The sequence below is a fragment of the Oryza glaberrima genome, chromosome 4 (assembly GCF_000147395.1).
Source record: "Oryza glaberrima chromosome 4, OglaRS2, whole genome shotgun sequence".
NCBI lineage: Eukaryota > Viridiplantae > Streptophyta > Magnoliopsida > Poales > Poaceae > Oryza > Oryza glaberrima.
Genome location: NC_068329.1, coordinates 10692047 through 10764135, shown reverse-complemented (window position 1 = coordinate 10764135; position 72089 = coordinate 10692047). Strand labels below are relative to the sequence as shown.

Here is a 72089-nt window from a genome sequence, read left to right as displayed (position 1 = left end):
TTCTAGTAGTGATATAAGTGGAGGAGCCACTCACCTCATTCGCTAGTTTTAAGGGTGAGATCGGAAAGGCCCTTCACAATCCTACAACGTTCACTTGATAATGAAAATAATATCAATATTTATTTATCATTACTTTTGGGTGGGTCCATTAAGGATACTAATAACATAAAACCATTTTTCCATAGTAGCATGAAGCATCAGGTAATATGTGGATTCTCTATGTCGTACCCACTTTGCATTTGCCTAGTTTTTAGGGTTATAGTACATCAGCACAAGCTATAGGTGGCCACGGTTGTAATAACAGAGAGCGTAATAACAGGCTTTTAGATGCCTCTCGCCCTAAATTTTACATAGCGTTGTTGGCCACATGAATTGTAGGAGCAAATTCCAGTATTTCATTGGCATTAGCAGAGTCTATTGCGTGCCTTTTCTGTATTTTGCTAGCTGCTTTCGTTATTCTCGTGCTGGTCGCGGTCACATAGATAGAGGCAATACACGCACATGTGCTGTTGTACATACTTAAAAAAGAAGAATAGAACAAACTGTTAGAAGAAAGTGAGCCATTAAAAATGACCATTTGTTTATGGAGATATAATTCTATCAAAAGTAAAAATTATGAAAATAAAGAGATCATGTATTCATGTTTACTACCAGTCAATGTAAAAGTTGTTTGTCCTTTCCAAATTCATATGTGCCTGCTTTAATTCCCATTTTTCTTCTCTCATTATTCTGATTTTCTTTTGTTTCTCAGTTGTCTGTGCTGGACGAAGAAGCAATAATCAAGAGGATAAATGCAGAGAAGGAAAGACATATGGATTGATTGATTATGAAAACTTTTACCACGTAGCTGGTGGTGCGCTACACACTAGTGACTGTGTTCGGATATGGGAAGTTGGGAACTAAACTCTCCGCACGGAAAACGGAGCGATCTATTAGCACGTGATTAATTATGTACTTGCTAATTTTTTTTTTCAAAAATGGATTAATATGATTTTTTTAAGAAACTTTCGTATAGAAACTTTTTGCAAACAATACACCGTTTAGTAGTTTGAAAAACGTGTAAAAAACGCACCGTTTAGTAACATAGGATTGCAAACACAGCCTTAGCCACCTTAACAGTGAAGTCAAGCTACCACCTGATGGCACCTAACAGAGAGCAGTATGGCAGTGTGCACGCTGAACCATCTCCTCTGTCTCTGGATGCCCCATGCGGTAAGCCAGCAAGACCAAGCAAGAAGTCATATTCTTTTAAAGATATAGGCACCTTCATTTCCGACACCTCCCATGTACACACAACGGGAGTGTAGGATAGTTGTATCAATTCTTGTGCCCTAAAACACCCCTTGCAATATTGTCACACATCCCTGCATGCACAGAGAGTGGTGTGGCCAACCTGATCCAGATGTTAACGCTAGGTCATCATGTTTTATTGGCACCACATTTCTACCATTCTACTGGAGAACTATCGATATCTCACCTACTCACATTTGGATTTGTGCTACACCCACCAACAACACACACAGAGAATTTATAGTTTAACTTAGCAGCTCCATAACTAACAGAGAGTGTTTGGGAAAGAGGGATTAAACTTTAGTCCCTCTCACAAAAATTTTACTCTCTATGGGAGGGGCTTATGCTTTTGTGAGACGGCCTTCCCAAACACCACATAAGCCATCAAATAAATCAAAATATAACAAAAGACTTATCTGAGCAAAATAGACATTGTGCTAAGACAGGTCTGAAACATAAAAGCACACCTAGCCTGTTATTAGTATGTCACTCATAATGCGAGAAGTGTCCCTTGGTGATCGACTCAAAGATTCCAGCTCCAATTGCAAATGCATGTTGGTCCTCCTATTATTGCATCATAGACCAGGTGTATTCACCAATAGTACAAACGTGCATAACCTACAATATTGTTGTGACAAGGCTAAATAGACCAACAAAAGTAGTAATACCTATGAAAATATAAGGCCTCAAGTTTCAGCAACTTTTGTTTTTAAATTGTAGATTAAACGTGTCTTGTTTAAATATCAAACATTATGACTAGGTAGAGTATTCAACTTTACTAATGGAGTAAAATATACTAGCAGTCCTTAAACTAGTAATTAAGTGGATTTTATTTAGCAAGATTGCTCTAAAGATGCATACTTTTTTTAAAGTTTGTGGACCTGGATAAAACACACCTTCAAGTTTAAGTACCGCCCGTGTATTCTTATATTATTTAAACTAGCCAATTAGACTGTATTCGGCTGCATAACTAATTAAGCTAGACCACAAAGCAACTTAGTGAGAACAAAAACTCACATCAACTGCACTTCAATTGGGGAAGTACATCAAAATTGGAAGAGAAAACAATGCCTGACCTACACGGCCCCTCCTAGGGACCTCGTCGATAGTGTCAACGATGTGTGTCCTCAAACGACCCGATGGTAGGAAGGCACTCTGGCACACATTGCTGTTGTTGGTGGCTCACATGTGCGCAGCATATGGAAGAATGGATGCCGAAGTCCACCGATCAGGAACAGTAACCACTCTACACATTGCGGTGTTTGGATGCCCGGTGTGCCATGCAGAGAGATGCCTAGCTGAAATCATCAAAGCTGAAATGCCTCAATTTCCGATACCTTATATGCAGAATTGCCCAAGAGTCTAGGAGTCTATTTTGATCCCTGGCCTCCATTGCTTTTCTTGGCTCAAAAAAGCTAGCCCATCAGGGCATAGCAGAGAGTGCTTAAAATTTTTGTACAATTATCAGGCTTAAAATATCAATTTCTATAAAAGCGATATATATTGTCTTGGCAATGCCAAAGACATGCAAGATCAATATACTGATCTCGTTGGATGTGCCATTGGGAACTTCCCATTCTGCTACTTAGGAATTCCTATACATTATAGGAAGCTAAGTTACTCGGACTAGAAAGAAGTGCTAGAACGTTTCGAGAAACGGCTTGCTAGTTGGAAAGGTAAGCTTTTATCACTTGGGGGAGACTCACACTTATTTACTAGGTGACCCCCCCCCCCCCCAAATTGCTGTGAGAGTTTATTATAATAACAAAAAGTAAAAATAATGCCTAAGATAGATTAAACAACATAAACATAAGCTTGCATAAGTTGATGTGGTTTAATTTAAATAGTATATAAAATGACAATTCAAATGTAAAATTAATATGGTGTGGCTTTATGAGTGAACAAAACAAGAAATATAATTTAGACCATATATCTAAGGGCTAAAAAAAAGAGATGATAGGGCTTAATGAGAGAAGAAAAGTAGAGATTATTCGAACCCTAGATTAATCATCAAAGGATTAAAAATAATTGATGTGATATGGCTTAATGAGAGAAAATAGAGATAACATAAGCTATGTGAGGATGAACTATATATGGGATATTAAAAGAAATCATGGAGAGATATATTGAAATATTATGTAAAATTATATAGGATGATTTAACATGCTTGTATTTTAAATCACTAAAATCTAATAAATTACAAAATTATTGATAGTATAGCATGCTTGCATGATGCTTAGATATAATAATTGTTAGTGGATGATGATGTGATATCTTTGCAGCTTAAGCTTTAGTATTTAGTGGGTTATAACTTTATATTAAGCGTTGATTCCATGCTCAGGAGTCTTCCGATGTATATGATGACTTTCTTTGTAATACGTAAACAGGTGATAAAAAAATTGATTACTTTATGTCGAGATTTTATTGGCAAGGAGATGGTCATAAACGCAAGTACCGACTTGCTACTTGCAGGATAGGATATATTACACCGTCCTAAAGATCAAGGGGATTTGGTATGATTTGGCATGAAGTACATATTTCTTCTCAGCAAACGGCTATTTAAGTTGTTTACAAGTTACAACTGATGCAGTTTGGCAAAAATTGTTGCATAACAAGTACTTGTGTTCACAACCTTTCTCTCAAGTTCAGTGGAAGTTGTTGGATTCACACTTTTGGGCTAGTCCTATGAAGGCCAAACTAGAGTTTATTATGTTTGGCTTCTTCACTGTCAAGGATGGCACTCAAGTCCATTTTTGGGAAGATAAATGGTTGGGTAATGCAACTTTGCGTGAGAAATATCATTACCTTTACAATGTTGTACAACATAAACAAGCCAACATTTCAGATATCCTCCAAATGACCCTTTTAAATTTCACCTAGCGTGAGGATATTATTTGCTCTAAGTTAGTAGCGTGAAATCACATAGTGTTGTCTCCTGAGCAAGATGAGTTTAAAATGGAATCTAACTGATAATGGTAGGTTATTGGTTAAATCATATTATCTTACTTTAGTTCATATTGTTGTTCCTAATATTTTAAAAAAAATGAAAACTAAAAGCTCCTCTTAAGGGAAAGATTATGTTCTGTAGTATTTACGTCGTGGTGTTGTGTTAACAAAAACAAACTTGACCAAAAGGAATTGGAAATGGAACAAAACTTGTTTCTTTAATCATAAGGAAGAAACTAAAGATATTTGGACATCAATAATTATACTTCTGATTTTTGATTTTTGGTTAGTCCGATCGATTTGGTAACATAATAGAAAGAACAAGAAGGCCATTATGGTAATGTAATTCAGGAAGCCAAAAAAGGCTTTTGGACCATTTTTTTATCATGAAAAGTAATATCCTATATAAGTATAAAAGTTCATCCCATTAGGCATATATAGTAGTTAATATTATTTTTTTCTCTCATTAAACCGTATCACCTCAGATCAGTTTAGCCAATCTATGGATCAAATTATCTATCTCTTTCTCTTGTCTTTGTGAAGTCATATAACCTTAGTTTTGCCTTTGAATGGTTAATCATATTATCTCCCTTCTTTTCCATCTCTCATTTTGCCAAGTTTTGTTTTGAATTATCAATCTATATAATTTAAATTGTTATAAATCACATCATCTTAACTCTTTGAAGCATTTTTCAAATAGTAGGTCAAACATGAAAATTATATAAAGTGCATTTGAAAAATTATATTGTCTAGCTATTTTACATAATATTTATATTATTATAGTACAAAACTTCTACCTAACACACGAAAATTATATTGTCTAGCTATTTTACATAATATTTCTATTATTATAGTACAAAACTTCTACGCTAACACACGAAGTTTCATTTGCTTATTACATATTAATTAGCACTCAGCCCATTGAAATGTCTAGACTACTAACTTCACTCATACAAGAATGTTTGAGACAACGCTTATATCCCAGTCTTTTGAGCTAATCTTTCACAACCGGACCATAGGCCCAACCGGAGCCACAACTTTAGGTCCTGGTCCTAACACAACCCAAAAGACTACTCTGATGGGTAATGACTACCCCACCTTTTAAGTCGTGCTCCACCATCATCAATTACCGATGTGGGACTAAACCGAACAATCTCCCCCGTCACACATCGGGCCTGACAATCACCCCCGCCACATCAACCCATGTGACCCCGAAGACTTATTACATGGCCTCCCCACCATGTGACCCATGGAAATCATATCATTCCAGATTCCAAACCTAGACTCTAATACCACTTGTTAAAGTACGCAGCCTGGCCTACCAACCGTGGGCCACATTGAGCCTGCTCTATCACAGGCCCAACCAGAGCCACAACTTTAGATCCCAGGCTTACACAATCCAAAATACTAGTCTAATGGGTGACACCGTGTCCCATTCTCGTCCATCATGTAGTGTCCGCTGTGCTGGGGGACGCTCTTCTTTCATTGTAAAAGGTCAATCCATTGATGTAAACCAGTGTGCACGTACGTGACCTCGAACTTACTACATCATGATTTGATTCGTTGTTATGACTCCAACTCTGATTCTCATTCAAGATTTGCTTAAGAAACACTAAATAGGTGTACGTTTGTGAGATGTAACTTGCTGGTGCATTCAGTTTGATGTTGCAAATCGAAGACGTACTGCATGTAACTAGTATGAGCTCCTGCGTAATGCAGATGTAACTGTTTTATTGCTATAATGTTATTCATTAACGTTAATTCTGTACGGGCGCGAAGCTGAGTGCGATAGGTGGCAACGGAGAGTTGGAAGAGCCAAAGGGGAGGCAGAACTGCTCGCAGGAGTAAGTGGTGGCTTCGCGCCTCGTAGCAATTCGATGAATAGAGACTTTTTAGGGATGTTCGTTTATAAAGGATATAGAATAAGGCTGTGTTCTTCTTCCATTTCCCCAACCCACCTCTATCTTTTTCACGCGCATGCTTTTCAAACTGTTAAACGGTGTCATTTATAAAAAACTTTCTATATGAAAGTTGTTTTAAAAAATATATTAATCTATTTTTCAAAAAAAATTAGTTAATACTTAATTAATCATGTAATAAAATAAACTTCGTTTTGCGTGCCCGAGAGGAGGGGTTCCTATATTAGTTCAGTACGCGGTAGTAATTTGATTGATCTAATAGGAAAAAGAGTCCAATTTATATTTGCAATAGCTGCCGAATGTAATGGATATGGATACAGGCTTTTAATCCAGACCGTTAATGCGCCATTGTTTTCATGCAGTTTAATTATCGTTAATCTTCAGTTAAATAAATGAGATTTGTTTTAGTCCAGCAAAAAATAACTTAAGATACGATACCACGCGGTACTAAATAAATAGCCCAAACGACAAGGCTCTCTGCATCATGGGTATACAAGATACACATCATATATATAGCTCTATCATTTCACGAGAAATAGATAACCAGTAGAAATATAATGTTAAACTTTTGGGAACAAATGTAACAGGGCTGAGAGGTATCAGGAAACAAGAAAATTCGAGGCTCTTAGGTACAGGGTGGGTGACTCAAAGCTACGCTGGTATAGTAGTCTGGGTGGGAATCTCCTGCAAACCTCGAAGGATACCCTGCATGTGTGCGTGCAGGTGTTCTGCAGAGCAGTGCGTGCGAGCTGGACCAGGCGCTGGTGTTGCGCGGGCCATTGCTGCTCAATGACAATAATAACGGGTTCGACAAATAATTCTTGTCATTGGCTCGATCACACTTGGGCAAGGATGAGCAAAATAGTATCAGCTCATGCGTGTGTGTGTGTCCAGGGATTGTCTTGTGTTGTAACAAGGATTAAGGACCGACGAGCATGTGGACGGGAGATGGAAATTCAGGGACTTACACAGGCCAAGATTAAACAAACCATCACTTGGCAACAAGCCTCGTCGGGAAGTGCAGTTGATGGGTTCACCCAGTTTCATTGCTTACGCAAATATACATTTACCTTAAAAAAAAGAGAGTAAATTGCACTTTTATCTGCTTTTTATTATTAAAGTTTCACTTCGGGTCAGCATCTAGCTAATATTTTCACTTTAGATGAGGTAACCTTACAAAGTTGCACTTTGGACCACCCCAAGTTAATTGTCTAGCTGCATATACTCTCTCATCTTGAAAAGAATAGCCTACGTGTTCGTCGGAAAAATTATCGGTTTACGAGTGCTGATGTGCTTAAAGTCATTGGTGTACTCGAGAGAAGTTTTTAGAGTGATACAAAGTGAAGCAATGGCAAAGTAACAAATTCCATAGTAAAAAGATGGGTTAAAGGGTTGTTTGATAATAAAAGGTGGCCCTTAAAGCAATATTATAACAGTACATGTTTTTTTTCCATAAATCAGTACTGGTAAATGCCTCTAGAGAAGTTATTCATCATTATTGTTATTTTTTAGTACCAATTTTTCTAGCAAATTCAACCACCTCTTCAGGCTACTGAAAATTAGATGGCATTTTAATTCTAATGGCCCAAACAGAGTTGACAGGAACAACCATACCACACTATATATAAATGCAAGCCACCATTGGGAGAGCAAGTACTAGCCTCAGAACAAGCAACTTACAGGGGTGAATGATTGGACATGTGAAGAATTTAAAATTATGGTTGTTCATGCGTGAAAATCCAAGTAATCGTCAATTTAATTTCTTTTCTGAAACAAAAGTAGCTAGGCCTGAGAAGCATCGGGAGGTCACTCGACGCAAAGTTTCTTATTTGACGACCGAAGATTATCGAGATATTGAAAGGCATACGGGTTTTTAGGTGAAAGGCCGAGATAAACAGGGCAAGTTCCTTCAGATGCAGAGCGAGATTGATCTGACCAGCTGCTTCTTTGTACAATTGTACCAACCATCTTCGGCTCATATGCACTGATCTTATCCTTCAGTTCTGGACTTTGTATTTTCATTTCTTACTATGTTTTCATGTCAGGACAAATTGTCGATGTCTCATGCTCTATGCCAAAATTGTATTAAGTTCAAGCAGTTAAACCAGCACCAATCACTGGTACAATGCTATGGACAAGCAAATCAATGTCCATTTGCAGAGGGAAAAGAAATCATATCAGAGAGCACCTTCCTCTATCTTGTAATGCACCCAACTTCAGAAAGCACTAGAGTGCCAAGGGTCTATCCTTCTTGTTCTGCCAAGAATCTGACATTCCTATTGGTTCATCGATCGAGCACAAGTAGCAGGAATTCATTATTGCTTTCTTTCCTGAATACGCAACTTCAAAACTGAAGAAAAACAGAAATGAAAGGATAAAAAAGGAAATTAAGGCAGACACATATGATTTGAAGGAAAACTTTTACAGCGACAGGTAGTAAACATGAATACACAATTAATCTCTTTATTTCCACAATTTTAATTTTAAATAGAATTGCTCGACAAGAACATGGTCATGTCTTCTAGCTCATTTTCTTCTGACATGTTTGTGTGCTATATCTACATGAAAGAGATCCACCAGCACGACGACAACGAGGGCAACTCTCACCATAGCAAAGGCCTTGCAGATATGGGCAATTTAAATTACCAACAATGGCAAACTTTTCCTAAGGCTAGGTGGTATGGCACAATCAAGATACTTTCAGACCTCTAGGTTAGGTACTCAAGGTTTTCTCTCTACAGCAAGTTATTCCCAAGCAGTATATAATTTTTCACTTCTTATGGTTTTAAGTATTTTTCTCTCTATCACACGTTTACCGAAGTCATCACGTTATACTCTTTAAGCTTTTCCATTCATATATTTTCCTTGATGGAGCACAAAGATGCCATGAGATATATGTAGAGCTAGCTCGCTCAGAGTACCCTTTCAGTTCCCCACCACACAATTTTTATATTTCTGTAACATTGAATCATAATAATAAGTCTAGTTTGGGTGAGGTACATAGTGGTAGTTATTCACCTTAGACGATAAGACGACGTACTATCTATAGATAAAAATGATACTCCAATATGAATGGCATGACCGAGCTGCTGTGTACTCCAATTGGAAAGGCTTTTCAACGACACACGCTTTCTGTCGGGAAAGGTCTTTTCCGACAGAATATGTATTACAGGTTGCCTTCACCGATAGATGGATTGTTGTATTTAGGACATGGTGTAGTGTCAGCTATCTGCAGTCCTTTTCGGATGCAAAACTTATTGTTAGTATCCCACTAGTTGGCTGCTAGGAACGGGAGGCTTTGGAAGCTATTCTACTTGCAATTTGGAACATGTCTCGTAATGCTGCAACAACAAAGCTTTCAACAATGACAAAGCCAGCTTTCAAGAGTGACAAAGCCGACGGGAATGTCCTCGTGCGCAGCTCCTTTGGTAGCATAGATGTTTGAACCTCACTCACAAGCTCGTGTTCCTAGGCTAATGGTCTTCTTGTAATAAATTATTCACCAGTCCCACACGGGATTGAAAATTTTGAAACGAAACTTCCAAAATTTCGGTCATATTGGAAACCTACCACTCGTCCCCCCGCTCCCGCGGATATGATATTGCCGAACTTTTTAGATTTTTTTCAATTTTTTTGAATTTTGGCAATATTTTATTTAAATTGACTAAAATTTGTTCAGAATTTCGGACCGAAATTTCAGAAATTGCGATATATCGGCACCCTCCGGTAGAAACATCCTAACCGAAATATTCAACCCGGTCCCATATGCTCTCTTCCTGAACCCATGTAGTTCTCCGTCTTGTTATTAAAAACCCTCGTTTAATCAATAAAGTTCAGACTCGTAATTGCACCCACAGTAGTTTCCCTTAAAAAATATCAATAGTTGGGAAATGCATCATATGTCAGATCAAGTGCTGATATATATAGTCAATCTCATCAGAATGTAATGTGAACTGAGATATTTGGAGTTGGCTCAAAAGTCAAAACTAATATAGAACTCATATGAATTTTACGTGAAGTGACTAAGCTTGGTACTAGACTCTAGCTAGTTCTAAACTTGTACAATTGACTTATGGGCCCTAAGAATGGGAAAAAATATATTAGTGGCATATGAGGAATTTGTTATTTCTTATTAGTCCCACAGAACCATTTCATCTGTTAAGAATATAATGCCTAAACATCCACCATGTCCTGCCTGGTTTCCATCGAGCACATGCCATGCCATCAAGAAAAGCTCAACAACACATATTCACATGTTATAGAAGTAGCATATATAGGTATGTGCAGTTCTTAACCAGCTAGAATAAATATGAGTTGGGATGTGCTTCTATGCTCCGAAAAAAAAACTTGCACGAAAGTTAAAGCTAATCAGCGGCTGTGATTAGAAGCGAGATTAGCACTTAATTATCATTAGCGAGGGGTAATTAGATGCGAAATCTAACAAATAATAGAACTGTTCTAATTAAAAAAACAAAGAATAGAACTACAACCAACCACTCTGTAAGTAACGACGGCTGCAGTTAATGGGATCACATGTTTAGGTATACTATAGACATACCTCGTTCCATTGCTTATATACTCCTCGTCTGGATTTGAGAATACAACTATGTACGTTTATATTTATCAATATTCTCTATCCGGTAAAAAAAGAATTTTGTCCATCTTATTTCTTCAAAAATATAGGAGACTTTGTAATCCTCGGATAGTACTTCATTCCCAACTTATCAACTTTGTACTAGTTTATTCTGTCAAGTTCCCTTTTGTGCCATGACTTTACATTTGCTGCGTCTTTAATTTTTGTAAAAAAGTACCCCTTATATTATGACGCAACAGGAGTATGATTGTTTGTTTCCTTGTATTATACTAGTACTAAAAGTCTAATATGTGCTTGTTGGGACCCCACATACATGCACCCGTTATGTAATCCAGCTATCCTAATACTAATCCAAAAATTAAAAGAGACCTTTTGTTTCATCACAAGAAAATGCTAAACAAACGCATGGCTCAATTTTACATGTTTCATTCTACTACCTGCATCCAAAAATATAACGAATCATGAGTTTTTTTTTAGATATTGAGGTTAAGAGAAAGAGAAAATCCATAAAAAGGCCATTGACAAGCTCCCTAATCTCAGAAATGTCATCAACAAGCGCAACTTCTCGAAAATGCCATCGTACAAGCCAATTTATCCCAGAAATGCCATCACAACCGAACTGTTGTTAACTCCTCTCCGTTACGTTATATGAAAAGACAATCTTACCCCTAGGCAAACATTTGCTCATACATCATTCTGTATTGTTTGCTCATGCAACATTATTTTGCATTGATGCATATTTAAATTCATACATAATTATTTTGCTATCAATCAAATTATTCCAAAATTACATTCACAAATTTTGGCATCAAAATTATTTCAGAAATTTTGCTGTCTTCTCGCCGCTCGTTGCCTGAGAGGCTGCTGCCGACACGCCGCCGCCTAGAGCCGACGCGTCGTTGCCTGGGAGCCATGCGCCGCCACGCCGCGGCCTGGAGCGCCGCAACGCCACGGCCTAGGAGCGCCGCCTCGCCGCCTGGGAGCGCCGCGCCGCCGCCGGGGGCCCCCGCCGCCTAGGAGCACCACCGCACCGCGGCCTGGGAGCGCCGCATCGCCGCCTGGGAGCCCTGCGGTGCCACCTAAGAGCCACGCGCCGCCACCGGGGGCCCTCGCGCCGCCACGCCGCGGCCTGGAGCGCCACATCACCGCGGCCTAGGAGTGTCGCGCCGCCGCTAGGGGCCACCGTGCCGCCGCCTAGGAGCCGCACGCCGCCGCCGGGTCCCTCGCAGCCTGGGTGCGCCACCACGCCGCGGCCTGGGAGCGCCACGCCGCCACCTAGGTCCACCGCATCGCCCCGTTGCCCATAGGGTTAGGTTTAGAATTGTCTCTGATTTTCCCAATTTCTTTTCTTTTACTGGATTGAGATAGTATAATTTGGAGGACAATTTGGTCATTTTTGTAAAATTTTTTGATCTAACGGTGTGGACTAAACGGTACATTGACTGTGATGGCATTTCTGGGACAAATAGGCTTGTACGATGGTATTTTCAGGAAGTTGCGCTTGTCGATTGCATTTCTAGGGTTAGGGAGCTTGTCAATGGCATTTCATGGATTTTCTCTAAGAGAAAATACTACGATGTATCTTATTAAATGAGGAACATGTGGTGAGGGGGAGGGTGACTGGAGGTAAGATTGGCCAAAACACAAAGGAGGTGGTCAGGTGTCTAGAATGGGGAAAGATCGAGCGGAACCTATCAAATAAGTGGAAACACATGAAAACCAGACTTAAAAGTTTTGTAAGAAAAATTACTTGGAATATAGGCATGAACAACATTGTCATCAATTCTTAAGTCCAAACTCTAACCCCATTTAGGAGGAAAGTCTGCACTTGAGATTTGGTAAGAATGTAGTTTATGTCTATACCGATCATGTGCTTCCTCTATCCTCAAATATAAGGGATTTTGGTTAGATGTGACACATCCTAGTATAATAAATCTGGATGTGAAGCCTGTCCAATTCGTTATTTTAGAATACGTCACATCTAACCAAAATCCCTTATATTTAGGAACGGAGAGAGTAATTTTTTTAATGATTTTATAATACATTGAGATCCGTCTTTTATGGGTTTTCACCAAATATTCCCCTCTTTAGGACCCCTATGTTGCGACAAATTTCGAGTGCCAAGATCTCTTATATCTTTCACAAAATCTATACCTATACTAATCAGGTACTTTCTACGAGCTCTCACGTTAACCAAAAAATCGAACCGTTGATTAAGTGATTGATATTACCGTAACCGTAGGTTATAAATCCAATCCATGTGTAACTTTGTGGGTCATCTTTAAATCAATCTATTTTACACCACTTCACAAAGAGGAGACGAGGGAGATATTATGCGAGTGAAAAGATGGTTTCCGCCGTAACACGATTAGATATGTTTCAAGACGCGGGAATACATCCACAAAAATCGGCCACGCTTGACACAACGGAATCAATCGGGTCGAAGCTATAGGCACACGCAGCGGCCGGTGTTGGAAGACCCATGATCGATTTATCAGTAACCGGAAGTTCACGTCCATGCAGCCGCCAGGTAGCAGTTCTAGAGGCTTGATCATCCTTCATGCCATCAATCAGATCCAAACAAGTGCGCAAGAAGATTGGCCATCCAACGACCTCTTGGTGAGTCATGTATGTTAATTTATTAACTATTAGGATCAGAAAAATGATGTCTCAGTTAACGCCATTGATTTTTGATTAATCCACATGAATGTTCAATTCGTATCCTTGAGTCCTGCTGATTGCCTTGCTTTTAACGCCATTGATTTTTGATTAATCCACATGAATAGAATATTCGTATCCTTGAGTCCTGCTGATTGCCTTGCTTTTGATATGTGCTACGAAGGATTAGTTTGACGAAGGCTTGATCCAACCCAATATTAAACAAGGAGGTTAGTCTGTGTTTACAAAATAATACATGTATAATACACTCACATCATAAAGATAGATTAATCTATGGAAATCCAAATTAAATCGGAACGTGGAGATCAGGTTATACTAAATCTTTTCTTAAATTTTGATTTTGTTAGGGTACTTTTTATACGTACCTATCTATTTCTCAATCAGTTCAGGACATGAACAAATTTCATGACCTAATTCTTTTGATGCTTTCCAAGGCTCTGCTTGCATTCGCATACAAAGGATGAGGCACAAGTATATATGTAAATGATATTGTTTTTCTGATATTTTATCAATTAGACTTATTAATTTCTTTCACTATTATCACAATTTCATATACTAGGTTAACTATATATGCACCTACTCTTTTTACTGAACATCCTCGCATCATGGCCATCTTTAGCTGCAAATATTTATTTCAATTCTAGAGGGTAGGGGTTTGCATTAATTAATTATTACTTCATATAGACGATACTATAAAAAACATCAAATAGGTGTTGGCACTATAGGTACCGAAAGTGTTAAAACCGGCACTTGAAGGATTTTTCCCACCTCCGCGATCCGAAAACAAAAAAACCGACACCTTTAAGTGAGTTAACCAAGACTAAACCGGCATCTCCCGCGGGCAAATTTTTTCTGGTCTCTTTTTGCCTACAGGTGAGTTAACAAGACTAACTATCTATTTCTACTATTGACTAGGCTCCCTAAAATTTTAGAGCTAAAATAAATTTAATCCCATGTAGAATATAAAAACAGTTGAAATCCAGGGGAAAAATAATCACCTGCAATTGAATAGGTTAAAAGAAGAGTACGTGTTAGGTACAACCCATCTATTACAATTTATAAATACATAATTTAATTACTATAAGTTTACAGATTCATAATTAATGAATTTAAAAACAATAAATTGGACTCAGCTACAAGTACAACTTTATACTTATCAGTTCTCATTCCGAATGCGATAATTTAAAACATAGGAATAACAAAATTAGAACTACTAATCTAACGAACTGTTTAGTTCTTAAATACTTACAAAGTACTATACAAACTCTTTAGTTTTTTTCAGAATTTAATACATTACGATTTCAATATTAAGAATTACTCCCTCGGTTCCATTATATTATGGAATGGAGGGAGTATGACTTATTTTTTTATAAAATTTTTAAATGAAATAGATGGTCAAATGTTAGGTACGGAAAGCCACAACTATATTTAAAATTGGAAAAAGTACGAATTACCCCTTCTCCTGAACTATCGCGGTCGTCCGAATTACCCCCCTAAACCTAAAAACCGGATATTCTTGACCCCCAAGTATGTAAATTGGACGAATTACCCCCCTCAACCCAATCCGCGGTGGTTTTAGTTTACGTGGCGTACACGTGACAGTTCAGTCAGCATTCTATTTATTAAAAAATTATGGGACCCACTTATTATACTCATCCACTCTTCCTCTCCCTCTCTCTCTTTCTCTCTCTCTTCTGTCTCTCACTCTTCCTCTCTCTCACACAAACGGTAGGCCGCAGGTGGGGGACAGAGCATCGGCGGCGGCGGCGGCAAGCGGGGGACAGAGCGGCAGCGGCGGCGGCGGAGGCGGCGTGTCGCCGACGCGGTACGTGATGACCAGCTTCGGCAACTTCCAGCTCCTGGGCTGGGACAAGAGCTCGTTGGAGTGGATCACCTTCAGCTCGTTCCCGACGCACCAGTGCACCACGTACGGCTACTGCGACATCACGACGGGCGCCGCCGCCGCCGCCGCCACGTGCAAGTGCCTCGACGGCTTCGAGCCGGCGAGCGGCGGGGAGTGGAGCGCCGGCAGGTTCTCGTGGGGTTGCCGGCGGAAGGAGGCGCGCCCCGGCGCCGGCGGGGATGGTTTCTTGGCGCTGCCGCGGATGAAGGTGCCGGACAAGTTCTGGACGCTCGCCGGGAACATGACGTTCGACGAGTGCGCGGCGAGGTGCGCCATGAACTGCTCGTGCGAGGCGTACGCCCACCGCCCACGCCGACCTGAGCAGCAGCAGTGCCCGGGGGGATTTCACAAGCATATGCAGGTTGTTTCATTTGCTGTTGGTTCAAAAATGACCTGAAAACTGTCAAAGAGACAAAAAAAAAAATCAAACCAGTTTCGTATTGCATTTGTTCATAATACATCGCCATGTTTTGGTACAGGTAGCAGGGCAAGGGGAAATGTTGTGAAAATTGTTGTGCCAGTACTGGCCAGCGCTTTAGTGCTCACCTGCATTTTCTTTGTATATTTTCTGCAAGTCCAGAGGCGGGGGACAGAGCAACAGCGGCGGCGGCGGCAAGCGGGGGACAGAGCGGCGGCGGCGGCGGCGGTGGCGGGTCACGCGGAGGCGGCGGCAGCGGGGGATGAGGGTGACGTGGACAACGCCGGCATAGGTGGATGCAACGGAGGAGGCGGCGGCGAGGAGGTGAGCGCAGCGGCGAAGGAGGCGAGCGCGGCCTCGCAGGGCGGGCGGGGGAGGACGGCGCGCGGGGGCGGTTGGTGGGCGGCGGTGCGAGACGAGGAGGCCGATGATGCGGTCGAGCTCGTCGGTGGCCGTGGTGACGACGCTGTTCCCCTCCACTCCGCCCCCCCCCCCCCCTCTCTCTCTCTGCCCTGAGCTCACCGGTGGCCATGCGGACGACGCCGTTCCCCTCCACTCCGCCCTCTCTCTCTCTGCCCTGAGCTCGCCGGTGCCGCATCCATCTGCTTCCACCTCCGCGTCCGCTGCTGCTGCGTCGCCACCCCCGCCGACCTGCACGAGGGGGCTGGGAGGCCCGCGAGCTCGCGCCGCCCCGGGAGCCGCCGTCGCCGGCGCACCATCCTTCGGCCGCCCTTGCGCCGCCCAGGGAGACAGTGACTCTGTGAGAGATAGAGGGAGTGAAGAGAGAGAGAGAGGGGAAGAGGGGAAGAGGTGAAGGGGAGGTGTGACATGTGGGTCCCACTATTCTTTTAAAAAAATTGCTGACTGGATTGCCACGTGTACGCCACGTAGAATAAAATCGCTCTGAATTGGGTCGAGGGGGTTAATTCGGACGACCACAATAGTTAAGGAGAGCAATTCGTACTATTCCCTTTAAAATGGAACAGATGGAGTAGTATATATCGCTTTCTAAAGTTTTAATATTTTTAATAGACCCATTGGTCCTTGCAGTCGAGAGTGCTAGTGTTCCGAATGCCTCCGGTTTCTAACGAGAAGTTACATGGCAACTTTTAGAAGTTCTCAATGCAGATACAACAGTTCATTACGTTGCGAGGGAGCTCTCTGTTTCACGTACCTGCAGAAAATACGTTCTCTGTGTTAGAAAACCTATGGGCTTGCGCCCATGAAGGTCCAGCCCATATATATTAATTGGGTCCACACTGAAACCTTACATATATAAAGGAAGGCTATATAAGAAGGAGAGGGGTGCTAATATTGTACCCTTTTGGTTGAGAAGAAGAGAATGAATGAGAAAGAGAGTCCTACCCTATATCCTGTGTCTCTATTCTTGTAGACATTACAAGATCTTTTGGATCGCTTCGTGTAGCAGGAGGGTTTCATCACGACGTTCTACCGGAGACCGAGGAAAAAGAAGGGTAAGAACTCGCACATCCATTTTGCATCTCGCCGATCCAATCACGAAAATGGATTCCTCTGTTCGTTCTTGATCCGTTTTTCCGGCAAACACCACCACGGCAGACTTGAAGTCGCCGGCAATAAGCCGATTGGGGTATGACGTGCTATGTGGTCGATCCGGAATCACCACCATCGTCCTTCAGCCGGATCTCGAACCAAGGCCTCACGCACGACTTGCACGTCGGCGATGGCCGCACCACCGTGCGCCATGGCATCACCACTCCGGCAAGAGTGAGAAAGGAAAAGAGGAAATCGAGAAAACAAGAAAATGAAAGCAGTAGAGGCAGTGCAGGCCGCCGTCATCACGCATATGCTCGGCCGCCGCACCGGCGCTGAGGCTACCGCACTCGCGCCGAGCAGCCACTCCGCCGCCGCCCGACCTCGCCGCCACACGGCCACGCCGACTCCGTCCGGCTGCATCCCGCCGCACCGATCGCGTCCTGCCGATGCAAGGCAGCGCTCCGCCGCCGTACGGCCAAGCTCCACGACGCCGCACGGTCGCCCCGCCGTCCACGAGAGAAAAGCAAAAGAAAAGAAAAAAAAGGGGGAGCAGACGAAAGGACTGCCGTCCGCACCTCACCGGCCTCCGCAGGGCCGCCTCGCTGCCCGTGCGCCGGCCTCAGCGCCGTGTCAAGCCGAGCCGCCCGGACGCCGCTTGGCCACATCCCGCGCCGAGCCGCCATGGACGCCGCTCGGCCACATCCCGCCAGGAGCGACCCCAGCCGCCGCTTCGCCGCATCTCGTGCCCACCCGGCCGCCGGCGTCGCCGCCACCCCGCACCTGACCGAGCGCCGCCGCCGCACGGCTGGTCCCCGCCGTCACCGCGCCAGCGAAAGGCCGCCGCTGGCCGCGCCCGGGCCGCCGCGCGCCACCGCCGGACGCGCTCTGCACGGCGCCGCCCGCACGGCCGCTGCTACCGCGACCTCGCCGCCTCGCGCCGCTGCTGGACGCGCCCTGCACGGCGCCCCCCGCAGGGCCGCTACCGCCGCGTCACCGCCAAGCAGCGCCGCCACGGCCCCGCATGGCCTCGCCGCCCCGCCACCGCAGCCCGGCGGCCGCACCACCCAAGCCGGCCGCCACGCCGCTGCCGCCCTACCGCAGCCCGGCCGCGGCGCCGCCCAGACCGGCCGCCGCCACACTGCCGCTCGCGCCGCCTGCGCCACCCTGCCGCACGCCGCCGTGGCAGCTGCGCCGCTGGCCGCTGTGCGCCGGCGCCGCCCGGCCGCCGCGCCTCCCGCACAAGGCAACTGCGAAATTAAAGGAAGAAGAAAGGAAAGGGGAAGAGAAAAGGGAAAGAAAAAAAAAGGAAAAGAAAAAGAAAAGGAAAGATTCCCCTGTGATTTTTATTTTTGGAAATTAAGCGCATGTTCCTCTGCATTGGAAACTTTGCGTTCTAAACCCTAAGCTTTCCAGAAAGCACACAAATAATCCTCTACATTTGGGATATTTGTTTGAATGGCATTCGGAATTTGCAAATATCACCAAAATCATATTCTCGCATAAAAGCGTCACACGACATTGAATTTCGACCCCGACTTTGCATTTCAGGTACCTTTATTGCTGATGTTTATGATTATGAAACTTAATTATCGCATTTACGATTATTGATTATTTGTGATGCTTTTATTACTTTTAATTAATATTGTTGCGATAAAATGTATAGAATTGCATAATATATATTGGAATTATTTGCGGGAATTGTGCGTACCATTATATTGCAACACTTGTGCATTTTACCTGCATTTAATTTGCACATATTTTTGAATATCCGAAGATGACTAGCATCGTGAACTAGAAGTTCGCCGGATCTCTGACATATGCACTCAATTTCGAAATTATAATGGACCTTGCAGCTCCATGACATCATTAAAACCTAGCGCTTTATTCACTGATTCGACGGGATTGATCAAGCACTTCAATCTCTCGTCGGTGCCTCCAAGCTACTCTAAGGAATGAGTATTCTAGATGGATAAGTGCGTTGGTGGTCTTTTGACTGCACGGAAGAAGCAGCTTAGAAGATTATGGTGCAAACCCTATCTCTCGTAGAGTAAGTACTATGAGCAAGAATGGGTATTTTTCGACTATGATTCACTGAGCAAATGACCCAAAGAATACAGTAATCCGGTGCACCGAATTTGCACAGAATACTGTGAAACTCTTGATGTTCTACCCGAACGCGACGAAGGTCGCACGCAAGCATCACTGGTGCACGTACAAGAAGTATGCCTAACTAGTTGATAATAGAATTGCGTGTCATTCGGGATAGTATTAATTAGAAGAACATTGTCTTCCCAAACCACCTAGCACAGTTGATAATAAATTCAACACGAGCAGCTAGCTCGGTGCACTTACCTCAATGAGAAAAAGGACAAGGGGGAGTAGAACATATATCAAGGTGAACAATCTATGAACATGGAAAGAAAAGGACAATCCTAATAGCACACTCATGATGATTTGAGGGGGAGAGCTCCTAGCCTATTTTCATGACTATGGACATAGAATCTCCTATGCTAGACAGGATCAGCCCTGAAATGTATGACAGAATGCCATAGCTGTTGAGCAAGAAGCTCGCTATGAAGTTAATTGAATCCAATGTAACGGAATACTTCGTTGAATCAATATACTTCGTCATCAATTGTTGCAATTTTTTGAATAGAGCATTGCATCGAAGAAATGGTTCTTGCCCAAGTAGAGCACACATTTTCCCTGCAATAGAGAATTATTTCTAGTATAAAATATCATATTTAAGACATTTACTATTTTGTTCCTCCTTTCTAGCACATAGTTATAATGCTTTAATTTTGTGTAGCGTCCAAACAGAAAAGAAAAAAATGAATTGTGGTCCGCATAACCACAAATAACACTTTAAGAGAAAGAGGTATTTCTAGACCCATAGAACTGGAAATATTATAACCGTTGCCAGTAGCAACAACTGAATTTGACGGCCTAGAAAGTGCCACGGTCATATTATCTATGGAACAAATTATGCACTTCATAGAAGCATCCATTGTCCGTCAACCCCGTTAAACTCTCTAAAAGTGTGATAATTCGGGCTACACCTTTTAGTAACGGATTTTCAGCCATTTTGGTCTTAGAATTATAAGAATAAATATTACAACTCGTATGATCATAGCATATATATGCATAATTTTCCTAAATCATGAAGATTTGTGTGCCAGTATGCACCGACAGGAGATTAATGCATAAACCGCATATAGTTCTAGCATCCCTGAAATGGATTGCGAAGAATATATGTGGCTCCCATTTGGTACTGAATGGATATATGCGCTTCCGAAGCAGCAAACATTTAGTGTCTCATAGACATCGTGTCTTTGCCAAGACTATTCCAGCAAGATCACGTGAACCCCAATAGAACTCACTAAATCATCTTTAGAAGTCCGCGAGAACAATGCTAGCATTGCATTTGATGATTGGTGAACTGGTAGCACGAAGTACCAAATATCCGCATAATCGGACTAACTATAAGCTATGAATTGCAATATTTGCTATATCATTGTTGTAATACCCGCAGTAGAAAAGGACATGTAGTCCTGAAAGCAGCGGACTCTGAAAGCAAATTCAGACCATCGGCATGAACATCCATCCTGCAACTAGTGTTGTTGCTTCTGTTTGGTTTATGTGCATATTCCACTATCATAATGCGTTGCAATAGGCTCTCTCCGAAAGTCGGAAACCTTTTACGGAGATAGTTATGAAGCCTAAATTCATTGACAAATAAGAATTATTTCCAGTCATTTAGGGGGAGAGAATGAACCCCTAGATAGGAAATGTCAGGAAATATGATAGTCTGGGACTAACGCATGTTACACCGCACTAGTGAATGCAGTTTGCATAAAGAATTAAAACTGCCAAAACCACTTTGTAAATACTTTAGTGATTTCGAAGAGTCTGACTAAGTTGCATGAATGAAATGCACCAGAGGAGGGTGATACCGAAGAAAGTAAAGGTACCCCTCATCTTGTCTATAGAGGCCTCGAACAAAAAGAATTGGACAAGAAACTTTGGATCCTCACACCCCTAAAGTAACTGGAGACGTCTGGTGAAAACAGGGCAAGAGGGACTATCATACTCAAAGTCACGAAAGGTACCCCACCGAATAGAAGGGGAGCCAGTTGAGATCTGGCAAACAGTGTGGAACCTTAGAATAGGCGTACCGCACCTTCCCATCAAGGAAGAAAATCAGCTGTTGGAGTGCACACTAACGCTGGTACATGCCCACATTAAGAAGTATTAAGCAAGAAGAAGAAGAAGAAGAAGCATATGAAAAATGCATCTCCTCGTATATCCATGGATACTCGCATAGAGTCTCATGCAACCAATAGAAGTTAGCAATGAGATCGATTATGGGCAATGTCTCCTTTAGACAACAAAACTCAATGGCAGTTAACCAGGAGTTGAATAAATGAACTAGAAGTTGAAAAGAAGAACTCAACCTGAATATTGACAAGCATTGAAGATAGAATCAATGAATGCATTTCAGGAGTTTGGATCGGACACTTGCATAATAGTACATGAAGAAGTACTAGGTCCTGAACCAACATAAAAGAATAGAATAAACCAGAAAAGAATTGAAGAAAACAAACTTGTTCGTTTTGAATTTGAGTTTGATTTGAAATATTTGGCCAAATCCAAATCATGCTGACGCTTGCAGCTAAAGGCATGCGATAGATGGAAGTCCAGTACATCAATCCAACTGCATTTAGAAATGTTCATGGTGCATGGCTTTGGAATAGACAATTATCGTCAAAATGGGACGGAATTCCTAAACACGAGTGTCATAGCAGCACATGAATACTGGGCTAATTGAATTAAACTGAACTAAACATCATTGAACTATTCAGAGCCTCGGCATGGCTTTGAGAGATGGTTACCCGCGACAGCAATCGCGATTTGAAAACTATCTTAACACCCACCATTTATGAAATTAAAGTAGCATATGTCACACATATGAGTTATGTGAGAAGCAAACTCACTAAGCATATGGACCCCCAAGTTCTTCTATGTACATGAATTGCATAGAAGCAACAAACTAAGTCATGTGGAAGTCTTGCAGATTCATCCACTAAGAAATTATTTACATCTTCCCTTGAATAGGTGTGCCCGAGAAATCGGAATAATGAAACTTAGAGAAATGCAAAATTCAGGGGGAGAATTTCGCTAACTCATTTCAGAATCTGGAAATAAAAAATCAAGTACCCAAAATCAATCTAGAAAGATTGAAAGAAGGATTGGGTGAATTGTACTCTTTTTCCCTTGGATAAGTTTTCCCAGCAGTTTCTTATCAAGGTTTTTAACGAGGCAATTCATGCAACATTGTAAGCGTATGCTATGTACTCTTTCCCAAATTTTTCCCACTGAGTTTTTGTGGAGTTTTGACGAGGCATAGGCATCACGCGGTGAGTGCCCAAGGGGGAGTGTTAGGAAACCTATGGGCTTGGGCCCATGAAGGCCCAGCCCATATACACTAATTGGGCCCACACCGAAACCTTCCATATATGGAGGAAGGCTATATAAGGAGGAAAGGGGTGCTCATATTGTACACTTGTGGTTGAGAAGAAGAGAGAATGAATGAGAAAGAGAGTCCTACCCCTATATCCTTTGTCTCTATTCTTGTACATATTACGGGACCCTCTTGAACTACTTCGTGTAGCTGGAGGGTTGCGTAATACTCTGTACATTTTGCCATAATGTCCGTGATCGCCCTTCATATGGCTTGTCAAAATTTACATCTCTAATCAATACAATCACGCAACAACTATTTTTGACAGTTGGATCATGGTAAGTTTGCATGGACAAATAAACCTCAGTTAAAATATAATAAAAACATCATTACCAAATTAGTACTCATTTCGTCCCTAAATGTATGAGATCCTGTCGATCAAAATTCATCCTAACAAATAAGGGGTTCTCAAGGGGGAATATAAAGTGAAAACCCATGAAAACCGGATGTAGAAGTTTTCTAAATCATAAATATTATTACAGAAAAAATATTATGAAAATATGAACTACATTCTCACTAAATCTCAAGTTCATACACTACTGGAGAAACCAACTTTGTTGGGTCGACCAAAATCCACAATAGTCCCGGTTGCTCAAAAAACCGACACTAAAAACAGATTACTTTTTGATCTTTAGGAGTAAAGATCATTATTAGTCCCGGTTTAATAAATGGCAACCGGTGTCAGACCCCTATACTATCTTTAATCCCGGTTGGTAACAACAACCGGGACTAAAGATATATTTTTAGTCCCGGTTGTTTATACAAACCGGGACCAAAGTTTTAAAAAAATGGCTGTTCCTCGGCAACCGTGCGTCTCGAGACTTTTCCCTAAGCGAGCGGCCTTATCCTCTTCCTCAACCCCGAGCGAGCACTTTGCTGCGGGATATATGTTAGATAATGGAGAAAAGATAAAATAATTTTAGATTGAAATATTATAAAAATACTTTTCCCCAAGCATGTGTATGTTTAGTTTCTGGATTGTTCATTTCAACAACCATCCTCTATACAATTGGACTCGCAAATACTGGACAAACATGACAGTATGATATGAAACAGCTTCTCTATCTAATCCTGTTCCGTTTTGCTTCTCTGGTTTTCTTTTTTCCTCTGGAAATGGACTTGGATCGATTTGCTTGTCGATGGCATCGTACCAGCGATTAATTGTTGCTAGATTAACTTGCTTGAGCTGAGTAGAATTTTCACATAAAACATGACATATCGACAATGTGCCCAGAACTGAGGGAGGACAAAGTGGCTGGTCAGATACTGCTTGCTCTCCACCTGAAGGAAATTGCTCTACTTCTCTCGGACGTACGCCTGAAAACGTGTATGCCTTCCCATCTCTCCATAGCCTTCGGTCGTCAAACACACGCTGCAGTGAGTGACCTCCCGATGCTTCTCAAGCCCACATAATTTTGTTTCAAACAACAAATTAAATTGAGAATTTTTTTTAATGAGAAACACAGTAGTTTGTAACCTCTCGATGTACATGTCCAGCTCTTTCAATATCCGTGTAGATGATTGTTCTGAGGTAGCCCCCTCATCGTCATAGTGGTCGCTTGCGTTTATATACGGCTTGGCAAGGTTGTTTATTACTCCCTCGATCGGTTTGATATTAATTACAAGTGCTCTGATTTTTTCATAGACAAACTTCTTTTAAGTTTGTACAAAGAAAAACTTTAGCAACATCAAGAGAATCTAATTAGTTTCATGAAAACTAACATTTAATATATTTTCATAATATGTATGTTTGTATAAAAATATTGTTATATTTTTTATAAACTTGGTCAAACATAAAAAAAATGTTGACTAAGGCCTTGTTTAGTTCCCAAAAAATTTTGCCAAAAAACTAATTGCGTAGTTTGCATGGAAATTGCGAGACGAATCATTTGAGCCTAATTAGTCCATGATTTGCCATAAGTACTACAGTAACCCACATGAGCTAACGACGGATTAATTAGGCTTAATAAATTAGTATCTTGGTTTCTAGGCGAGTTATGATTAGGTTTTTCATTTGTGTCCGAAAACCCCTTTGGACATCCAGTCAAACGTCCGATGTGACACCCAAAAATTTGAAATGGAATTATAATATGAAATGGAGGATTACAACCTGGGAAAAAGCTACCACTGCTGACTCAGGTTCATACCAAACATATACCTCTTCAGAGAATAAATACCCGCAATATTTTTCATTCTATGTAATGGAAGAGCAAAAATAAGATATCCTTCATCGAAAAAAACAAGCTGCACTAGTAATTCTGGAAATAAAAAAGTATCATCGATGTTATGTGGCCAGGCCAGTTTCAAAACTCTAGTGGATCTGCACACCCAGGCCATATATATGCTTTAGTGCATCTTCATGTTAAAAGAATAATACGAACGCCTTTGTGTAGTGAAACTGGAAAGTAAGACAACTATCAGTGTCAAATTATATTTTTATTACGAATTTCTTCTCTGAAGAATTTGCTTATTTTTCTCAATTCCAAGTTTTAGATTTGATTTTAGGTATGAAGGGATGACTTTGTTTCGAAAGTTCAAATAGCTTTTAAATTCCACACCTTCAAGGAAGCCATGGAGAAGCTTGGCCTTGCAAGCTAGCTTCGGCAGATCGATGAAGCAGGGATATGCTCAAACTTCTGATATTGCTTCTTGTGAAAATTATACTCTACAGACGACAACACACATTTTCCAATGTGCGTGATTATACCACGCAGTTAGAAAAACTCCCGATGCCTCCCATGTTTACCAATAGACATACTATAAACTACCAGAAATGCATGCAGACTGGTTGTGACTTGCGATTACTCATGCTAACTTGTTAATTGGCAGTAGGACTACGGGCTTGTACATACCAGTTGATACCCCGCACTTTGCAGCAGGTGAATGCATGTTATATATTATATAAATGATAGATGTATGTAAATAATGTGAAAATGACATGAAAATGGTGATTTAACATTGTTTACATGTTAAGTTCTAAAAATACAACAAAATTATAAATGATGTGTCATATTTACATGAGATCTAAAATACTCCAGATAATAATTGCTAAAGAGTGATTATGTGATACACTTACATGTTAAGATTTAAGAATTTATGGATATCAACTATATAGAAAGTATAGATATACGTTAGGTTCTACGTCTTGAAGTCTTGGGCAACCACCACTCTGGCTGCTTCATGAGTATAGTCTTGTACTCTTGGTAGCAACCAGCCAAACAACTTATAGTATATTTGTACTATATGTACCACTGGTGGAGAAATCTTCTTTAGTCCTGGTTCGTAACCCCCAAACCGGGACTACCAATCTGGGATTAAAGATGAAATAACCGGGACTAAAGATCGAGCTACCCATTTTTTTTTATTTGCACGGTCTTGTTGCTGCATGGTTTATATATATATATATACATATATATATATATATATATATATAATAGGGAAAATTGGAACCATGCCATTATAATTTTGCAAAATTTGAGATATGCTATCCTGACCCACATGTCATTGACTCATGTGGGTCCTACATGTCATTGAGATACCGATGGCATATCTTAAACTTTACAAAATTATAATGGCATGGTTCCAATTTACCCTATATAATATGCGTATATATGTTTCAATACATATATATGCAATATATATATATATATATATTAAAGCACTTAACATTTTATGTGCATATATATATATATGACCAAAATATATATTTACACTAAAGTAAATGCGTACATATATAAAAATAGACATGTATTAATTACAATTCATTATGTCCTAGCTAGCTACGACTTCGACGTAGTAGTATTTCCGTCTAACGACTTATGAGTTGTATTTCCGTCGTAGTAGAATTCACCCTCGGGATGAAGGACTTGTTCGTTGATGAATCCCATGAGTTGTTCTTGAACCGCCGCGATAAATTCCTTGTGTGTGAGGTTATCCCTCATGCGAATAACCTATGAATGTACGAAATTAATTAGTAAACAACAAATCGATACGTACGCAATAAAATTTTGAATTTATTTGTACGTACATGGAGCTCTCTTGTGGTGTAGATTTGGGTTGTAAGGCAGTGGCAATACTCGCATATGTAGTAGCCGCACAAGTTAGTTCCCTGGTCTTGCTTTGCACACTATATATACATGAAAAACGGTGAGAGATTTAAGTAATGTACACTTATATTTGAACTAGAGATTCAATATAAATGTAGAGCATGTACTCACAGGAAATTTGAACCTCCGCCTAAGTTTTTCTTTCCAATTGCCACGGACCAAATGACGGAACCGATACCAAGCTCTACATGGAGTTTAAAGCTTGATTCGTAGTAGCAATTAATAGCAAAATTCGTAATAACATTGGAACTTATGACATTACCTGTCTATAAGTTCAAAAATCTGGTCAAAAGTAGACTCTTTTTTATCCATTGAGTCATAGACATGGACTATGCAGGCCTCCAAGTCGAAGAGTAAAAGGACCCAGTGGAATTTGCAATGTGCGTTGGATGCATGACATATGAAACACTTAGCATGTATGTACGGAAATGAAATTTGTTAGGAAGACAATAAAAACTAACTCTATGTTGTACGGCAATAGTATGAACATCTTGTAATGCTGCTCCTTCAGGAGATGGACGAGATTGTCCTCTGTGGCTTGCGGATACTTGTCGATCATTTCGACGTTTACTTTCCGAGGGTCGATGAATCCAGTATCGAAAACCCCCCGCCGTCGGGCCCTTTGAATCTCCATTCTACAACGATAAAAGGAATTATTATATATGGTGTACTTATATACAAGGACCTAATTAATTAAAGGAAACATAATAAGAAATCTAACTGAACAATACTTACAAAATCCAACAACTTAGAAGAGAGACGTCGAGGGCGTCCTGCTGGTATAGTTCGTAGATACCCTTGAAATTGATCCAGAGAATATCTTCTCCTTGCAAGAAGTCCATGCGCCTCATCCTCGCGCCGATCATCTCTCTACCGGTGGCGCTCTTTTCCATGTACAGTTGATGGAATTTGTACATCTGTGTCGGTAGGGACTGCAGCTGCTCAAGCTTGACAAGTGGTTTACTGAGTTCGTACTGGTATTTCATTTCCGCCTTTGGGATTGGTGCGCCTCGTAGCAATTGAGCCCTAGTTAGCCCGGTGTCTGAAATAAATTCTTTTATTCCAATTTCTTCCTCGGTCACCAACGGCTCGACCTCCTTGTTTGGTTGTTCTCCAAGCTGAGGGACTGGTTTGGACTTTCCATAATATGCTTTCTTAAGTGTTCGCTCATAGTCCGTTAGCTTTATGGCCTCCTCGACATACTCCTGAAGAACTTCTTGGCATTCGGGTCTATAGGAATCTTCTTTTCTGGACTCCGAGGCTTCAATTGCCTCTTCACTTCTGCTGCCATGTAAGCGTCAAGCTCCTCTTGTGTGCAATCGTACAGTGGCTCCTTGTTCTCGGCGGCGTCAACTTTTGCCTTCTTCGTTGCCCTTGTGCGGGCAGGCGGTGGAGCTTGGTGAGTTCTTGACTTGGAAAGTGCCGGAGGACATGGTGCAGGAGCCTGAGGAGGAGTCGGTGCAGGAGCCTGAGGAGGAGATGGTGGAGCAGGAGGAGATGGTGCACGAGACGCCGCTTGTCGCCCAGGGAGGATGATGTACCGCTTGCGCCATAGTATAATGGCGTGGCTTGTGCCTCGTAGTTGCGTCTCACCGTCCCCTCCAGGGTAGTCCAACTCGAGGTCCTCATACGCGGCTTCCACCAGCTCAACTTCGACCCTCGAGTATCCTGCTAGAATCGGCCTGCAGTGGTAAGTCCCTGAAGGGTCCGTTGGGATGGCCATTCCTGACGCCACCTTCACGTGATGCGAGGTTATCTATTAGTAACCAATCTAAGCAGCAACTTGCGGAATGTACAAGTCAAAAATCATAAAACTACGAGCATATCTTGATTGATAAGTTCTTGAAGGGAATATGCAGCTCACATGGTGTCCGCTGCGTGATCTCATCAACGTGGCAGGTGGTTTCGTCCTGAGTTTGCATGGCGTCCATGCTCTGTGATCCTATCTGCCCTGTTGAGGCGCAGCTGCTATGATTGCCTGATGGGCTGACCATTGCAGGAGGAATGTACGGTTGGAGATCCTGGGACCGATGTGCAGCCATGCGTTCATCCACCTTCCTTGCAACCTCCTCTTGCATGCTGAGCTCGTACCTCGATACCCTGTACTCAAGATCTGCAATCTTTGCCTCGGTATCTCTCTTGCTCCTCATCCGACTCCTGTACGTGTGAATGTCCTCCTTGAATCCAATCTTCTAAGGAACCACGTCATTCCCTCGTGTTTGTCCTGGATGCTCGGCAGTCTGTAGGGCGAGTGACAGCTCGTCCTTCTCTCTGTCGGGTCGGAACGTGCCCTGAGAAGAGGCTTCCACTGCGTCCATTAGTCGACTGGCAGCCTCGCGTATTTGATCGCTGAAGACCAGGGAGCCATCAACTGAGTTAAGCGTTCCACCGTGAGCATAGTACTAGAACTTCGACTGACAGCATCTCTTTCTCCGAATCTGGGACAAAGCTGTCATGATCTCCGCGTGCCCTTGTTCTGCGCCAGTACACCGTACTAATAGGCACGTTATCCCTCACAACCCACCCGCTATGTCGTACGTAATTCTTGCTACTTCTGCAGGGGCACTAGGTCGGCCGTCTTCGTCCACTTCAGTTATGATGTGCCGACCCTCTATCTTCTTCGCGGCGCCTCGTTGTCCGCGTGCCCTCTTCTGTCCAGCGGAGTGTTGACTTCCACTAGCCTCCTCCTCCTCGTTCCCCTCCTCGTTCCCCTCCGCATCCCTCTCTACATTCCCCTCCTCGTTCAAGTACTGGTTTGGATCCTCGTTCCCCTCTTCTTTATTCCAGTACTGGCTGCTTCCCTCTGCGATTGTATCGTATAGTATCTGTTCGTCATCGCGATCAGCCATCTGTTTATACAAGAAATATTTGCTAAGTCTATAGATCATATTTGCTAAGTGTAATATTCATATGTTAATACTCTAATAATCTTATATTAGAACTCAAATAATCATATATGCTAAGTGTAATTAAGTTTCTTATTTTAAAACTCTAATAATATTAAATGCTAAGTCCAATAATCATAAATGCTAAGTCTAATAATCACATATGCTAAGTCTAATAATCTTATATTAAAACTCTAATAATCTTGTATTAAAACTGTAATAATCATATATGCTAAGTCTAACACTCACATATGCTAAGTCTAATAAACTAATAATCTTATATTAAAACTCTAATAATCATAAATGCTAAGTCTAACACTCACATATGCTAAGTCTAATTATCTAATAATCTTGTATTAAAACTCTAATAATCATAAATGCTAAGTCTAACACTCACATATGCTAAGTCTAATAATCTAATAATCTTATATTAAAAATCTAATAATTTTATATTAAAACTCTAACAATCATATATGCTAAGTCTAAGTGTCATATATTAGAACTCTAGATAATCATATATGCTAAGTCTAGGTTTCGTATATTAAAACTCTAATAATCTTATATTAAAACTCTAACAATCATATATGCTAAGTCTAAGTTTCATATATTAGAACTCTAGATAATCAAAACTTTACATCACTTGCTTGCGCAAATTCTTTCGAGGGCTAGCTACCACTTCGGCTTGAGGGACGACGACGACGTCTTTTCTGCAACATGCAAACTAATATATTAGTCTAAACGCAAAGGAACATATATTTTATGTTCACGTTTTCAAGTATATAATCATACATATATATATATGCTATAATCGTTTAATTATCTCGTTCGTACACGTTTCGTTCGCGTTCATTCACACGTTTCGTTCAAGTGCCTTCATGTTCGTTCACATTTTGTTCACATTCGTTCGCGTTCGTTTACGTTTCATTCACGTTCGTTCACGTTAAGTTCGCATTTGTTCACGTTCGTTCGCGTCCGTTCATGTTCGTTCGCGTTCGTTCACGTCCGTTCGCGTTCGTTCTCGTTCGGCATTGACGGGGTGATAGCGAAAAGGAGCGGCGGCGGTGGCAGCGGAGCGGCGGGGGTGTGGCGCGGCGCGGCGGCGTGGCGCGGCCCGGCGGCATGGCGAGGCGGGGGCGGCAGCGTGGCAGTGGCGTCGGCGTCGTCGGCAGTGGCGGCCGCGTCGCGTGGTCGGCGTCGATGGGCCCGGCCGGGTCGGCATTACGTCGTCGGCAGTGGCGGCCGTGTCGACGTCGGGTCGGCATCGGCGGAAGGCGGACTCGGGGTAGGGGTCAGCGTGGCGCGGCGTCGTCGGCAGGCGTCGCAACGACGACAGCCACGAGGCGGCGGCGGTTTGGAGAGAGAGAGATTGAGAGAGAGAGAGAGAGTTAGCAGGCGGCGGCGGCTCTCACCCCTAAGATGCGGCGGCGGCGGCGACGACTTCGACAGTGAGATGACGGCGAGTGATGACGGCGGCGTCGGCGTGGGGGATGCCCTAGGCAGTGGCGGCGAAGGAGAAGCCGAGATCGGAGAAAAACTTCTAAGTGTTGGTTGAGAAGACGAGGACGCATCGGGAATATATATACCCCGAGATCTTTAGTCCCGGTTGGTGGGAACAACCGGGACTAAAGATATCTACTAAAGATTTGTCCCGCTATTTCCAAATTCTTTTTTAACCCGGTTAGGGTTAAGAACCGGGACTAAAGATAACAGCACTGCATATTAAATTTCATTACATATGGGTTTCTAAAATAGTAAATAATGCATTGAAATGATTTAAAGTCACAAAATTAATGACAAAACCTTCAAAATATATTGTTGTCTATAGTAAATGAAGTGGATAATATATAATAAGCACATGAATGATTTAAAATTGTTAAAAGTTCTAATAATCATATATAATTAGCATATGCATGATTTAAAATTGTTAAAAATTCCAATTATCATATGTAAATACCACATGCATGGTTTAAAATTATTAAAAATTCTAATAATCATATATAACTAGCATATGCATGATTTAAAATTGTTAAAAATTTTAATAATCATATGTAAACACCACATGAATGATTTAAAATTGTTAAAAATTCTAATAATCATATAAAATAAGCATATGCATGATTTAAAACTTTTAAAAATTCTAATCATCATATATAACTAGCATATGCATGATTTAAATTTGTTAAAAATTATAATAATCATACATATTAACATATGCCATACAACAATTGATTTATATGGATATTCAATACATCCAAAATAGTTTACATCGTGTACACAACAATTACGGCAATACATCGGCGGTGATGGTTGACCGCACGTACTTTCTCCTCACTAGTGTTCATTCCTTGTGATCGCTACGTGAGTAAGGGGTGTCTTCATTTGATAGGAGGATGCTAGGGTCAATCATCACTGTGAAAGGGGGTTTCCCATCAAATTGATCGTAATCCTCGTCAGTCTTGTCCTATACTCCGACGATTTTTCTTTTGCCTAGGAGAACCACGTGGCGCTTCGGTTCATCAGGCCCTTTGCCCTTCTTTCCTTTGCTAGACATGTCCTTCACGTAAAAAACTTGCGTTACATCATTGGCAAGGACAAAAGGTTCGTCCGAGTATCCAACCTTGTTAAGGTCAACCGTTGCTAATCCCACTGTCATCAATCGTTACGCCTCTACCTATCAACCTATCCCATTGGCACCGGAACAGAGGGACCTTGAGAGGTCCATAGTCAAGTTCCCATATGTCCTCGATGGCACCGTAATACGTGCCAGTTGTACCATCGTGTCCCATGGCATCGATACTAACAACACTGTTCTAGTTCGTGCTCTTCATGTCTTAGGCTCTTATGTAGAATGTGTACCCATTGATCTCATATCCCTAGAATGTCGCGATCGAGCCAGATGGCCCCCTCGCTAGGAAGGCCAGTTGTTGGTTAATCGTCTCGTTACCCATGAGATGTTGTCGCAGCCATGCGGGGAAAGTATCAATGTGATGCCGTGTAATCCATGCATCGGACTTACCGATGTTTCTGGCGTGAACTAGAGCCAAGTGCTCCTCGATGTAAGGAGCCACCAATGAAGATTGTTGCAGAACCGTGAAATGGGCTTTACGGAATAAATTGTTGTCTACCGTCATTATTGCTTTTCTTCTGAGAGTCCCCTTTCCCCTAGTCTCCTTTCATGGCGTGATTCAGGTACCCCGATTGGGCGAAGGTCTTCAATAAATTCTACGCAGAATTCAATGACCTCCTCTGTTCCACATCCCTTGGCTATGCTTGCCTCTGGATGAGCTCAGTTATGAACATACTTCTTCAGAACGCCCATGTACCTCTCGAAAGGAAACATGTTGCGTAGGTACACAGGCCCAAGAATACCGATCTCTTTGATAAGGTGACAAAGCAGATGCGTCCTTATATTGAAAAAAATGAAGGTGGAAATATCAACTCAAAGCTGACAAGACATTGCACCACATCATTCTGAAGGGCTTCTAATCTATCCGGATCGATGACCTTCTGCGAAATTGCGTTCATGAAAACACATTGTCTGGAAGGATACCCCTTATTATAACTGGTAGCAGTTGTGTCATCAACACGTGACAGTCATGAGACTTTAGGTTTGTGAACTTCTTCTCCTTCGTGCTTATTATTCGCTTTATATTCGTGGAGTATTCAGACGGTACCTTGATGCTCTCCAAGCATTCAGACATACTTTCCTTCAACGCCTTGTTAAGAGTGTAGCTGGCTGGACTCAAGTAATGGCTTCCTTTCTCCTTTGGTTCCGGGTGAAGGTCGCTGCGTTGTTCCATATGCTTCAAATCATTATGTGCTTCCAGTGTATCTTTCGACTTTCCATATACTCCTAGGAAGCCAAGAAGGTTTACGCAAAGGTTCTTAGTGAGGTGCATCACGTCGATTGCGTGGCGGACGTCCAAGAATTCTCAATAGGGTAACTCCCAAAATATAGAGTTCTTTTTCCACATCGCCGTGTGACCATCTTCGCTCTCTATAGGCTGGCTGCCAGGCCCCTTTCCAAATATTACTTTAAGATCTTTCACCATAGCAAACACTGTTTTCCCATTGCGATGTTTAGGCTTCGTACGGTGGTTCGCCTTATGTTCAAAGTGCTTGCCTTTCTTCCGTACTGGGTGGTTTGCAGCAAGGAATCGACGATGACCCATGTACACAACCTTCCTACAGTGCTTAAGATACGTACTTTCTGTTTCATCCATACAGTGAGTGCATGCCTTGTACCCCTTGTTAGACTGCCCGGATAGGTTGCCAAGTGCAGGCTAATCGTTGATGGTTACGAGCAACAGCGCTCATAGGTTAAACTCCTCCTGTTTGTCCTAGTCCCACACGGGGACACCTTTCTTCTTCCACAACAGTTTAAGATCTTCGACCAGTGGTCTTAGGTACACATCGATGTCGTTACCAGGTTGCTTGGGGCCTTGAATAATAATCGACATCATTATGTACTTCCTCTTCATGCATAGCCAAGGGGGGAGATTGTAGATACACATCGTAACGAGCCAAGTGCTATGGCCGCTGCTCATCTCTCCAAAAGGATTCATGCCATCCGTACTTAAACCAAACCGTATGTTTCATGCGTCCTTTCCAAAGTCTTTAAATTTTCTGTCGATGTTTCGCCACTGCGAACCATCGGCGGGGTGTCTCAGCATCCCGTCCTGTTGACGCTCTTCAGCATGCCAACGCATCATTCTAGCATTCCCCTTGTTCTTGAACAAACGCCTTAACTGTGGTATTATAGGGAAATACCACATCACCTTAGCATAAATTCTCTTCTTTGTTGGCTGCCCGTCAACTTCACCTGGATCATCTCGTCTAATCTTATATCGTAGTGCTTTACAAATAGGGCATGTTTCTAGGTTCTCGTACTCCTCACCGCGATATAGGATACAATTATTCAGACATGAGTGAATCTTCTGAACTTCCAGTCCTAGAGGGCAGACTATCTTCTTAGCCTCGTACGTTGTCTCGGGCAATTTGTTTCCCTCCGGAAGAATGTTCTTGACGAGTTTCAATAAATCGCCAAATGCCTTGTTACTAACACCATTTTTTGCCTTCCATTGTAAGAATTCCAGAGTGGTATCCAACTTTTTGTGCCCCTGCTCACAACCTGGGTACAATGACGTTCTGTGGTCCTCTAATATACGCTCCAATTTATGGGCTTCCTTTTCACTTTCACAGTCCTCCTCGGTGTCCTGCAACATCTAACCAAGATCATCCGCAGCATCGTTATCGTCAGCATCCCTGTCCACCTCGCCCGTTTGAATTCCTTCAAATCCAGCATACTGAGCCCAGTCGGGAATGTTCTCGTCCCGCTTCATCTTTTTCCATTTCAACCCCTTGCTCACCGTGGGATGTCCAATAATTATAGCTTGGCATGAACCCCGACTCAAACAAGTGGAAATGAATAGTCTTGGATGCAGAATACTTCTTCTGGTTCTTACACTTATTGCATGGACAACAAATAAAACCGTTATGCTTGTTAGCTTCGGCCACTCTCAAAAAATAATGCACGCCGTCGATAAACTCTTTGGACCGCCGGTCAACGTACATCCATTGCCGATCCATCTACATGAAATGAAAAAAAATCGTACATAAATAAATTTTCGTACAATAATGACAGTCAAACAATAATGATAAAATAATTAAAAACTCTTTCTACAAGCATACAATAATTACATATCATTACTCATACAATTAATAATTATAAAATAATCCAACAAACAATTCTTATTAACTATTTTTGAAGTTCTAAACTAATATTAATAATGTTGTACTTCTCTTAATTTTCAATTTAGTTTGTTTTCTATTTTTTAAGATTAATTTTCATTATATTTGAAACTATGAGAATAAAACTTTTTTAAGTAACCAAACAAAATTTCTATATATTCTTCTTCCCCACATAAATTTTCTCTCTCATCAACTTACAACAATGTTTTGGAGACAAAAAAAAAAGTGTGAAACATAGCTCCAAAAGTAATATAACAATAAAAAATATTGGAGGATGAAGTTACTAATCTTTTAGACACCTCTGATTTCTATATAATCACTAAAAAAAATTTCACAAGAAATTTTGGCATGACCTCCCCTCTTTTATTGAGAAATTTTGAAGCGTGCTCGGGCTGGAGGAGGAAAAAGACATATATAAAGGGGGGATTTTTAGTCCCGGTTGGTGTTACCAAGCGGGGGTAATCTGGGACTAAAGTTAGGATCTTTAGTAGCTCCGGTTGGTAACACCAATGTCTGACATCTTTGGAACCGGGACTAAAAATGATCTTTAGTCCCTGTTGGTGTTACCAACCGGGACTAAAGATCACATATGTCCGTTGTTGCCACCAACTGAGACTAAAGATCATCTTTAGTCCCGGTTTTTAAAGATGGTGTCTCCACCAATATACAATGTTTGCTGTAAATTAAGATAATGATCACACATATAATTTGGCACATAGAAATAGTCGCGGGAAGGTGGCATTAGGTCACTATAGCTAAAAACCCGGACAAATATGAATGGGACACACGGTTCGAACATAGATGATTACATGAATCATCTACTTGATTTTGTATACTAGCCATTAGGCCGTGCATCCGCATGTGCTTTTAAATAGTAAAGTTGTTATAATTGACAGCACATGTAAGCTGCAGGAGAATCCCTAAGATACCGATCTCTTTGCCCTCTTAATTGCTACCATACCTCCTGCAGAACACATGCAAAAACATGGTCACACACGAACACACAATCCAGCTGAACAAGCCGATGTCACTGAACAAGGCACGATTCCTGCTAGGTTGCAATCGACGTCGAACGGGTATGCTCACCTCACACAACCAGAACCGTGCACACTAGTCAAACAAACATAACGCCACGATTCCCTCGTGGGGTTACTTTCTTTTTGCACAACTCGGACAACCCAAAGTTGCCCAACCATACCGTCTCATCACCCCCATATCACTCAAGGTCAGCTATATAAACATATTTTAAAAAGTCAAAAGAAGAGAGAGAAGAGCAGCAGGCTACAGATCTATAGTCAGCTGTAGCATGGACTCCAAGACGTAATGTGTGTATGACAGGTGGGACCAGGTATTAATAGTAAAGTAAGCAACTATTATATGAATTAGCTATTATATTGGCTATAAATGATTTTTAGCTAGTAGTAGGCTATACTATTAAACTTGCTCTTATGCAGTGTCGGTGATCCTTACGCCTTTGGTTTTAATCAATAAGCGCACCGATATTGTTGTAGTTTTTTTATTTCGAATTATCCCATGGTATCAAATGCACGAGAAACAAGTACACTTTCTTAACATACCGAACCTTCTAGCTCAACATATATGAGAGTCAAAATTAGAACAGAGAAATGTGACATGGGGAATATTCCTTCAGTTTGGGCTTAACTGTATAGTCAGTATAATATTTATATATTTACTGGCAAACTTATTGCCGATTTGATTAGTTTCAAATGCTGTCAATGCTATTGGACACAGTGCTTTCAATGGAACAGGACGGTTTGAAGGAAAGCTTTTCTGCAATGTAGTGTTTTTCAAATTTATTTAATTATGGTGGTACTAATTTTCTATTTCATTTTAAGGCAACCTCCAGTTTACTCACTTGATAGTAATACACAATTTTTTTTTTAGAAAATGGATTAAATTAAATCCAGCCTCTACATTCACAATGGATGTACGCAGCCCAAGTAATACACCATATAGCAATGGTTAAATCCGAGGGCTTCTTTTAATATAATGTAATAAATATGTGTATCATGCAAGACAAGCAGGTCGAAACTACGTAATATCATATTTAAAAGGTAGTCTCTTTGGTGCATCTTCACCGAAAGAGAACCACTGATTGCCCTTGTAACTGAACTATAATGACCACCTTCTTGTCGCCTACCTTTTTAACCGCTATAGAAACCACCCAATAACTAATTCTATTAGTCATATTCAAATTTTATTTTCTCAAATACTCATATTCAATTTTTATTGTAGCCCAAGATTAACCTTAAGCTCAGCACTCTGATTAAGCTGGACACAGCTGCTGCAACCGCGCTAGAGTGTAGATTCAACAACATGGACCAAATCATCCACCACCAGGCACAGCAGAGATATCGCTGGGTTAGGCCAGCACCAGCTATGGTCCCTCCTCAGCATCCGTAGTGGTAAGGCACGAAGGCTGCTGCACGTTACCCATGGTGAGCATCACAGCAACACGCTGGCAACGTCTAGGAAATGCAGTGATAATCGGACTTTCTGCCCTGCCTATTTCATTTCTAGATCGATGCTTAGTATGGAGAGCATAGACCTGCAGAGGATTCCAAGGTGGCTCAACACTTTCCGATGCCTCCAATACCTAGCACAACCTAATAGAATAGGAGACTAACATCGATCGAGTGTGTCGAAAAAAAAAAGGACTACATGTTATCTGCGCCTTTGCTAGGTGCATACCAGCTGTCAATGTTTCATGTCATGCTTATTGGAGCACCATCTTTTTTCATATGTAGTGTCATATGATCCCCACAGGTGAATAACTATTTGTATGCATCTCAGCTTGAGTTGTCGTCGTTACGATTCACTATTGTGAAAAAATAAAAAAAAAGGTCTTGTCTGCGACCTTAGTCTGGTGTGTTAAGCCAGCCACCTATACAAATTATTAAAACGGGCTTTTGTTTACTGATTAATTAAGAGAATTCACCAGACCATTGACATGAAGAATATCTAAATACCAAATACATTCGCATACTCACTTGCCATTCACGAAAAGAAAAGTTGTTTTGGGAACATCAAAGAAAAAACTTGCTTTTCTTCCAAAAAAAAAATCCTCTAAAACTACCGAACCCAACTATTGCATAAAATCTTGTACCGTGCTTCTATGTTTACAAGCTAAAGTTCTAGCGCATGAAAGACGAAACATATACTTTAGTCGATACGAAGTCTTCTCATTCTTCTCTAAACATTTTTCTCTCTTTTTTCTGAATGTAGAGTTTCTATTTGTTTTTAGAAATGAATGGGCAGTGTTTTAGGCCAGAGGAACTCTTAAAGTGGTCCACACCCTCCTGGACAGTTGTTTTAGGCCAGAGGACATAATTAGCATAGAGAAGCTTGGGCTCCTTGCAAGCTAGCTTCAGCATTGACGAAGATAGGGACATATGTACATAAACTAGAAAATATGCTCGTGCATTCCAACTGGTGAATGCTTTTTTAATCTTATTATTGTTATATGGTTTAGCTAGGATGAAATTCACCGTGGGAATTCACTTGGATTTTTTTTTGAAAATCGTGAACTGTAATTAGGAGTCCGACTTTCATCTCAAGTTAGCATGCGAGTTATTTTAAAGAGATTTCTTATACGATCCTTTTTGTATTTCCAAAAGCAAATGAATTTAAAATCCGACTCAAACACGGATCTGTATTATTAAAAATGAACGAACTTAAAAAACTGACTCAAATACGGGTGACGTACCAAAATACCGGCAAAAGCAACTTTAATTCTTATAATAGTAGAGATTTGTCTTGGAGCTTATGTTAAGCTAGCTCTTACATGAGAGCTAACACCCTTAATTTCTTGTTACATCTCTCCTCCACGTAAGCTTATACTAGACTTAAAGCTCACTATTATACTTGCTCTAAGGGTGCAAGTGTACACGCTCGCGAACCCTATTATAGTACCAATATAATCCGCTTTTGTACTATATAAATGAGTTTACAGACCTATCCGCTAACACCCTCACCAACATTTTTCCTCTTAAACTACTTCATACTTTCCAAATTGATCATCATATATTTATTCACAAAGACCCAGAATAATCTAAACAATATCAATTAAGACACCATGCACACATTCTCCCATGTTGCATTAATTGTATTCTGATGAAATCCGTGTCCATACGGTTATACGATGATCAATTTGTGAAATTTTAAATTTCATTATATGATGATTAATTTGGAAATAAGGGAGTAGTATACTACCCTTGTCCTAAAATAATTGTAATAATAGATTGTTTATCGTATATTAAGGTTTGGGATGAAAGAATATGGAACCCCTCATTAAAAAATGGTATATATAGGTAAGAGTGGGAGGGTAGTTGAGGGTAAAATAGAAATAAATTTAAATTATGAGTGATTGATGAGACAATTAGTACTATGTTGTTACAACTATTTTGAGACAAATTTGTATTCTAGAAACACAGTTATTATGGGATTGAGGCATTAGCAAATTACTCGTGTCATGTCATAGATTAAAAAAAACAAAAACGCTTCATTATATTTTTAAATAGTTAGTTATGATTTTTGTTTTTGTTTTTTTTGTTTTTTCTATTTGGTTTCTTTTCTAGAGAAATCATTCGTTTTTTTAGAGGACAGGTCATGATTGGTTTCCTGATGCCCATTTGCAATTGATTTCTGGACGTTGCTTAATGTTTAGATCAACATCACGACGGTCAAGACTTGGCTGATCTTCTACCTCCACAACAAATTCAGGTGAAGCACGACCGGATCTTCTATCTTCTCTGCTTTTGAAACCTCTGGAACCATCGCCATGACGTGGTATTTCGACCGTTACATACAATACTAGAGTGGAGGCATCAGGTGATCAAAATTTACCATTATTTAGGTAAACAAAGTAAATGAAAAGGTATTATATCATATGAGTACCAATTCTACAATATATATTTTAATCTCAATAGAAAATTAAATCTCAATTTGCAATATAGCAAGTCCAAACACATGTAAACTTATGAGCATAAAAACATTTATATATGTTTTGTTTATAAAAGTTGCTTACACGAGTTCCTACTGTAATACTCCCTCCATCTACTTTTGATAGTCATATTTCATCTTAGCACATAGACCAAAGATAAATAATTCTACTTATCATCCATTTAAACATGCTAATAGTCATTCCTCGTAAACAAGCGATTCATTAATATTTACATTTCTCAATGCCCATGTAGCCAATCATGTGTAGAAGAATGAAGAATCATGTATTAACTCTGAGAAAGTCATTAAGATGATAGGTTGTTGGATTGAAATATGCTTATCAAAAATAAATTTTTCAGATTTGGAAATATGACTATCAAAAGTAGATGGAGGGAGTATATTTTTATGATTAATTCGAGCGCACTCTCCAAACAAAAGCACAGTAATTATAAAGCACCAAGGAATAATACAGCAGGAATATTTCAAAAATGGAATTTGAGCTTGCAGGGCAGCAAGCTCACCCTCCACATCTGAAGCTTTATGGGAGCAAGGCAATAATAGTTCATTATATCAGTTCCTTTTCTTTTGCAAAAGAGTTTGGTCATCTACCCCATAAAGATCCTTACAAAACTGGACCTTGGTTGCTTATTACTAAGGAGCTGAAATGAATTGGAGCAGAAACAAGCCAAATGACCGACTGAGGTTCTGTCCAATTCTTCAGGTTCTACTTCCAGTTTTTTATTTTAGTGCAGTAGAGTGCACCTGAAACAAAAGCTAAAGCGTTAGGAAGATTATTTCTTTATCATCCCAAACCAATAATTATATTATCAAGAGTCCTGAAAAGCCACCTCTATGGCAAGAGCAAATAATAACATTAGTCATTTCAAAGAAAACTTCAACTTTAGGACCCCAGTCAAGCCAATGTTTTATATGCTAGTCTAAGCATTACCTAATCATCACATATTAAATAAAAATGATCATAAATATTAGAAGCATTAGGTAGAAGATTCAAAGTGAGCTGCAATAAAAACTTGATGCATCCAGTGTAGAACATGAGAAGCATGTGAAGGACAAGTCAGTTACATTTGTAAAATATCATAGGCATTACGGAATGCAAATTAGAAAACAATGAAACATCTTATTTTTTATATCGAGTTAAATTTTGTTGCACGTCGTCAGGATATCATGATAACTTAATATGTTCAGAGTTAATGTCAATTATGTCATGATAATTATTTTTTTTAGAGTTACCAATCTTCAGCTATAACTTGCAACAGATTTCCAAACAACCAAATTATTGAACTAATGTGCCTATTTGGTAAACAGACAATCAACTAAATTTTCACTTCCGTAAAGAACATGCCAAATATAATTAAATGGTGAACTCAAGGTAGGCAGCGAACAATGATCAGCCAAACTGGTTGCCAGTGGTGCCATTTCTCCTCCTGGAGGATGGCACCAATGCTGACATCCTTTGTTCTGATATGCTATGTTGCGTGCACTTGGAACCTTGGCGTGTTAAGGCAGGCATCAGCCTATCATAGCCAGTTTTGCTACTGAAACCATTACATCAGCTAAAACCTACAAGAATAAGAGAAGTGGACAGCTATGCCAGTCCTTTGATCTTGCACCAATCCATCATGTTTTGTTTGGCTATTCTAATATTATTCGCAAAGCAATAATGAAATCCATTGTAAGGCGGCAGCTGATTGACATTGGGAAGATTAGGCAGCTTAAAATAGAATTGAAGCTATAGATGGATTGTGCAACGAACTGAGATAAAATGATTTTATATAGTGCAAAAAGAGCAGACACATAACGAGCTTTAGTAATCACATCCAAAAATAATACAGAGAAAATTACAGTTCATTAATTTATTTGTTGTGCAACAGTAATACACAGTTCTGATCCAAACCTATATAACCTTTATCAAATGCACTTGTATATTTTTGGTGCAACAGTAATATGTAGCAGCAGCAGTAGTAATTAGTGTATAAGCTTAGTCTCAGATTCTGCATGTAAAAGCTCATCTAATTTCAAGTTACAAACATGCTCGTTATAAATTAATTTTATAGAAGTCACTACCTTCAAGGGGCATGATAATTATAAATGCCTATTGCCTATTGGTAATGAATAAACCAAAGATGCAAAGCCACAATCTATTTTGATGAAGATGCATGACTACGTTTGGATGAAGCATTCTCAAATTATCAACAAAATATATTGTAGATTGCTATATTTTGCTGAAACAAAGATATATCAATTTCTTATACTTGGAAACAAAGAATCTAATGCATTAACTCATCTGTAATTTAAAGTCATCAGCATACTACAATGAATCGTAGATGAACCCCTTAAAAAAAATGCACAGCTAAAAAGATAGCTACACTACCAAAGCAAAGCTCACCGCCATCAAAGTGGGGGTCACATTCGGTGGAGATGCAACCTGGTTGTGGTGGCAGATGACCTTAGAGACTGTTGCAGAGGACCAGTAGGGCAGCAGCGGCAGGGCTGTGATGCAATGGGATGGCGGTGACGCGAGGGGATGGAGGCAGCGGCATCCTCTAGGAACCCCCTGCTGATGCCCTTCGCATAAGCTCAACAAAGCTTCACTACAAGCTGCATTCACACGCTCACATTCATATACACTGATTTAAACTTGCAAAGAAAATTCGACGCATTGTTGACAACCAAATTTAGTAACATTGGCATCGGAAAAGAAGATTAGATCAAAGTGGAATCGGAGGCGGAGATCGATTCGGGAACAGAGCAAGAATCGGCTAGAGTCCAGATCGGCTACGATTAGGATCAGCTGAGTCTGAGTCGGACTGGGTAGGCTGATGCAGCCGATTCCGACAATACAACTTGGTGTGTGACATCGGGTTGAATTGAGGTGCTTCAAGATGATTGCCGTGCATGGATAGAGTCCTGAGAAGGCAATTGTATCTATTAATTATTAATTAGGATATTTTATGTAATTTTCTTAGGGATATGCTTGGGCAAAAGTCTGCCGCAAAGACTTATGGTATCTTAGAGTTTGTTAGAGATAATAATCGTGTCCGGAATGGACATATCTTGTAATTCTCGGGTATAAATAAGACCCCGAGCCCTATGTAACTTAGAACACACACGTTCAATACAATTTCGGCGCATCGCCACCTTTTTTACTTTCGTTTTGCTTCGACGAGTTCTTGCTTTCGGGTTGAGCTGCATCGGTTTCGATCTTCAACAAGAGGTAAAACTTGTTATGACGACTTGTGTTTTCGGGATTAGTGCTTCCATCTTTATGATACTCTAATCTTGTCTATGTAATTCGTCGAGTTATCATATATCTCACATAATCGTCGGTAATATCGTCATCTAACTCACAATCGGCTAACATCTGTTAGTAGAAGGCAGCTGATTAGGTTAAATAACGATGTTGACTTGGATTAGGTGATATATCTACCACTCTATGAAACATCCAGCGGCTTGATTGTCTAGATATTGTTCTTCTTTTCATACTTAATGCTGCATCAGTTGAGTTTGACCTATTAAGTCGTGCTTAGAACCATAATATCTAGCTTGCCTTCTGGTTGCCGATTAGATTACTATCGGAGTTTCAGCCGATCTTACCTGATTTAACTTCTTTCATCTTACACGCTTAATCGATATGTTAAATCTGCCCTTTACATTAAGATCTTGTTGCGTTTAAGTATATTAGGCTTCTGTTTGATATATTCTACTAGCTTTAACATCTTAGTATAAAGCAGTATCGGAGTATTAGCCGATACATGCTAGACCTATTTGATCGGCTATGCTATGAATATATATAGTTTCACTATTAATATATATTTCGATCTAAGTGATTTATACTGTCTCGGCAAGGTGACCGATCTATCCCAATCACTTGATTTAAGTATATATTGATATAAGGATTGTATATCATTAATATCTACAGCCGATCGAGTGGGTTTAGTTCTGATTTATCTATTAATACTTGCCGATCGAGTACACATGACATCGGCCTAAAATAAATGATATGTCATCGGCACCTAGCCGATCGGTTATCATTTATGGATTTAATCGCGGTTTCTTTGTCTTTGTTTCTTGTTGATTGTAAGATCAAATCAACTGGCACGCTCACACATCCGAAGGCGAGTTTTAGACCTGCACTGGAGTTAAGCAGATCTCTCAGGCCTCGTATTTTCTGTCAACACGCTTTTGACACGCCCGGTGGGACCGATTAGAAGTCAGAAAGCAACTTTCCTCATTACCGAGAAGCCGCCACCATCGCCGTCCTCGGCTAGCCCAGGTTCTATTAAAGAAAAGATCCAGAAGTTAGGCTTGACTGACGTCAATGAAGGGAATATCATGACCATTGATCCAGAAAAGTTCACTCCCGACCAGAAAAAAGAGTTCGAGGCAATGATGCAACAAGCACGGGATCAATTCTTAAACTCGTTCATGCAGACTCGCAAGGGAACGCTCATTCAGAAGTACAAGATAAAAGTAGTTGCTGACGATCCTGAGACCAGTTCTTCTAAGGAGGGAGAAAAGAAACAAGCTCCAGATCGCTCAGCTCAACCGAGCGACAAAGGTGTTACAGATTGATCGGCTCAGGAAAATCAGGGTGACCACTCTCAAGTAATGCATGGAGTTCAAGGTGATGGCACTCAGGGACCATAAGGAGGAAGTCTTAATCAAGATGGCAGTGCGTCATAGGAATTTTTCAATAACTTCCAAGACCGGGTTGACTATGCTATGCACAATGCTTTGATCAATCAATCTGGGGTATTAGTCAATACCTTGTCAAACATGATGAAGTCAGTAGCCGATGGTTCAATAGCTGAACATCAGGCTGCAGGCCCAGTTTATTTGCCAGGAGGTACCTTTCCAAATTATCGGCCTTTGATCACCGATATTCATCCACCTATTCAAGCAGTTCCTCCCATTCCATCATCAGCTCAGCCGACGGCGCCGGTGTCAACTTCCCCACCTGCTCCATCGACGTCGGCACCAGGCCAGCTAGTTAATCCTCGGCTGTTGATGAGAGAGCAGCCTCAGCATAGTGGGCAGGTTGCGAATCGGCTAACGCAAGATCAGGTTACTGCCATGTTTCTACCACCTCAACCTACTGTTGATCCAGTCCAGCAGCAGCCAATTCAACAAACATCCCCGATCCAACAGGTTGTACAACCAATTCAGCAACAGGTTGTGCGGTCAGTTCAACAAACACCACCAAGGCAGCAGATTGTGCAACCGATTCAGCAAACGCCATCAAGACAGCAGACTATCCAGCCGATTCACCAGCAAGGCTTGATGAATCCATCGGCTGGTTAACATGCTATGAATCAGGTTGTTCCAGAGCATTTGGTCCATCACGTGCAGCCGGACCATACGGTAATACCTCAGATTGTCCCTGAGCACTTGGTGCGAAATATTCAACCAAACTACCAGAATTACCAGGGGGGCAACTTAAATTATCAATATCAACCTCCTTCCCCGCAAGACCAATATCAGCAAGGGGGGTTAATTCAGCCTCAATTTGCTCCTCAGTACAATCAATTCGAGCCCATGCAGCAAAAATCGCAAGGAGCAGCTCAACAACGACCGTGGGCTGATGTGATTGCCAACATGATGAGGAAATAGTTCGGGCTTAAACCAAAAGATACTGGAAATTTATACCGACAACCGTATCCTGAATGGTTTGAGAGAGTCCCTCTCCCTAACCAGTTCAAGGTTCCAGATTTTTCAAAGTTCTCAGGGCAAGATAGTACATCAACTTATGAGCATATTAGCCGATTTTTAGCTCAGTGTGGTGAAGCATCGGCTATGGATGCCTTGAGGGTTAGGTTGTTCCGGTTGTCTTTGGCTGGATCGGCTTTTACTTGGTTTTCTACTTTACCGTATGGGTCGATTAACAGTTGGGCCGATCTGGAGAAGCAGTTTCATAGCTATTTCTATAGTGGGGTACATGAGATGAAGTTGTCCGATTTGACAGCAATCAAGCAAAGACATGACGAGCCCGTGCATGAATATATTTAGAGGTTTAGAGAGATGAGGAATAAGTGCTACAACCTAAGTTTGACTGATGCTCAGTTAGCCGATTTGGCTTTTCAGGGTATGATTGCTCCGATCAGGGAGAAATTCTCATCTGAGGACTTTGAAAGCTTATCGCATCTTACACAAAAGGTAACTTTGCATGAGCAGAGGTTTGCTGAAGCTAGGAGGAATTCTAGGAAGGTTAATCATGTCTGTTCTTATATGTGTGGATCGGATGATGAGGATGATGATTCTGAGATAGCTGCAGCCGGATGGGTAAGAAGCAAAAAGGTTATACAATGCCAATGTGTGAAGAATTCTGGAAAAGAGGTGAGGTATGACTTTGACATTACCAAAGCCGACAAAATTTTTGATTTGTTACTACGGGAGAAGCAGATTCAGCTTCCTGCTGGTCATACAATTCCATCGGCTGAAGAATTGGGCAAGAAAAGGTATTGTAAGTGGCACAATTCTGGGTCTCATACTACCAATGATTGCAAGGTCTTTAGGCAGCAGATCCAAGCGGCTATCGAAGGAGGCAAAATCAAATTTGATGATTCCAAGAGGCCGATGAAGGTTGATGGCAATCCTTTTCCTGTCAATATGGTGCATATAGCTGGCCGAACAGCCGACGGGGGCCGTGCAAGGGGTTTTTAAGTGAATTCAGCTAAGGTCATCAATAAGTACCAAAGGAAATATGATAAACAACAGGAGAAGCATTATGAGGAAGATGTTGATGGCTTCGATCCTCATTGGAGTTGTGAGTTCTTTAGATTTTGTTGGAATGAGGGTATGAGGCTGCCATCTATTGAAGACTGTCCTGGATGCGGCAACGTTGCAGAGAGTTCAAGCCGGTCGTATATTAGAGGCAACCGGCTGAAGCATGCAAGGGTTCCTGTTCATCAAAGATTGGGCCCGGTAAATCAGGATCATGACCCGGAGGATGACGAAGATAGGAAAACTTAGTGGTGTCCTTCTGGTATTTTTACAAAGAATCGAAAAAGAAGGGTTCAGAGGTTGAGGAGCAGAGAACGCTTTCAGGAGGTCGAGCAAGAGATCGATCGTCGGCTAAAGAAAACAAAGCCGAAGCAGGAATGGCGCGTTAAGAAACAAGCTCCTGTAGCCGATGAAGCTGTGGCCGATGAAGCGAACAGATTGGCCAAAGGGAAAAGCGTTGTGATTGTGTCAGTTAACATGGTTTTTACCTTGCCAGCCGAATTTGGGATCGACCAGGCCGATGTTGATGAAATAGAAGAAGAATCGGCTAAGTTGGTTCTATCGCCAGAACAAGCAGTCGTTGAAAAGCCTGAGAGTATAGAGAATCGACATCTTAAACCATTTTATATAAATGGCTATGTTAATGGGAAGCCGATGTTTAAGATGATGGTCGATGGTGGAGCTGCAGTAAATTTGATGCCTTATGCTACGTTCAGGAAGTTGGGCAGAAACGCCGAAGATCTCATCAAAACAAACATGGTGCTCAAAGACTTTGGTGGCAATCCATCAGAAACCAAGGGTGTTCTAAATGTGGAGCTAACAGTCCATAGTAAGACTATTCCTACTACGTTTTTTGTCATCGATGGGAAGGGTTCTTACAGTTTGTTGCTTGGAAGGGATTGGATTCATGCCAATTGTTGTATTCCTTCAACCATGCATTAATGCTTGATTCAATGGCAAGGTGACAAGATAGAAATCGTGCCAGCCGACAGGTCAGTCAATGTTGCTAGTGCCGATTTAGCACTTTGGGAGATGGATGGTCTTGATTGTTTATCCGGCAAAGTTTGGGATGGAGATTTTCTAAAAGTGTCTGATTCTGATATACAGCCAATTGAAGATGGAGAACCCGAGCTATTACTTTGAAGGTGTCGTGGAGGGTTCAAACATCTAAACCAAGGACACAGTAGATGATCTCGATGACAAGCAAGGTCAGGGTTTTATGTCGGCCGATGATTTGGAAGAAATAGATATAGGTCCAGGCTATCGGCCAAGGCCGATATTTATTAGTAAGAACTTATCTTCAGAGTTTAGAACCAAGCTGATAGAGCTCTTGAAAGAATTTAGGAATTTAGCCGATCAATCGTCGGAAATCGGCTACCTATTAAACCAGGGGTTAGACTGCACCAGCAGCCTCCGAGAAGATGCAAAGCCGATATGCTTGAACCTGTCAAGGCTGAGATTAAACGATTGTATGATGCTGGTTTTATTCGTCTCTGCCGGTATGCCGAATCGGTTTCTAGCATAGTTCCTGTTATCAAGAAGGACGGCAAGGTGAGGGTGTGCATTGATTTTAGAGATTTGAATAAAACTACCCCAAAGGACGAATATCCAATGCCAGTGGCCGATCAGTTGGTTGATGCTGCTTCAGGACATAAGATATTAAGTTTTATGGATGGGAATGCAGGATATAATCAGATCTTCATGGCTGGGGAAGATATTCATAAGACGGCTTTTAGGTGTCCTGGTGCAATCGGCTTATTTGAGTGGGTAGTGATGACTTTTGGATTAAAAAGTGCTGGAGCTACGTATCAAAGGGCCATGAACTATATTTATCATGATTTGATCGGCTGGTTGGTTGAAGTCTATATTAATGATGTGGTTGTTAAGTCTAAAAAAATAGGAGACCACATAGCCGATTTGAGAAAGGTTTTTGAGAGGACCAGGAAATATGGCCTGAAGATGAATCCAACAAAGTGTGCTTTTGGTGTATCGGCTGGCCAGTTCTTGGGATTTCTTGTTCATGAGAGGGGATTGAAATAACTCAGAGAAGTATCAATGCGATCAAGAAGATTAAACCTCCGGAGGACAAGACAGAATTGCAGGAGATGATCGGCAAAATTAATTTTGTTCGAAGGTTTATTTCTAATTTGTCTGGAAGGTTAGAACCTTTTACACCATTATTGAGATTGAAGGCCGATCAGCAATTTACTTGGGGGCAGAACAACAGAAAGCTTTGGATAAAATTAAGGAATATTTGAGTTTCCCTCCAGTTTTGACTCCTCCACAGAAAGGAATACCTTTTCGGTTATATTTATCAGCCGGTGATAAGTCAATCGGCTCGGTCTTAATTCAGGAGCTCGAAGGAAAAGAGAGGGTTGTGTTCTATTTGAGCCGTCGGCTCTTGGATGCAGAAACTAGATATTCCCTTGTGGAGAAGTTATGCTTGTGTTTATATTTTTCATGTACAAGGTTAAGACATTATCTACTGTCCAATGAATGTACTGTCATATGCAAGGCCAATGTTGTCAAGTATATGTTATCGGCTCCTATTTTGAAAGGAAGGATTGGAAGTGGATATTTTCATTGACTGAGTATGATCTTTGTTATGAGTCACCGAAGGCGATTAAAGGATAAGCTATAGCCGATTTTATTGTTGATCATCGTGATGATTCCATCGGCTCGGTTGAGGTTGTGCCATGGACTTTATTTTTCGATGGGTCAGTCTGTACTCATGGTTATGGTATCGGCTTGGTTATAATCTCCCCTCGGGGGGCATGCTTTGAGTTTGCCTATACTATTAAACCTTATGCAACTAATAATCAAACAGAGTATGAGGCAGTTCTCAAGGGCTTATAGTTACTCAAGGAAGTTGGGGCCGATACTATTGAAATCATGGGGGATTCTTTGTTGGTAATCAGTCAATTGGCAGGAGAATATGAGTGCAAGAATGATACGTTGATAGTTTATAATGAGAAGTGCCAGGAACTGATGAAGGAATTTTGGCTAGTAACTTTGAAGCATGTATCTCGAGAGCAGAATATTGAAGCTAATGATTTAGCCCAAGGGGCATCAGGATATAAGCCGATGATCAAAGATGTTCAGATTGAAGTTGCTGCCATAACAGCCGATGATTGGAGATATGTTGTCTATCGGTATTTACAGGATCCATCTCAATCGGCTTCTCGGAAGTTAAGATATAAAGCGTTGAAGTATACATTGTTGGATGATGAGCTTTATTATCGGACGATTGATGGGGTGTTGCTTCAATGTTTGAGTGCCGATCAAGTAAATGTTGCAATCGGTGAAGTTCATGAAGGGATATGTGGCACTCATCAATTGGTTCATAAAATGAAGTGGCTACTTCGATGTGCTAGATATTTTTGGCCGACGATGCTGGAGGATTATTTCAGATATTATAAAGGTTGTCAAGATTGTCAGAAATTTGGAGCGATCCAGAGAGCGCCGGCATCGGCTATGAATCCTATTATTAAACCATGGCCGTTTAGAGGTTGGGGAATTGATATGATCGGCATGATTAATCCACCGTCAAGTAAAGGACATAAGTTTATATTGGTGGCAACCGATTATTTTACCAAGTGGGTAGAGGCGATTCCTTTGAAGTTGATTCTGGGGATGCTATACAGTTTGTTCAAGAGCATATAATCTATCGATATGGTATCCCTCAAACCATTACGATCGACCAAGGGTCAATTTTCGTGTCTGATGAGTTTGTTCAGTTTGCCGATAGCATGGGAATCAAATTGTTGAATTCTTCACCGTATTATGCACAAGCTAATGGGCAGGCCGAGGCATCTAACAAGAGCTTGATCAAGTTGATTAAGAGAAAAATTTCTGATTATCCTCAGCAATGGCATACTGTCACGTCCTGATAAATTCATCCCGAAATAAAAATCATTCTCTAAAAGGAATAATAGAATTAATTAAAATTCAAAAAGAAATTGGCAAACCTTAAAAAGCATACAGGAAAAATTCGAATGTGGCCCGGAGAATTTTTGTTAAATTCTCCTTGGTCTAAAATGAGCTCTCAAATTTTACTTGAATTTTCAGAACACCGAAAATAATTATTAAGCAACAACAACAATTATCAGAGTTTATTAAAAAGAAAAACTAAAAATTAATCCTCCTTTTCCTTTAGGCCAAGTCTAGCCCAAAGTTCCCCTCCTCTCCCTCGGCTTGCGGCCGAAGTCTCTCTTCCCTCCCTCTCTTTTCCCTCTCCCATCTCTCTCTTGGGCCGCCCCTCCCTCCCCTCCCCCTCCCGGCCCATTCCTTCCACTCCTCCCTCCCCTCCCGGCCTGTCCGGCCCAAGCCGAGCCGCCGCCCTCCCGCGCACGCGTGTTGCACGCGCGCTGACCGCGCCGACCGGTGGGTCCCACCCACCCAGTCGTCTTCCCCCTCCCCGCCGTCCCCATTCTCTTTTCCCCGCGCCGGTCGTCTCCTTCCTCCCACTCGGCTCCTCTCTCTCCCGTGAAACCCTAGCTCGTTTCCTCCTCCAAATCCACCTCATTCAAACCGGGGATTCCAAAATTAGTTGGGGGGAATTAATCCCCTTTCCTTCCTCTTTGATTTCCCCCGTTTTCCCCCTTGAATGGCGCCCTCAATCGCCGGGAACGGACGCGCCAACCCCGGCCACCTTCCATGGCCGCCGGCCGACTTTTCCGCCGCCGTTCCCCGCCTCTCCCGTGGTCGGCTTGTTCCCCTCCGCTATAAAATGGAACCCCCTCCTTCCGTTCTCTCGTTTTTGCCTCCTCCCGAGCTCCCCCGTGGCTGCACCACCTCTCCCCGCCTCCTCCCTCTCTCTCCCGTGCCGCCGGCCGACCTCCAGCCACCCCTGCCGCCGCGTCAGCACGCCGGCCGGCTGTGCCGTCGCCTTCCCCAGCGTCACAGCAGCCTTCTCTCCCCTGGCCTGCCCTCCGTTTCGCGTGGAGACCCCCGGAGGTGCGCCCCCACCGGCAACAGTGGTGTTGTCGCCACTGTTCCGCCTCCGGCCGCCTCTGCCGCGTCTCCCGTGCGCCGTCGGCTGCACCACCACCACCTCCAGCATCGCAGCGGCAAGGTCACCCTCGGCCTCGCCTCCCCTTCGACCGAACCCCGCCGGTGATCGTCGTCGTCGTCATCGTTCATCCTCACCGGCTCGTCGTCTCGCTGCGCCGCCACCGTCATCGGCATCGCAGCGGCATATTCCACGCCGTCCTTGCCTCCGTGCAGCTGCTGCCGGCTGCCCTCGTCGCCTCCTCGCCGGCCCGGTCACAGCATCGTCCTCTTGTCGTTCCCGGTTGCGCTCGTCGTCGGCCCTCCCTTCGTCAAGCCGATCGCGTTCGCCGCCCGCGTTTCGTCAAGTGTGCAGCAGCCCCGTCGTCGTCTTCGTCCTTGGCTCCACGTCGTCAAGCCTTGTGCCGGCCGCGTCTCGCCTTCGTCCAAGGATCGCCGCCGAAGTCGTTCCCTCGCTGTTCGCCTCCGTCGTCCCTGTCCGTCTCCACCGCGCCTGTTCGTCCTCGTCGTTCCCACGCCTCGTCGCGTGGTGGTAAGGATCCCTCCTTCGCTGCCCGCCCTTGTCCTTTTAGTGTTGCCACCATGCCCGTTGTGCGGTTGTCGGCCCCGGTACCCGTGTACCGATGTCGGTAGTCGTTCGCTTGTGCGTGTGGTGACCGTGTTAGTGTGCACGCTCGGTAGCCACGTGGTTTCCATGTGTGCAGCCCGCGTGGTGTCTAGTGGAGTCCGTTTGTCGGCCACTCGCCTCGGTTGACACACGGGGTCCGCTTCCGTCGACCCGTGGACCGTCTCTATGTACCCGGTCTGCCGTGGTCCCTTAGGTTGACATGTGGAGTCCGCATATCAACAGCGCAGCCTTCTTGTCTTTTCCAGATTAGCGCTTACACATGTTTTATAGTTGCAAAACCTAATTATAATAATCCGTAAATCTCCCTGTAGCAGCATTAAACTTCGGATGATCATATCTTGGTCATACGAACTCTGAATCGACCTGTTCAAGTCTCCTAATGTTTGTTATAACCTAAAGAACCATGTGCTTTCTTTTTTATGTACTGTTATTGCTTCTTTATAGTGTTTAGCTTTGCTTGTGTGCTTCGCGTAGCTTTCGTCGTTCTGGAGGTTCCCGAACCGTGGTTCGTGGTCGTCGCTGAAGGTTCAGAAGGCCGTTGTCTCTGAGCAAGGCAAGTCACATCATCCTTGAGCATATTGAATCCCAGTTTATAAAATTATTTTGGTTTAAATTATTGCATTATCGCTTTATTTAAATTCCCGCATTATCACTGTTTTGTTTAGCCATGCCTATTTATGTTTGTTATGACCTTATTATTATTGCTATTGTTATTATTACCTTGTTCACCCTAGGATAAACAAAACCCCAACTAGTGGGTACTCTATTCATGGTTCCACTAGTATGAATTTAGGTAGATGCTTCGCTAATTAATTTTGCAACATTAGGTGGTTTTATAACTTTAGACTTTGGGAATTCTCATATCACTTGGACACTATGGAATGGTTGGCTTATGTTGGAATTGGACACACACCTCCCTCACTATTCAAAACGCTCAAAATGGTTTTAGGCTGGGCTCGGGGTGCATGGTTTTGTTAGTAGCACCTCGGCCACATAAGGACCGGTCTTCGGGCCTCTGTTGCAAAGCACTACCGTACTTCCACATGTCTAGTGGATAAGGCTTAGTTTGTGGCTCAGTTTGGTTATAAACAAAAGTACACGGATGGAGATGGACGAAGTTGGGGCTCGATGGACATCTCTAGGACAAATGAAGGCTACACGAGCTGCGGCCCGGTAGTCGAGATGTCATGGCACAGGGCGGGTGTCCTGCTGCTAGGGGCTCAGTCCTGCCTACCTGTCCCGGAGGTTCCGGCCGTAGGTGGGGTTGGGTCGGTACTCTTGTCTATGGCTAGGATGGGTTGGAAACTATGTCATGTCTTCCGTCCATATGCCATGGTGGTATGTGGCACGTGGTTACACGTGAGGAAGACGTGTCTTGTGGGTAAAGATGTACACCTCTGATCGAATAGCTGCGCCCTCGGAGATGGGCAAGCCTAGCAATGTACCCAAGTTAGTGGTTTAATTCTTAAAACTTGCTTAACAACTAAAATGTGTAATGGTTGGCCTGGGTTGGCTTGGGACGAGCTGGGACCCAGGGTCGGGTTGCCAGTTCGGTCTGAATCATCGTAGGCCTTAGGTTAGGGCAGGTTCGTGTGGGTTCACGGCCTTGATTAATAATATTGTGTAGCTCTAGGATCGTGTTTACAAAATAGCTTTGAGCAACTAAGTGTCTTTTAAATGCTGTTTACTACAAAACATAATCCCCGTATTATTACCCCCTTGTACTACCTTGCATTAATCATGCATCTCCCTGTGTGACTTGCTGAGTACTGTGGTTGTACTCATTCTTGCTCAATCTTTCCCCCCTTCAGTAAGAGAAGCTTTGGAGAAGAAGTCTTAAGGTGGAGTCCTGGCTTATACCCCAGTTGAGCGCCTGTGAAGATGGAGCCGTAGGCCCACTAGTCCGCTGCTGTTTAATTCTATTTGTCAGGCCTGAAGTGCCTTTGTAATAATGTAAATATTATCGGTATAATAAAGATGTGCCTTTTGTATCATGTTTGTTTGGTGTACCCCGGCTTTTCCTAGGACGGGGATTAATACACTAGCGTTCGGGAAAATGCAAATTTTTCTCGGTCGCGACACATACTCGTTTAGCCGAAGCATTGTGGTCTTATCGGATGGCTTGTCATGGATCGATACAAGTTCCTTCTTATAAACTTGTTTATGGACATGAAGCTATTTTGCCATGGGAAGTTAGAATTGGCTCAAGAAGAACGGAGCTACAAAATACTTTAACAGCCGATGAGTATTATAACCTTATGGCCGATGAAATGGGAGATCTGGTTCAATCACGGTTACGAGCCCTTGCAAAGATTACCAAGGATAAGGAGCGAGTTGCTCGACATTATAACAAGAAAGTAGTGCCCAAAGATTTTTCGGAAGGTGAACTTATATGGAAGTTGATTTTGCCGATTGGGACTCGGGATAGCAAATTCGGCAAGTGGTCGCCGAATTGGGAAGGACCGTTCCAGATTCATAAGGTGGTATCTAAGGGAGCTTACATGTTGCAAGGACTCGATGGAGAAGTTTATGGCAGAGCGCTAAATGGCAAATACTTGAAGAAATATTACCCAAGTGTTTGGGTTAACGCATGATCGGCTGATGTTACCGATGCATGATAGCCAATGTGTTTACATCGTCTTGAGATGGCCGAGATGGTTATATCGTCCTTAGTTCTTTTCATATTGTCATCAGTTGTGGTTTGCCAATGGGCAATGGCTGATATTAATATATCGCCCTTAGTCGTTTTTATAATTTTATCAATGTTTTTGACATTGTAAAATTAGGGGGGCACATACATGGAAAATTGCAAATTTTTGTGCAAATTTGGAAGTTATATTAATCGGCATGAAAGATTGTCAGGACAAACATCGGAAGTATCTTAGCCGATTACAAAAATTTTCTAAGGTCTATTACACAGAAAGTCATCGAGACAAGTATTGCTGGATAGCCGAAATAGCCCTTTGCCTAATTTGTTCTACTTCTTCAATGGCTCGGGCGTCTTGAGCATCAGTTCCAGGAATGATCTTCAAAGACTTGGTCAGATCAGCAACATGCTTCATACCCGATTTGAGTCTTGCTTTCTGCTCTTCGATAGACTTTGGGAGATCGGCTAACTTCTTGTGCTCCATATCCAGCTCGGCGTTGCATTCTTGAAGTTGTGCCATGAGATCAATCTTACGAGCTTCAAGCCGATCAATATTTAACTTGATCGGGCCCTCAGACAGCTGATCAAGCTTGGACTTCTCTTCGTGCACAAGCTGCCGATTGTGCTGGATTGTAGCTTCGATGTTTTTTTGTTCCCGGCGATCGGCTAACCTTTGCTTGGCCTTCTCCAGCTTGAATTGGTGTTGCTCTAGGTAGACGGCTGGAGTAAGGGCATTAGCTAGTTCATACGGGAGTAGAGCTTGGATATCTGTGAACCTTGCTCGGATTGAGCCACAGTTGGTCACTAAGTTGTCTAATGATGCCTCTAGCCGATAAGAGATATCCTCAAGCGTTCTCTTCACATCATCGGATAGAGGAGCTATGGCTTTACTAGTGGTGTCTTCCTCTGTTTCATCGAGATAATCCTTGATATCAAAGGAAAACAGATCAGTTAGACCTACAAGGGATAATATTATGGATGGTTAAGGATCAAAACATGATTGGCCGATCTCAGATTTGTGTCAACAAAAACTTACTGGAATAGCAGGAGCAGTTGGTTGTTCTTCCTCTTCGACGTTGTGACTGTCTGCAGCCGATGGAGTACGGTTGCTTGATTCTAGCTGCACAGGAGGTGAAGGAGGAGTGAGATCAGTTAAGGAGGAGTGAGAAGTGTTAGACATAATCGGCTGAGATCAGTTAATGAGAGGAGTGAGAATATCTTACTGGTGGAGCCGGTTTGAGAGTTGGTGCTACCAATTTCTTCCTCACGGCAGTTTTCTTCTTCTGTGATTATAAATCTATGAGTAATCGGCTGAAAGGTGAAGTTATTATAGAGGAAATCGAAGAGAGATACTTACTCTCGAAAAATGAGCTGGGGCAGAAGGAGTTGGAGGAGTCTACTTGGGTGAAGCTGATGGTGTTCTTTCTGTATCGCTTACTTCGGCTACAGCTTGATCAATGGCTTCTTCAATCTCTTCTTCGTCCAGAGCTCGTTCAATGGATGGATCTAGGGCAGGCAGATCGTCAGTTGGCTTAATTTTCTTTGGCTTGGTTTTCTTCTTCGGAGCCTGTGCCGATGGATCTGCAGCCGATGACCTAGTTTTTCTCTTCTTAACGGCATCGACTGGTTCTCTGACGAGCCCTTGAAGAAGAGCTGAAGTTTTGGGGGCATTATAGCCGATGGCAAGAAGAGATAGTCCACCTCCATTTGGAATTAATCCCAGAGCGTATTCAATATCCCTGCCACTATTGCTCTGGCGTGGGAGGAAGATTCTGTTGTCTATAAAACAGAAGATTAGATTAATCAAGTGATGAATCGGTTGATAATTGTTCAAATACAATTAATAAAATAAAGACATACATGAGGGACAACATCTAGAAATAAGTCTGTCATGTACATTGAAGCTGGTTGATGGAATAGATGCAGCTTCCATTCACCCCGCCATCTGTCGAAGTTTCTACTCCTGAATTTTGCCAACTCTATATTTTCAATGCTGCCCAATGGAGGTCCTTGAAGATTAAGCAATCGATCCATCATTAAGGTAGATGAGATTTCCCCTCGACATTGGATCTTATCGGCAAAGAATAAGCCAATTGGAAGTTGGCCCATTCCAAACTGCCTAGCAGAGCTCATTGGATGATAAAATTCATAGGAGACTTGGATGTTTCTTCCTTGATGAATGCCGACAGGAAGGACACATGGGTTGATTGCAGTTGAGAAAATTTCTCTGGGTTTCTGATATCTGTCATGGTTGATGTCTTCGAATCTAAAGTCCAAAGGATTTTCTAGAAGTGTTGAATCTTCATAGAGGAACCAGACTCGAGCTTCTTTTTGGAATCCTTCATAAAAGCTGCAAAACCAATCTTTGAGCAGTTCGGCTGATAGCTTTGCTCCTGCATCGGTTGGTGTGGAGGCATATTCTCCAAAGGATGTGCATCTCCGATGAGTACGTTCTTCTCCGTCACTGTCTTCAATCGGCTCCAGTCTTGGGAATTCAGCTTCTGTTACAGATGGCCGATTGACAAACTTCATGACTACCAAATTCAGCCAGGATTGCTGTAGCCACCATGGTCCACCCGCTCCGACTATTGAACTGACGGCTAACTTAGCCGATGCATTATTTAGCATTTGGTACAAGTAGCCAAGGAGGATTTTGCCTAAAGGGAATTGTGTTTTTGTTTCCAAGGCTTCAGCTACAAACTGCCAATTGGTTGTAGGGCCACAGCTTGATCCACAGAAGAGGAATTTTTCTAGCCACATTAGCAAGAAAGCCACATGTACTCGAGGGGTGACCGGACCCTGGCCCATGTATGCTGCTACATAGCCTGATTAGCCGCTTATGCTCTTAGTCTTGAAGTCATATTGATTCTTCGTATTCAGGCTCATAGGGTTAGCCGATGAGGTGACATCTAGACCCGTGATCATGATGATATCTATGAGAGTTGGAGTCATCGGCCCTTGGTTGAACAAGAAGGCGTTGATAGTGTTGGACCAGAAATAAGAGGCAGCTGCCATTAGGGGTTCGTCCTTAGCTGAGTTAGCTACGGTAAGGTCGAGTGCTTGGCCGATTCCAATCTCATCCCAATGAACTCTTTTGCTAGCCGATATGCGTTTGAACCATGTGATCCAGCTTTTCTCGGGTGAGGTTTTCTCTAGAGATGGCCAAGATTTAAAGGTATTCTTCCAGTGACCTAGATCTAGGTTGGCCAATCTGAAAGGAATCCTATTGGTTTCGTCGTTGATGAACTCAGTAGGATCAAGACTGCCGACTGGACCAAGGAAGTAATGATTTTCATGCGATAAGCTTGGAATCGCAACCAGATTGGACAGATGCTATAGATGCAAATAGGGATAGAGAAGAATAAAACAAGATGAGGCGAGAGAAAATTAATCTGCTGCGAAAGAAAGAGATCTAGCCGATGGGTACTTACCTCTGTATACTCGGCCGATGGCGCGGCGGATGGATTGGCGGAGGTCGACATTGCCGCGGGCGGAAAATTGGCTGGGGAGGAAGTCGCCTGGGGATCGCCTTATGCATCGGAGGAATCGCCGGAGAGAGAGAGAGGACAAAGGTTTGCTTCAGCGGTGAAAACGGAGGAAACGGTGTGAAGTTTCTCGGGGGTGACGGTTAGTATTTAAAGAGTTCGAGTGACGGTCGGAAAATGGCAAGTGCGATATTCACTCGGAGTCGATATATGGCAAATCCGAAACATTACCAAATATTCCGGACTTGCGGGCATGTGTTGACAAACAAATTTGGTAGCATTGGCATCGGAAAACAAGATTAGATCAAAGTGGAATCGGAGGCGAAGATCGATTCGGGAACAGAGCAGGAATCGGCTAGAGTCCAGATCGGCTACGATTAGGATCGGCTGAGTCTGAGTCGGACTGGGTAGGCTGATGCAGCTGATTCCGGCAATACAACTTGGTGTGTGACATCGGGTTGAATTGAGGTGCTTCAAGATGATTGCCGTGCATGGATAGAGTCCTGAGAAGACAATTGTATCTATTAATTAGGATATTCTATGTAATTTCCTTAGGGATATGCTTGGGCAAAAGTCTGCCGCAAAGACTTATGGTACCTTAGAGTTTGTTAGAGATAATAATCGTGTCCGGTATGGACATTTCTTGTAATTCTCGGGTATAAATAAGACCCCGAGCCTTATGTAATTTAGAACACTGTCACACCCTAAAAATTTCAAATATATAAATTGTTGTTTAATTGGAATTATTAGAATTGATTTTAAAAGCCTAGAAGAGAAGATCTAATTTTAAATAATAAATTCCAATATAAAATGGGGCTAGATAAAATTTTATTAAATACTTTGCTTAATTCTATAATTTCTAGATTTTTCTGGGATTTATTTGAGCTAAGGAAGTATTTTTAATAAATGGAATTGCATTTCATGAATAATTTAAATGGAAAAAGGTTTTTAAAAGTCTCTTTTGGCTTTGGGCCGAAAGTCGGCCCAAAACCTTCTCTCTCTCCTCCTCGGCCCAAGTCGGCCCAGTCCGCAGCCGCAGCCGTCGCTCGCGCGCGCGTTCGCCCGCTGACAGGTGGGGCCCGCCTGTCAGACTCGTCGTCTTCCTCGCGCCGCCGCCGCCCGAAACCCTAGCGCCGCGCCGCCGCCGTCTCTTTCCAAATCCGGCCGATCCTTTCCGTTTCCGGTGAAATCAATAGAGGGGAAATGATCTTCTCGATCTCCTCTACCTTTTCCCTTTTGGAACTTCGGCTAAAATCGTTTGGAAAGCGGAGGATTCGATCTCGAATCGGATCGGTCTCTCTCCTCCGAACCCTAGACTTTCCTTCTCGTCGCCGGCCGCCGTGGGCCTTCGCCGCCGTGTTCTTGCCCCTATAAAAGGATCCCCGGTGTCTCCGCTACCCGTCGCCACCCTCGCCTTCGCCTCTCGTCGTCCGTAGAGCCCTAGCGCCGTGAGTCCTCGCGCCGCCGTCGTCGCCGCCGCTCCAGCCGTGCGCCGCCGTCGCTCCAGTCGTCGCCGTCGCTCGGGAAGGCCGCCGTCGTGGTCGCCGTCGCGTCGTCGTCCTCGTCAGCCCCTTCGCCGTCGCTGTCGACCGCCGGAACATCGTCGCCGTCGTCAAGCCGGAGGTCGCCGCCGTTTCTTCCTCGTCGCCGACGTCGTCCGGTCATCGTCCGCCGTCGCTTTGGTCGCCGGTGAGTTCGCCGTGCCGACCGCTACCCGTAGGTGCTCTCCGTTCGCGCCGCCACGCCGTCGTTCGCCGGCGAGCTCGCGCGGTTCGGTCGCCGCCGGTGGTGACGTCATCGCCGACGTCACCGATGCCGTCCGCTGTGGTCCGGCCGTGGACCGGTCGATCTCGGCCGTTCGTTTTGAATGAATCGATCTCGGCCGTCCGTTCTCGTGAACCGTCGCCGTGCACCCGGTCCACCGCAAGCCCTAGCCGCTGACGCAATAAATCCTCTTTTCCTTTTCAAAAATAATTCATTATTGCGTCATAATTCAATTAAAATCCATATAAGTGTTTTAATCCGTTTTAATCTTTAAAAATTCATAACTAATTCATCTTAGCTCGGATTTAGTTGGTTCAAGTCTCTAAATTTTTCTAAAATTGAGATCTACATGTTAAAAATATCCACATGTACTGTTCATACTTGTTTATGTGCTGTTTTGGTGTTTTGCTCTTTTCTGTTTAGATTCCGACATTTCCGGAGAGTCCGTTTTCGCAGGAGAAGAATTTGAAGAGTTCCAAGGCCAGCAAGGCAAGTCACACAGATCCCAAACAACCCCTTTGAGCATGTTGATCCCATTTAAAGCTATTGTTTCTATTCAACTATTGCATTTATTTTCGAATGTCATTGGGTGGAATTAACCTATTGTTTGTTATAGCCCTTTTGTTCTTGATTACTTTATTCCTTGATACCTTGGGTTTTTATAAATTGACTAGTTGAGCTTTATATATTGGTTCAGCTAGATATTAGATGTGATTGCTTAGCCATGCTTAGAAACATTAGCACACTATTGGGATAACTTATGACTCCCTATTATTCAATGATGGCTTAATGATAACCCATGATGGTTAATCATGATTGGTTAATTAATTAATTTGCCTACTAAAACCTGTTAATGGTGGGTTGTGAGTACATGGTTTTGATGGTCGTGCTCATGACAATTAAGGACCGGTTCACGAGTTTCGGTTGTGAAACATTAACCGTGCCAACCACAAGCCAGCGTGGGCAACGGCTTTACCTTTTGTATAGCATGGTTCATTGCGGGGCACCAGACTGAGAAGTGGCGGAGATAAGCCCACGGGGGTCGCTGGGGAGTCCATGCCTTGTTTATAAGGGGGTGATTATGATCCAGGAACGGTGCGCTGTGGTGGATTGTGTTGTGCGAGGGGTACTGTCACAGCTCCTTTCTGAGGTACCGTGGTGGTATCAAGGCGCATGGTGACATGTCGTGGGGCTGTGTCTTGTGGGTACAGTGGTACACCTCTGGCCAGAGTAAAGCTATTCGAATAGCCGTGCCCGCGGTTATGGCGGGTTTAACAATGTCTTTCGTGATTAGTCTCATACCTCTCATCATAACAAAAGATACTAAGACTGGTAATAATTTGATTAGCTCCTGGTTTGGAATGGAATATTCCTGGTTTGGAGATAGAACTGTGCAGCCGGGATTGGTTGTTCAGAATGGTTGGGCCTATGCAACAGGGTATGTTGTATAGTGTTGGAATAATATTGTTTAATTATTACTCAACTGTTTTACTAAATTCTGAAATGTTTATTAAATGCTGTTTATGCAAATGAAACCCTATTATGCCATCCTTTGTTATCCTGTGCACTTGCATATTTGCTGCGTGGCTTGCTGAGTATGTCATATACTCACCTTGCAATCATTCATCAGAGGAGGAGTTCTACAGTGATGCTGATGGTGTGGAGGATTAGGTGTAGCCCTGGTCAAGCTGCCTGTGGAGTGGAATCGTCTGCGCCGTTTATCTTATTTTCCGCTGCTTAGATCTTTATTGATTGAGAGGAACTATCTACCTCTGTAATGACATTTTATTCGCTTATTAATTAGAGTAATAATTGTACTCTATTATCAATTTGTTATTGTGTGCCTCGGCCGATTCCTGGACGAGGGTTCGCGCACATGTAAGCGTTTGGAATTTTGGATAGAAATTCCGGGCGTGACAAGTTGGTATCAGAGCCAGGTTGACCCTAGGTTATGCCAAATGGTTACCCATAGAAGCCCTCTAAAAATATTGGAAAAATAGAACTATTCTCCTCTCTTTCTCTTTTAATTAAACCAAACAAATGGCACATGCAGTTTATAATTCCTTTAATTGTTCTCATTTAAAAAAATTATTTATTATTATTCCTGTGTTATTAGTACCGTACATCTATTACTGTACTAATGACTCATTTGCCAGCAAAAGTTTTACAACGTTGTTCTATTTAATCTTGCTGCAATGAAATAAATTTAGCATGTTGATTTTACAACTTTTCTTTTATTTTATTTCTTTTGAAACCTGTTGTTCAAAAGTGCAAAATTTGTGATCTTGTTTCCACCTGTTTCAACTTACCTTGCAAGCTGGGTTTACTTTATTTACTTATCTTTTTACCTGGATTTTCTAAATTTATTCAAATTAATCCAAAAACTTGTGCTATTAATTGGACAAATGTCTTAACTCCCTCCTTTTACTTGTCTTTAGATGCCGCGCTACAAGCCTGAGTACTTGTTTGGTGTTGAGGGATTTGTCCAGGAGTTGCGTACGATGTCCTTTGCCATAGGATTTGGGACTGCCCCTATGTATGCCCAGATTCCTCATGATCGGGATGAAGAGAAGTGTCGAGTCAAAGCCACCTTAAACAGTAATAGTGAAGATATCCCATCAGTGATGTTCGAAGCTGGAGGGGGAAATTATATTCATGCATGTCAGGAGGTGGCAAGGATCGCCATAGGAGAGCTCCGTGATCGCTACAGTGATCAGTTGGCCGACACTGAGTATCGCTACCATCCTCGTCAACCCCAGGGAAGTGACCGTGGCAGCTACCTTGAGACTGAGGGGATTGAGAATGATGCTACCACAAGGCATTTGGTTGAAATGCTGTGGGCTATGGATGAGACCCGCGCGGAGGTTGTGCTAGCAGCTCAAGATCGTGAAGACCGGAATCGTGGAAAGATTTGCAAGCTAGAAGACAAGGTGGATCGTTTGGAGAAAGAACTAGCCGCATTGAAGGGGGAAGCACCGCCGCAGAAGGCCAGGGTTCGTCTTACCGCAAGGAAGAGAGCTCTATTCGTCCCTCGCTACCAATTGGCGCCAAAGGTCCGTGTGGTGGAGAAAGAAGTTACCCCAGCCCTAGCAGATCCTCCGGTCGTCAATATAAGTGATGATGAAGGAGAAGAATCGAAGCGCACCCATTCAAAGGTCGAGTGGGGAGCCACTCAAGATGATGAAGACGAGCCGAACGAGCCTTCAATCAACTCCGATGCCCGGAAGACCTAGAGTTCCTTGTCAAGCCGTTGTCCTAGATCGTTGTGTTAGTTTGCTTGTTTTAAGTTTGGTTGTGTGTGTGGGTCCTGCATGTGGTTTACATCAGTGGTGGGATGTAAGTGCATGCGTTTGTTTGCTTTCGAGTGATAGGTAGTTGGTGAGTTTAGTGGTGTGAGAGAGTCTTCAGTTTTGTAATAATGAAACTCAGTTAAGATCAATAAAAGTTAAGTTAGTGGGAAAATTAATTCTCTGTCCTAAGTAGTTTTTCCCGGTTTCTCTTCCTGTGCTCTTGCCTGTGCCAGATGGTGCTCACTCGCAGCAACGGGAATGGCCCCAACAACAACAACAACAACAACAATGGAGAGAACCCCACACTTGCTCAAGTCCTGGCTCAACAGGCACAGCTTATGAACATGATGATGCAGCAACTCCAGAACCAGCAGAATCAGGGAAATAACCACGCACCTCCCCAGAACAAGTTAGCAGAATTTCTTCGTGTGAGGCCGCCCACTTTCTCTAGCACCACTAATCCTGTGGAAGCTGGTGATTGGCTCCACGCCATAGAAAAGAAGTTGGATTTGCTTCAGTGCACCGATCAGGAGAAGGTCTCATTTGCATCACACCAACTGCATGGCCCTGCCTCTGAGTGGTGGGATCACTTCCGCCTTAACAGGACTACGGCTGAACCTATCACTTGGCTTGAATTCACCGCTGCTTTTCGGAAGACGCATATACCATCGGGAGTGGTGTCTCTCAAGAAGAAAGAATTTAGGTCGCTCACCCAAGGATCTCGCACGGTCACCGAGTATCTGCACGAGTTCAATCGTCTGGCTCGTTATGCTCCAGAAGATGTGCGCACTGATGAAGAGCGCCAGGAGAGGTTCTTGGAAGGACTTAATGATGAGCTTTCTTACCCACTCATGACTGGGGATTACCATGATTTCCAGATGTTAGTGGATAAGGCTATTCGTCAGGAGGACAAGTACAACCGCATGGAGCAGAAGAAACGTCGGATTGCTCACTTCAAGGCACAACAAGGGAATAGTCAGAGGCCGCGTCTTACTTTAGGACCCCAGTCCATGCCACAAGGAGGTTCTTCGTCTGTTGTTCGTCCGCAGCGTCAGTTCTTCAGCAACAATGCTGGCAACAACATCCGAAATCAAGCTCCACGTCCTGTGGCAGCTCCAACCCAACAACAGCCTGCCAAGAAGGAGCAAGGCAGCAAGCCCGGAGTATGCTTCAACTGTGGTGAACCAGGACATTACTCTGACAAGTGTCCGAAGCCCCGACGCGTGAAGGTTGTCCCTACCCAGAGTAACTTTACCGCACCTACGCCAAAGGCTCGTGTCAATCATGTTGCTGCTGCAGAAGCTCAAGGTGCTCCAGATGTGATTTTAGGTACGTTTCTTGTTAACTCAGTGCCTGCAACAGTGCTCTTTGATTCTGGTGCTACACATTCATTTTTATCTACGAGTTTTGCGGGAAATCATGGGATGGAAGTAGAAGATCTTAGACGTCCTTTGATGGTTAGTACCCCAAGTAATCAAGCACTCTCTTTGCAACGTAGCCCCTCTGTTAGAATAGAAATTCAAGAAGTGCCATTCCTGGCCAATCTTATCTTGTTAGAATCCAAAGATCTTGATGTCATCCTAGGGATGGACTGGTTAGTCAGGTATAAAGGTGTGATAGACTGTGCCAACAGAAAAGTAACTCTCACCAGCAATGATGGTCGAGTTGTAACAGTTCATGCACTGTCCTCTGAGTCTTTAAGGTCAAGTCTGAACCAAATAGCTTTGGAAGAGATTCTCGTAGTACAGGAATACCCGGACGTGTTCCCGGACGATTTACCTGGTATGCCGCCTAAGAGAGATATTGAATTCAGAATAGATCTGATACCCGGAACAACTCCGATCCATAAGAGACCTTACAGAATGGCAGCCAATGAGTTGGCAGAAGTAAAAAGGCAAGTCGACGATTTGCTTCAAAAGGGATACATCAGACCAAGTTCATCTCCATGGGGAGCTCCAGTTATTTTTGTGGAAAAGAAAGATCATACCCAGAGGATGTGTGTGGACTATCGTGCATTAAATGATGTGACTATCAAGAATAAGTACCCGCTGCCCAGAATTGATGACTTGTTCGATCAGCTTAAAGGTGCCACCGTTTTCTCCAAGATAGATCTTCGATCAGGGTATCACCAGTTGAGGATTAAAGAAGAGGATATACCTAAGACGGCTTTTACCACTAGGTATGGATTGTTCGAATGTACTGTTATGTCTTTTGGACTTACCAATGCCCCCGCTTTCTTCATGAACTTAATGAATAAGGTGTTTATGGAATACCTAGACAAGTTCGTGGTGGTCTTTATTGATGACATTCTTATCTACTCCCAAACAAAAGAAGAGCATGAAGAACATCTTCGTCTTGCACTAGAGAAGCTGCGAGAACATCAGTTGTATGCCAAGTTTAGCAAATGTGAATTTTGGTTGTCTGAAGTGAAGTTCCTTGGTCACGTCATATCAGCCGGAGGAGTTGCCGTTGATCCTAGTAATGTGGAATCCGTAACCAACTGGAAACAACCAAAGACAGTTTCAGAGATTCGCAGTTTCCTGGGTCTTGCAGGTTATTACCGGAGGTTCATAGAGAATTTCTCCAAGATTGCTAAGCCCATGACACGACTGCTTCAGAAGGATGTAAAGTACAAGTAGTCAGAAGAATGTGAGCAGAGTTTTCAAGAGCTGAAGAATCGCTTAACATCAGCTCCTATTTTAATTTTACCTGATCCAAAGAAGGGTTTCCAGGTGTATTGCGATGCATCTAAGCTTGGCTTAGGTTGTGTTCTGATGCAAGATGGGAAGGTGGTTGCCTATGCATCTCGTCAGTTACGCCCGCATGAGAAGAACTACCCTACTCATGATCTTGAGTTGGCTGCAGTGGTTCATGCATTGAAAATTTGGCGTCATTATCTTTTCGGTACTCGTATAGAGGTGTACACCGATCACAAGAGTTTAAAGTATATCTTCACTCAGCCAGACCTGAACATGAGACAACGGAGGTGGTTGGAATTAATTAAGGATTATGACATGGGAATTCATTATCACCCGGGAAAGGCTAATGTTGTAGCAGATGCTCTTAGCAGGAAAGGTTATTGCAATGCTACGGAAGGACGACAGTTGCCATTGGAGTTATGCAAGGAATTTGAAAGATTAAATTTGGGAATTGTTAGTAGAGGTTTTGTTGCAGCCTTAGAAGCAAAGCCTACTCTAATTGATCAAGTTAGAGAAGCTCAAATTAATGACCCCGATATTCAAGAAATTAAGAAGAATATGAGAAGAGGAAAAGCTATCGGTTTCTTGGAAGATGAGCAAGGAACTGTATGGTTGGGCGAGAGAATCTGCGTCCCAGACAACAAAGGTTTAAAAGATGCAATCCTGAAGGAAGCTCATGATACTTTGTACTCCATTCACCCTGGTAGTACCAAGATGTACCAGGATCTCAAGGAAAGATTTTGGTGGGCAAGTATGAAGCGTGAAATCGCAGAATACGTAGCAGTATGTGATGTTTGTCAGCGAGTCAAGGCAGAACATCAGAAGCCCGCAGGTTTGCTGCAGCCTTTGAAGATTCCTGAATGGAAGTGGGAGGAAATCGGTATGGATTTCATCACTGGTCTACCCAGAACATCATCAGGCCACGACTCTATTTGGGTGATAGTCGACAGACTTACCAAAGTGGCTCATTTCATTCCAGTAAAGACAACATATTCCGGAAGTCGGTTGGCGGAATTGTATATGGCAAGGATTGTGTGCTTGCATGGTGTCCCTAAGAAAATAGTGTCTGATCGAGGTAGTCAGTTTACTTCACAGTTTTGGAAGAAGCTTCAAGAAGAGATGGGTTCTAAGCTGAACTTTAGCACTGCTTATCATCCGCAGACAGACGGACAAACCGAAAGGGTAAATCAGATTTTGGAGGACATGTTGAGAGCTTGTGCTTTAGACTTCGGTGGAAGTTGGGATAAGAATTTACCTTATGCAGAATTCTCGTACAATAACAGTTATCAAGCTAGTCTTCAGATGGCTCCTTACGAAGCGCTGTATGGTCGGAAGTGCCGCACTCCGCTTTTGTGGGATCAAACGGGAGAACGTCAGGTTTTTGGGACTGATATCCTAAGGGAAGCAGAAGAAAAGGTAAAAATCATTCAAGAAAGATTGCGTGTGGCCCAGTCCTGTCATAAGAGTTATGACGACAGTCGTCGTAGAGATCTAAGTTTTGATGAAGGAGATTATGTGTACCTTCGTGTCACGCCTCTTCGAGGAGTTCATCGCTTCCACACTAAAGGAAAATTGGCACCGCGTTTCGTGGGACCTTACAAGATTGTCAGTAGAAGAGGAGAGGTCGCTTATCAGTTGGAGTTACCTCAATCTCTAACAGGAGTCCATAATGTGTTCCATGTGTCGCAATTGAAAAAGTGTTTAAGGGTACCAACCGAAGAAGCTAATCTTGAACAGATAGAAGTCCAAGAGGATCTGACTTATATTGAGAAACCGATCCGTATCTTGGAAACAGATGAGAGAAGAACCAGGAATCGAGTGATCCGTTTTTGTAAAGTTCAATGGAGTAATCACTCGGAAGAAGAATCAACTTGGGAACGAGAAGATGAATTGAAGTCAGCTCATCCGCATCTGTTCGCCAGTTCTTCCGAATCTCGAGGACGAGATTCTGTTTAAGGGGGGTAGGTTTGTCACACCCTAAAAATTTCAAATATATAAATTGTTGTTTAATTGGAATTATTAGAATTGATTTTAAAAGCCTAGAAGAGAAGATCTAATTTTAAATAATAAATTCCAATATAAAATGGGGCTAGATAAAATTTTATTAAATACTTTGCTTAATTCTATAATTTCTAGATTTTTCTGGGATTTATTTGAGCTAAGGAAGTATTTTTAATAAATGGAATTGCATTTCATGAATAATTTAAATGGAAAAAGGTTTTTAAAAGTCTCTTTTGGCTTTGGGCCGAAAGTCGGCCCAAAACCTTCTCTCTCTCCTCCTCGGCCCAAGTCGGCCCAGTCCGCAGCCGCAGCCGTCGCTCGCGCGCGCGTTCGCCCGCTGACAGGTGGGGCCCGCCTGTCAGACTCGTCGTCTTCCTCGCGCCGCCGCCGCCCGAAACCCTAGCGCCGCGCCGCCGCCGTCTCTTTCCAAATCCGGCCGATCCTTTCCGTTTCCGGTGAAATCAATAGAGGGGAAATGATCTTCTCGATCTCCTCTACCTTTTCCCTTTTGGAACTTCGGCTAAAATCGTTTGGAAAGCGGAGGATTCGATCTCGAATCGGATCGGTCTCTCTCCTCCGAACCCTAGACTTTCCTTCTCGTCGCCGGCCGCCGTGGGCCTTCGCCGCCGTGTTCTTGCCCCTATAAAAGGATCCCCGGTGTCTCCGCTACCCGTCGCCACCCTCGCCTTCGCCTCTCGTCGTCCGTAGAGCCCTAGCGCCGTGAGTCCTCGCGCCGCCGTCGTCGCCGCCGCTCCAGCCGTGCGCCGCCGTCGCTCCAGTCGTCGCCGTCGCTCGGGAAGGCCGCCGTCGTGGTCGCCGTCGCGTCGTCGTCCTCGTCAGCCCCTTCGCCGTCGCTGTCGACCGCCGGAACATCGTCGCCGTCGTCAAGCCGGAGGTCGCCGCCGTTTCTTCCTCGTCGCCGACGTCGTCCGGTCATCGTCCGCCGTCGCTTTGGTCGCCGGTGAGTTCGCCGTGCCGACCGCTACCCGTAGGTGCTCTCCGTTCGCGCCGCCACGCCGTCGTTCGCCGGCGAGCTCGCGCGGTTCGGTCGCCGCCGGTGGTGACGTCATCGCCGACGTCACCGATGCCGTCCGCTGTGGTCCGGCCGTGGACCGGTCGATCTCGGCCGTTCGTTTTGAATGAATCGATCTCGGCCGTCCGTTCTCGTGAACCGTCGCCGTGCACCCGGTCCACCGCAAGCCCTAGCCGCTGACGCAATAAATCCTCTTTTCCTTTTCAAAAATAATTCATTATTGCGTCATAATTCAATTAAAATCCATATAAGTGTTTTAATCCGTTTTAATCTTTAAAAATTCATAACTAATTCATCTTAGCTCGGATTTAGTTGGTTCAAGTCTCTAAATTTTTCTAAAATTGAGATCTACATGTTAAAAATATCCACATGTACTGTTCATACTTGTTTATGTGCTGTTTTGGTGTTTTGCTCTTTTCTGTTTAGATTCCGACGTTTCCGGAGAGTCCGTTTTCGCAGGAGAAGAATTTGAAGAGTTCCAAGGCCAGCAAGGCAAGTCACACAGATCCCAAACAACCCCTTTGAGCATGTTGATCCCATTTAAAGCTATTGTTTCTATTCAACTATTGCATTTATTTTCGAATGTCATTGGGTGGAATTAACCTATTGTTTGTTATAGCCCTTTTGTTCTTGATTACTTTATTCCTTGATACCTTGGGTTTTTATAAATTGACTAGTTGAGCTTTATATATTGGTTCAGCTAGATATTAGATGTGATTGCTTAGCCATGCTTAGAAACATTAGCACACTATTGGGATAACTTATGACTCCCTATTATTCAATGATGGCTTAATGATAACCCATGATGGTTAATCATGATTGGTTAATTAATTAATTTGCCTACTAAAACCTGTTAATGGTGGGTTGTGAGTACATGGTTTTGATGGTCGTGCTCATGACAATTAAGGACCGGTTCACGAGTTTCGGTTGTGAAACATTAACCGTGCCAACCACAAGCCAGCGTGGGCAACGGCTTTACCTTTTGTATAGCATGGTTCATTGCGGGGCACCAGACTGAGAAGTGGCGGAGATAAGCCCACGGGGGTCGCTGGGGAGTCCATGCCTTGTTTATAAGGGGGTGATTATGATCCAGGAACGGTGCGCTGTGGTGGATTGTGTTGTGCGAGGGGTACTGTCACAGCTCCTTTCTGAGGTACCGTGGTGGTATCAAGGCGCATGGTGACATGTCGTGGGGCTGTGTCTTGTGGGTACAGTGGTACACCTCTGGCCAGAGTAAAGCTATTCGAATAGCCGTGCCCGCGGTTATGGGCGGGTTTAACAATGTCTTTCGTGATTAGTCTCATACCTCTCATCATAACAAAAGATACTAAGACTGGTAATAATTTGATTAGCTCCTGGTTTGGAATGGAATATTCCTGGTTTGGAGATAGAACTGTGCAGCCGGGATTGGTTGTTCAGAATGGTTGGGCCTATGCAACAGGGTATGTTGTATAGTGTTGGAATAATATTGTTTAATTATTACTCAACTGTTTTACTAAATTCTGAAATGTTTATTAAATGCTGTTTATGCAAATGAAACCCTATTATGCCATCCTTTGTTATCCTGTGCACTTGCATATTTGCTGCGTGGCTTGCTGAGTATGTCATATACTCACCTTGCAATCATTCATCAGAGGAGGAGTTCTACAGTGATGCTGATGGTGTGGAGGATTAGGTGTAGCCCTGGTCAAGCTGCCTGTGGAGTGGAATCGTCTGCGCCGTTTATCTTATTTTCCGCTGCTTAGATCTTTATTGATTGAGAGGAACTATCTACCTCTGTAATGACATTTTATTTGCTTATTAATTAGAGTAATAATTGTACTCTATTATCAATTTGTTATTGTGTGCCTCGGCCGATTCCTGGACGAGGGTTCGCGCACATGTAAGCGTTTGGAATTTTGGATAGAAATTCCGGGCGTGACAAACACACACATTCAATACAATTTCGGCGCATCGCCACCCTTTTTACTTTCGTTTTGTTTCGACGAGTTATTGCTTTCGGGTTGAGCTGCATCGATTTCGATCTTCAACAAGAGGTAAAACTTGTTATGACGACTTGTGTTCTCGGGATTAGTGCTTCCATCTTTATGATACTCTAATCTTGTCTATGTAATTCGTCGAGTTATCATATATCTCATATAATCTTCGGTAATATCGTCATCTAACCCACAATTGGCTAACATCTGTTAGTAGAAGGCAGCCGATTAGGTTAAATAACGACGTTGACTTGGATTAGGTGATATATCTACCACTCTATGAAACATCCAGCGGCTTGATTGTCTAGATATTGTTCTTCTTTTCA

At 42.7% G+C, this 72089-nt stretch overlaps 1 protein-coding gene across 1 annotated transcript; it reads right to left on the bottom strand.

Moving 5' to 3' along the window:
• Positions 1-14562: 14562 nt before the first annotated feature.
• On the bottom strand, positions 14563-52292 carry LOC127770760 (uncharacterized). Its single transcript, XM_052296566.1, has 3 exons — positions 52068-52292; positions 15878-16589; positions 14563-15731 (listed from the first exon to the last, which is right to left on the bottom strand). Exons 1-3 carry the CDS (start codon positions 52290-52292, stop codon positions 15373-15375), a joined length of 1296 nt encoding a protein of 431 aa, XP_052152526.1. The 3' UTR covers positions 14563-15372.
• Between the last annotated feature and the right edge of the window lie 19797 nt (positions 52293-72089).

Coding starts and splice junctions, on each gene's coding strand:
- LOC127770760 (XM_052296566.1), bottom strand. CDS start 52,292: ATGCTGGAGGTGGTGGTGGTGCAGCCGACGGCGCACGGGAGACGCGGC. Junction 16,590..52,067: donor GGCGGCAGGGGTGGCTGGAG/GTCGGCCGGCGG, acceptor TTAAAAGAATAG/TGGGACCCACATGTCACACC. Junction 15,732..15,877: donor AATATACAAAGAAAATGCAG/GTGAGCACTAAA, acceptor TCTCTTTGACAG/TTTTCAGGTCATTTTTGAAC.